Raw genomic sequence first — 72,089 nt, 5'->3', positions numbered from 1 at the left:
AACTGTGCAGACTATGGCCCCTGGAATGAAGGATTTTTCTGAGAGAGGAAGTCTGATACCCTAAGAACATGTTTACAAAAAAGGAGGCAAGAAATCCTGTGTGCAGTGTTCCTGTGAGTGCTTATGGCTGTATTTACATAGACCTTTCTGATAAAGCTTACTTAGTTTTTACCTTTCTCCTTTAAAGTATTTTTTGATTGTAATGTTTTGGCTGTATGCCTTTGTTTCAGATATTGATGTGTCATGATTTATGAAAAATTTGCATCAAGTTAGCACTTTGCGCCTTGTTCGTTGTTTTTAGGCTCAAGGAATTGTAATGAAAATGCTTGTACGTTTTTCAACAATGTGAAGCAAGAAATCCATTATCATAGGTCCAGAGCTCCCTACATTTTTCTTTCCTTTCATATTATAAACACTTAATAAATTTCACTTGCTCCCAGCTCTCTGCTTCGAATCATTGTTTAAAGTGATTATTCAATTGCATACTACTTGTAAAACTGGCAGTGGCTAGTTTGCCCTGGTATTTCAGCTGGAGTTCAGCCGACCCTTAAAGGACATGGAAAGGCAAAGTCACTTGGGGGTGCCAAAATGTTAGGCACCCCCAAGTGACTTTAATTGCTTACCTTGTACCTTGTAACTGCAGCGAGCGCTTCCTCTTTCCGGGTTCGCGAGTGCGCGCATGCGCAGTAGAGTGAGAAGCTGAACTTTAACAAAGAACTCGGCTTTTCACTCTACTGCGCATGCGCCTATTGTGCATTCTCCTAACAGGGGCACCAGCCCGGGGTAAAAGGTAAGCGATTAAAGTCACTTGGGGGTGCCCACAAGTGACTTTGCCTTTCTTTGTCCTTTAATATTAACATCATAATGTACACTGGGCAGCCATATTCTGCCTACATCACAGAACTGCATATACTGTATGTCTGCACAGTCCAACAAGGCCTAAGATAAAAGGGCCACAAGGAGCCTCTGCCTTAAATGATCACTACATAGTAAGTTAGGTTGAAGAAATACACGTCAATTAAATTCAACCTTTAATGCCTATATGAAACCTGCCTAACTGCTAGTTGATCCAGAAGAAGGCAAAACCCCTTATGAAGCCTCTCCAATTTGCCACAGAGTGGAAAAAAATTCCTTCCTGACTCCAAGATGGCCAGTCCCTGGATCAACTTGTACTAAGAGCAATGGCCCAAAACCCTGTATTCCCTCACTTGCTAAAAAGCCATCTGACCCCTTCCATTAATTCGCTTAATTGAGTATTCTCGTATCATCTGGCAGTACAGAGAATCCCTCAATGCTGGTACAAAATTGGAAAATACAAACTGACACCTGCACCACCATAATATAGAGCAGTGGCCGAGGGTGGGGTGGTTTAGCAACCCATAAGTTCTGATAGAGTGAAATATGGGGAGAATACAGCAGCCCTGCCTAAAGGTCATCCTGGGTGAGATTTCGGGGTGAACATACACTTTCACTTATAGAGGTTTCTCTGTAGCCTAAGGTAAGAAGTAATGAAACACCCAGCAGGAAGACACAGAAGCTCTGTTCACAGGTCACACTGGCTGCTCAAGGACGTGCTGCCATCATTGCTTGTTCTGTCTTTCTCCTCCCCTCAACACATCCATAAATAGCTTCCGTGGAGACAGCTAAAGCCACAAAAGGGGCTATTTCCAAACCTAGAAAATACCTTTATTCAGGGGTACTACCCAAATTCCTCATGCTCTACTGACTGCTCAGCCCATGGGTTATGGTGTGCCTGAATCAGTCCTCACGTGTAAGTTGAAATCTTTTAGATTTCAAGCTAGGCCTGCTCTGATGTCAGTGCAAATTTTAAAACAGCACATACATTATCAAGGCTAAAGCTTTTAGGAAGCATAAAATAATATTTTTCTGCATTAGAAATGAACTTTACAGTTTATAATAAGTCTCTCACATGCCTGAAATTCAGCCAAGTCATGAATATGAAAGGGTGGAATCTAATGTCACAAGGTATTGTTTCTGTTGCGTAGGAAAAGAGGAGGGCTAGTGGTAGTCCCACTTTAGATGTGATGTCTTGCAGAGAGTGTTAAGTGTAGGGCAAACAAGATCCATGTGCACAAGTGGCCTCTCAATCCAAGCTAAATGCCAGTGGGCAGCAACTAAGAAGCACATCACTCCCACACAGTCTATAAAAAAACAATATGTCTAACACATGGGTGGATTGCCAGATGGGGACAAGTCCCGGTGCCTTACTCATGTGTCACTTTGCCAGGTTATGGTTTCAGTAGGGGTTCTGCCAGATGTGGGTTCAGCTTTGTGGGTCCTAAAATGGGTAGGATGAGGAACGGTTTGGCAATGGTGGAATGGTAGTGGCCTATTTATGTGAATTTTGTTTTTAATTGGGGTCCCATAGCATGTCCCAACAATTGGGGTTCGGTTTGGGAAACAGGCTCATAAGCAGCCACCAAAGTAGTATAGGGCGCCATGATTTCTGATCATGGCCCTTACCCCTCATGTAGCGGGAAAGATCCTGTGATTCTTACAGCGGGTCCTCAAAGGAATGGCACTTCCTTAAAAAAATCTCACTCCTTTTCTGCACCGCTCTGGAACCTTTAACATTGGGAAATCTTACATTACTGCAAGTTCCGGTTCTTTTTTAGGATTGGATCTTTCTTCTTGAGCACAGCTCTCATAACAGTAAAATTGACCAATCAAGGCAGAGATGTGGTCAGGGCTAAAGAGATATTACAGACTAAAGGCTTTGCAGAAATGAAGACTCATAAGAAGTATCTATAGGCTGTAAACTTTACCAAAGAAGCAACTCTTTTGCTGCAGATTTCATCCCACTCCCACAGGTACTATACTGTATCCTCATCCCACTCCCACAGGTACTATACTGTATCCTCATCCCACTCGCACAGGTACTATACTGTATCCTCATCCCACTCCCACAGGTACTATACTGTATCCTCATCCCACTCCTACAGGTACTATACTGTATCCTCATCTTCCCACTCCCACAGGTACTATACTGTATCTTCATCCCACTCCCACAGGTACTATACTGTATCCTCATCTTCCCACTCCCACAGGTACTATACTGTATCTTCATCCCACTCCCACAGGTACTATACTGTATCCTCATCTTCCCACTCCCACAGGTACTATACTGTATCATCATCCCACTCCCACAGGTACTATACTGTATCCTCATCCCACTCCCACAGGTACTATACTGTATTCTCATCCCACTCCCACAGGTACTATACTGTATCATCATCCCACTCCCACAGGTACTATACTGTATCATCCTCCCACAGGTACTATACTGTATCACCATCCCACTCCGACAGGTACTAAACTGTATCATCCTCCCACAGGTACTATACTGTATCATCCCACTCCCACAGGTACTATACTGTATCCTCATCCCACTCCCACAGGTACTATACTGTATCCTCATCCCACTCCCACAGGTACTATACTGTATCCTCATCTTCCCACTCCCACAGGTACTATACTGTATCATCCCACTCCGACAGGTACTAAACTGTATCATCCTCCCACAGGTACTATACTGTATCATCCCACTCCCACAGGTACTATACTGTATCATCCTCCCACAGGTACTATACTGTATCATCCCACTCCCACAGGTACTATACTGTATCATCCTCCCACAGGTACTATACTGTATCACCACCCCACTCCCACAGGTACTATACTGTATCCTCATCCCACTCCCACAGGTACTATACTGTATCACCATCCCACTCCCACAGGTACTATACTGTATCCTCATCCCACTCCCACAGGTACTATACTGTATCCTCATCCCACTCCCACAGGTACTATACTGTATCCTCATCCCACTCCCACAGGCACTATACTGTATCACCATCCCACTCCCACAGGTACTATACTGTATCCTCATCCCTCTCCCACAGGTACTATACTGTATCACCATCCCACTCCCACAGGTACTATACTGTATCCTCATCCCACTCCCACAGGTACTATACTGTATCCTCATCCCACTCCCACAGGTACTATACTGTATCCTCATCTTCCCACTCCCACAGGTACTATACTGTATCATCATCCCACTCCCACAGGTACTATACTGTATCCTCATCCCACTCCCACAGGTACTATACTGTATCCTCATCTTCCCACTCCCACAGGTACTATACTGTATCATCATCCCACTCCCACAGGTACTATACTGTATCACCATCCCACTCTGACAGGTACTAAACTGTATCATCCTCCCACAGGTACTATACTGTATCATCCCACTCCCACAGGTACTATACTGTATCATCCCACTCCCACAGGTACTATACTGTATCATCCCACTCCCACAGGTACTATACTGTATCATCCCACTCCCACAGGTACTATACTGTATCACCATCCCACTCCCACAGGTACTATACTGTATCATCCCACTCCCACAGGTACTATACTGTATCATCCCACTCCCACAGGTACTATACTGTATCATCCCACTCCCACAGGTACTATACTGTATCATCCTCCCACAGGTACTATACTGTATCATCCTCCCACAGGTACTATACTGTATCCTCATCCCACTCCCACAGGCACTATACTGTATCACCATCCCACTCCCACAGGTACTATACTGTATCCTCATCCCACTCCCACAGGTACTATACTGTATCATCCTCCCACAGGTACTATACTGTATCATCCCACTCCCACAGGTACTATACTGTATCATCCTCCCACAGGTACTATACTGTATCATCCCACTCCCACAGGTACTATACTGTATCATCCCACTCCCACAGGTACTATACTGTATCATCCCACTCCCACAGGTACTATACTGTATCATCCCACTCCCACAGGTACTATACTGTATCATCCTCCCACAGGTACTATACTGTATATGTTCTAAAGGCTGAAACACTAGCTAAAATTATATAATTTTTTTCCTCAACAGATGGAAAAAAGCTGATGCATTTTCACACCGACGGCATTCATCTCAGTGAAGATAGAGTAAGGAGTGGATGGGAGCTCCATCTGTGGAGAAAAGTCCATGTATAACTCCGTGTGCCATTGGCCCTAGTAACATAGTAACTGGCCATAGTAACATAGTAGTAACATAGTAAGTTGGGTTGAAAAAAGACATACGTCCATCAAGTTCAACCATAATGCCTATATATAACCTGCCTAACTACTAGTTGATCCAGAGGAAGGCAAAAAACCCCATCTGAAGCCTCTCTAATTTGCCGCAGAGGGGAAAAAATTCCTTCCTGACTCCAAGATGGCAATCGGACCAGTCCCTGGATCAACTAGTACTAAGAGCTATCTCCCATAACCCTGTATTCCCTCACTTGCTAAGAATCCATCCAGCCCCTTCTTAAAGTTATATAATGTATCAGCCAGCACGACTGATTCGGGGAGGGAATTCCAGAACTTCACAGCTCTCACTGTAAAAAATCCTTTCCGAATATTTAAATGGAACCTCCCTTCTTCTATACGAAGTGGGTGCCCTCGTGTCCGTTGGAAGGACCTACTGGTAAATAGGTCCCTTTATATATTTATACATAGTTATCATGTCACCTCTTAAGCGCCTCTTCTCCAGTGTAAACAGACCCAACTTGGCCAGTCTTTCTTCATAACTGAGACTTTCCATACCCTTTACCAGCTTAGTTGCCCTTCTCTGGACCCTCTCTAACTCAATAATGTCCCGTTTGAGCACTGGAGACCAAAACTGAATGGCATATTCTAGATGGGGCCTTACCAGAGCTCTGTAAAGGGGAAGAATAACCCCCTCCTCCCGTGAATCTATACCCCTTTTAATACAGCTCAAAACCTTGTTTGCCCTTGCAGCTGCTGCCTGGCATTGCTTGCTACAGCCAAGTTTATTATCTACAAGGACTCCAAGGTCCTTCTCCATTAGGGATTTGCCTAGTGCAGTCCCATTAAGGGTATACGGGGCTTGCATATTTTTACATCCCAGGTGCATGACCTTACATTTATCCACATTAAATCTCATCTGCCACTTAGCTGCCCAGATTGCCAGTTGGTCAAGATCCTGCTGCAGGGATGTCACATCCTGGATAGAATTGACTGGTCTGCAGAGTTTTGTGTCATCTGCAAACACTGATACATTACTCATAATACCCTCCCCTAAGTCATTTATGAACAAATTAAACAAAAGTGGACCCAGTACAGAACCCTGAGGGACCCCACTGAGAACCTTACTCCAAGTAGAGAATGTACCATTAACAACCACCCTCTGTACCCGATCCTGTAGCCAGTTTTCTATCCATGTGCAAAAGACTTCACTAAGACCAATAGACCTTAGCTTAGAAAGCAGTCGTTTGTGGGGAACGGTATCAAATGCTTTGGCAAAATCCAAATAGATTATATCTACTGCATCCCCACTGTCCAGCTTCTTACTTACCTCATCATAAAAAGCAATTAAATTGGTCTGACATGACCTGTCCTTCATAAAGCCATGCTGATTACTGCTCATAATGGCATTCTCCACTACATAATTTTGAATGTGATCCCTTAACAAGCCTTCAAATAACTTGCCCACCACGGATGTCAAACTTACAGGCCTATAATTGCCAGGCTGAGATCTTACTCCCTTTTTAAATATGGGAGTGACATTCGCCTTCTTCCAATCCCTAGGTACCCTACCTGATGAAAGCGAGTCTGAGAATATCAGAAACAAGGGCCACTGCAATTCTGCCCCTAGCTCTCTCAGTACCCGAGGGTGTATTCCATCTGGCCCAGGTGCCTTGTTTACATTTATCGTGTGTAACCCTTTAAGCACCATATCCTGTGCCAACCACTGTGTAGTTGGAGCTGAGGCAACAGTGCAGCTATTGGGTGAGACTTGGCCCACTGGCTCCTCTACTGTATACACAGAAGAAAAGAACTGGTTAAGCACATCTGCCTTTTCTGTATCCGCTGTAACCATATTGTTATTATAACTCAATGGGGCCACACCCTCAACCTGCATCTTTTTACTATTAATATACTTAAAAAACTTTTTGGGGTTAGTCTTGGCCTCGGCCGCGATGTGCTCCTCATTTTCTATCTTTGCCTTCCGGATTGCTGTTTTACAACACTTGTTATAGTGTTTATATTCATTAAACGCATCTACTGTCCCCTCTGACTTATATTTCTTAAAAGCTTTCCTTTTCCTCCCTATTAACTTCTTTACCTCAGAGTTAAGCCACATAGGGTGATTCTTAACACTTCTACTTTTTCTTATTAATGGAATGAATTGAGAACAGTAATGATTTAATATCATTTTAAATGACAACCATTTCTGCTCTGTTTTTATCAGAAAACATAATGCCCCAATCTATGCCCTGAAGCGCTGCCCTTAAGGAGCTAAAATTTGCCTTCCTAAAATTCATTGTCTTTGTTGCCCCCGTGTAAATTTGTTTCCTGCACCAAACATCAAATGAAATAACATTATGGTCACTATTACCCAGGGGTTCAACCACTTGCACATTTGCTATACGTTCTGGATCATTAGAGATCACTAGATCCAGTATAGCATGGTTCCTGGTTGGCTCCTCAACAACTTGTGACATAAAGTTGTCATGCAGCAAGTTTATAAACTTGTTCCCATTTACTGTCCTGGCAGTACTATTGCCCCAGTCAATATCAGGGTAATTAAAATCCCCCATTATTATCACTTGCCCCAAACTAGCAGCCTTTTCTATTTGCAACAGGAGCTGGGCCTCATCCTCCTCACTTACATTAGGGGGTCTATAGCATACCCCTACAATTAGTTTGGTAGATTCTTTACTATCTGTGAGAAGCTCAACCCATAAGGATTCAGCTCCCTCTGAACATTCATGTCGAATCCTAGCACTAAAGAGTAAGTTACTTTTTCTCTGACAAGTAGAAATGAAACGCAGTCTGCTTTCTGGCATTATAAGCAAAGGGAGTTGTTTCCCAGCTTCCAGGAAGTATTTAGGAACCAGAATATCTGCATTCTTCACTCACATCCTCGACTAAATTCTGGTAAGCAGTATAAAGATATAAGAAGTAACAGAGATCTTGGATGTACATAAGTCCCAAGGCCACAGGCAAGTGTTTTTATATAGCTCATGGTGACTTCTAATTTCCTTACAATTTTATATAGAGGATACATACATTCTTATAATACAGATTTTATGTGACAAAGTATATATATTTATACATAGTTATCATATTCCCTATTAAGCACCTCTTTTTCAGGATAACTGGGCCCAATTTGGCCAGTCTTTCTTCATAACTGCAATTTACCAGCTTCACTTGAGCACTGGAGACCAAACTGCATGGTGTATTTTAGATGGGCCTTACCAGCGCTCTGTAAAGTGGAAGAATAACCCCTTGCTCCCATTAATCTTTTTAATACAGCTAAAAACTTTGTTTGCCCTTGCAGCTGCTGCCTGGCATTGCTTGCTACAGCAAAGTTTATCTACAAGGTCCTTCTCCATTATGGATTTGCCTAGTGCAGTCCCATAACTTGTTTCCATATTCTAACATGGCAGGTGCATGACCTAACATTTATCAGCATTTAAATCTTAGCTGCCCAGTGTGCCAATGCAGAATTAACTGTACATATAATAAATGCTGACCTCTTGTTTCACTTTATACATAAAACAAAGTTAAAGAAACTGTAGTTATCAATAAGATTTTTTTTATTCACATTCTCCAAGCAGCGGAACCAGCTGCCCGCAGGTCCAGGGCAAAACTAGCCACCAGGCCTCTGTTCCCCTTTGGTACTACCTGCTGTACACTACTGATTTCTGCTGGCTTGCAGCTGCCCTAAGAACCTATGGGTGAGGAGGTTTGTGTTCCGTCACTCCCTGTCCCCTTGGTAGTTACGCCAATGCATAGTGAGCTGTAGTGTACAAATCTCTATATTAAATAATCTGAATATTTGTTATTCCCTTCTGATGCTGCCAAGTGGTATACATTCATTTATAATGAGGTAGACACTTTCTTTCCCTGCCATCACATAAACAGACCTGCCTAGAATACCAGGAGAATATGGGAGTGACCCTGACAGATCAAGTTCATACAGTGGTGCAAGTTACCCTTGAATACATGAATAATTGAAAAGTGCAAACCAGGACATGTCAAGCGAGTCATAAATATAGGGTGGGATAAATCAAACAGGAAAAGTTGTTTAGGATAATTAGTGGTTTTTCATTGCAGTTTTGCAACACTAAAGGTGGAGTTCATCTTTATAGTAATTTACTGTTATAGGTGGCACCATCTATGTAGTTTTCTATTGGTCTTCATTATTTGTTTTGTGTGGTTATTGATTTATTAGGTTTTCAATTCTGCTTATTTCCAGTCTGCAGCTGAAAATTTCTTTGCTGGGATTGCTGACCCTGGCAGCCAAAAACATTGACTGTGCAGCACTATTTTTATTAGTTTAATATTTTATTAAGGTGTTGTACTATTCTTATTCTAATTTTTAATTCAAAACTGAACCCTTGTTGTTTGGGAAAATAACTCCTAGCAACCAAATCAATGCAAGAGTATGCCTGACAGTTGCAGAACGAAAAACAAGGAATAAAACCGTTAAAAAAAACAATTGGCTTAGAATTATGTGGTCTTATACTTAAAGGTATTCATTTTTATAAGGGAAACAAAACACTTTAAAGCTCTAGGTAGAAGGCATATACTATTTATTTATATATAGGCCCCATCTCTCATAATGTTTGGAGTGTGTTTTTAAAATGTTTAGTTACAAAATATATCACAGGGCACGCAAGGAGAGCATCATTTTCAGGTTGAAATCCACTCCATGTGTGCACTGTCAACGCGCACAAAACACAGAATGCAAAACAGTGAAACAGTGCATTTCTATACAAGTGGAGAAAATGCCAAATGTGCCACTACTCAGGCACATTATGGCATAAAAATAAAAGCATTTTTTTGCAGAAATTTTGCATTTTGTCTCGTGTTCCCCCCTATATATATTTTTCGATTGGACATTGGCTGAGAGTGCGGCTCTATTGCTGGGGGTTTGATGCATGAAGTTTGGAAGGCTGAGCGCAGAGGATTTATCTATTCTTAGGCACATTAAAGGAACAGTAACGCCAAAAAATGAAAGTGTTTTGAAGTAATTGAAATATAATGTACTGTTGCCCTGCACTGGTAAAACTGGTGTGTTTGCTACAGAAACACTACTATAGTTTATATAAATAAGCTGCTGTGTAGCCATGGGGGCAGCCATTCAAGTTGGGAAAAAAGGCACAGGTTACATAGCAGATAACAGATAAGACCCCATTGTATTCTACAGAGTTTATCTGTTAGCTGCTATATAACCTGTGGCTGCCCCCATGGCTACACACCAAGGTTTATATAAGCTCTAGTAATGTTTCTGAAGCAAACACAAAACTTTTACCAGTGCAGGGTATATAATATATAATTTTTTTGTTGTTACTGTTCCTTTGTTCATATTGTACAGATTTTAGGTAGTTGGACCATGGTTTCACTGGAGAATCAACCTGTGGGTGCACTTTCAGACACAAAGCAGAGGCACAGACGGTTCAATTCAATATAACTGGTATTTGGCCAGTTTATTTGAGACTTACTTTTTCAAGGATAAAGGCAAAACAAAATCAAAATACATAAAACAACAAATCCTAAGCCTGTTCAGCTCTAACTAATACAGTTTTTTCCCTTACTAACCAAGGACCTTGTGCCCCAATCCCTTACAAAGCCAAATGAACAAATAAGTTTTCAGACTTACAAACAAGTAAAATCACTCAAAACAGCAGCTTTTGCTTTTGCCATGGTTCTCTCTTTCTTATCACAGCTCTTTTTCTTAGGGAGCCAACCCCTGCGCAGCTGCAGCCCAATCACCATGCAGCTACCTGTCTGGGAACCCAGTTCACCTGGAGCGGCCAACTGGAATGGAGGACTCTTTTGTTCATTAACCCCAGTAACTCCGTAAACCAGCTTTTACTCAAACTGAACAATAGTAAAAGGAACACTGTATTTTTCCATTGCAAAACTGACATTTGCTGACGTTACAACACATATGACAGGAATCTTGGGGAAACATACACTGCATCCACCTGTTTTCCAGTGCTTCTCTTACAATAGGAGAGATAGGGATGAATATTAGCTTGCATGTAGATAGCTAAGAGAGGAGTACATAAGGCATGTGAAGAAAAGGGGAGGAAACAACACGTCAAGGATGTAAATTTGGGTTATAAGAGCAGGTAGTGCATTAGGGAGAGGAGGAGACATGGGGTGTTTTTTGTTTTTACTGCTTTCATATTCTGCAAAACAGCAATGGACAAAACACCTCTGTCTGCTCATAATGATCATTAATAGAATGACACCTGGTGATGCACACAGAGGAGTGACTGATCAGCTTTAGGTGCCCATACACCTTCAGATTCGCTCGCTTGGCCATGTCACCAAGTGAGCGGATCTTCTCCCAGTATCCCCCACCTACAGGTGGGCGATATTGGGAGAATCCAGGCTAATTCGATCATTTGGCCCTGGCGCCAAACTATCGAATTATAATGACGGGTATAGGCAAGAGCCAATGCGGCCCCCAATCCAACTAGATTTTTTAACCTGCCCGATCGATATCTGGTCGATTTTAGGCCAGATGTCGGTTTGGTAGGCCCATCAGTAGTGCCCATACACGGGCCGATTAGCTGCTGTCTAAGGGACTGATATCGGTAGCTAGAATCGGCCCGTGTATGGGGACCTTTAGAGAAGGGTGTATGGCACATAACGAGGAGGCAACAAAGTGTTAATAGTATTGCAAAAGAGAGGGAGGAGATAAAGCAAATGGGAAGATAAGGAAGAGGGGTAGCATGGAGAATGTTTCAAGGAGGTTAGGAGAGAGTCTCAATCAAAGAAATAAAAGAGTAAAGATTTATTTGAAAGTAAGAAAAATCAGAAAAAGAAAAAAAGAGAGAAGGAAGAAAGAAGCAAAAGGAATCTGTGATAACGTGTAATTGGTAGAGAAGAAACTAAAAGACACTTTACCTAATAAATAGAACTTTGCATGTTTTTTCTAGCAGAGTTAAACCATGGATTCAGGGGGTACAATGCCTATGCTATGCCTATGGTACCTAGTTCTGCTACTGGTATGCAGGACAGAAGTTTTACTGATATTCGCTTTTATTTATATAGTGCTGACATGTCACACAGATTTTACAGAGATTGTTGATCAGTCCCTGCCCCAGTGGAGCTTACATTCTAATGTCTTGTTGACCCAATATGCATTAGGGTCAGTATTATTAGGAGGCAGGTAAGCTGACTGCATGGTTTTGGAATGTGAAAGGGACCAAAGAACACAGAAACCTAGCAGCACCAAGGTTGGAATTAAACTCAGCCCACCCCCCCACCTGTACTGTGAGGCCACCATTGCACCCATATTGCAGATTAAGTTATACACTACTAGACATACGAACATATCCTGAATATTTAATGACATCTTTTAAAAAAATTAAAAAAAAATTATGATTTTTGCATTGTAACAAAAATGTCACTGTTGTCCAATAATATGTAACAGTTCCATGTTATTGTTCAAATGCCCAAGACCTATGGGCCATTTACATAAAATGGGCAGGTAGATTCATCAATAATGGCAAATCTCTGGTAGCTTGTTTTACTGTATGACAATTTACACTCAATTTTTATATAGAATTAGATTACACACAAAAATATATAGGAAATAAAAAGCACAATTTAAAAAGGCTGTATTAAGTATATATGCATGGTGTGTGTGTGTGTGTGTATATATATATTTTTTTTTTTTCCATAACTGAAGGTCAAGCAAAACTACATAACTTTAGAGCCTAGGAGATGATTTTGGAACTTAAGATCCTGCACTGCTGAGACTGACAACCCAAGCATATACACCCTCAGGGCTTTCTACCTGCAGGTTTCTCAGCTATGTATTAACTGCACCTAGGAGGCCAGTTATGAGTTACTTATTGACATTATGATGATGATAATCTTGCCTGTTAGAAGCAGTTAAGGACTGGATTTACCTATTTGTGTGACTCCCAGCTACAGCTATACTCACCTTTATAACTGTTAGAAAAAAAGGCCCATGTATAATTTCCCTTATTTTGTCAAAAGTAAAGTAGCCCCCACTCATCTCATCTTTCACCCCCTTATTATTCCCCTGTACTTACTACCCATGCGTGTCTTTACTCGAGGGTACAAAGCATGTGCAATGCACACCCTTGGGGCATATTACTGAGAAACTGCTCTTGCCTGTCTTTTGCTCCATCTTCCAAGGTGATCCATTTGTAAGGGTTTTCAATATATAAAATGAGATCCATTTATAGAAAATCTGATGGAAACAATGTAAATGGTTCTCTTTTTAGAATTCACATTCACATTTAGGGATACACGTGTCAATACACAAATGAGCTCAGAGGAAAAGCCAGAATTATATTCAGAACCTTATCTTTGTGTGGAGAAATGCATTGGAAAACTTGAAAATTGTTTACATAAATAAGCCACTGTGTAGCTAAATAAGTGCATTTGGTAGAATACAAGGACTTAAGTACTTAATCCAGGGAAATATGCAAAGGTCAGATATCATACTTGGATTTCCACTGCAGATCATACCAAACGTTGGGTTTGGGTGACCAGCCATATAGGCCTAGCATGTAGAATAGGAGAATGAAAAGAACTCCGTTCAACTCTATCTATAAAACCTCTAGTTATTGCTATTAAGTGGAAAAGGAAAACTGTTTTTAATTCTGGCAAAATTCAGTTTGGCTCTGTGGAAGAGGCTCTAAGATCAGGTCTATAAGATAACTGCATATTGAATCCATTATCCAGAAAGCTCTGGATAATATTTCTAATTTTTTAAAAAAATGATTCCCTTTTTTCTGTGATAATAAAACAGTACCTTGTATTTGATCCCAACTAAGATATAATTAATCCTTATTGGAGGCAAAACAATTCTATTGGGTTTAATTAAAATTTACATGATTTTGTAGATTATTTTAGGTATGGAGATCCAAAATTACAGAAAGATCCCTTATCTGGAAAATCCTAGGTCCCATACCTGTGTTTTAAGTTGTCTGTTAACCTTTCTAGTCATAGGGCCCAGTTCATTAAACCAGGATTTTCTTTTTTGAGAAAAAATCGTATTTTTTCTAACTTCTAGAACTTTTCATAATGTCCACAATAATTTCGTTAAAATTCTACAACTTTTTCATGGTTTTGGTTAACTTCCACAAAAAAAGTCGTATTTTTTCGCAAAGACTATGACCATTTTGGAATTCATTCAAGCTTTGGGATCGTGACTATCTTTTGGGCAGATTGGATCTGTAGAGTGTCATTGAGTCCTATGGAAGGCTTCCAAAATCATACATTGAAGGTTTTAAAGCCAGAAAGGTTTTCACGCTGTCTATGAATGTTCGGATTCGAAAATTTTGTGACTTTTGGAATGCAACCACGATATTTTCATATGACAATAAAAGAATTTTCGAACATCAGAAATTATCGTGGTTACTCTGAATTTTTTCCAATCGTGATTTTAACCACCAAAAAACTGTGAATTAATGAATGGGCCCCATAGAGATGAATTAAGAAGGAAGGGCAAAGAAAATCAAATCTGTAAATAAAGAATGGCACACTGATCTGTGTCTCGGCTTCTTTCCACTTGTCTTTTTTCCGTTCTCCTCTGCTGCTGCGTGACAGGCACAGCGTCAGCCTGCGTGCAGACACATAAAGCGGATATTTCACATTCATATTTACACATGTTCATTCCATGTGCCTGCACACAGTCCGACGCCGTGCCTGTCAGTGCAGCGGAATAGAGCAGCAGAGAGGGGTGCATCAGCAGGTAGAGAGAAGTCGAGGCGTAGCTCAGTATGTCATTGGCCTAAATGGAAAGGAAGCGAAATAGATTTGAACTGACTGATATTTTGCCTAAAGCAAATTACTGATAGTCTAGCCTTCTGAAATGTGAAACAGCCCAGCTTCTAAACAGAAAGCTACATTACAAAAGTGAGGCACACTGACTGATGCAATTATTTGTCTTTCTCGGTCTTTAAACCTGTTAGGCTACTGCCACACATGGAGAATTCTCGGCCTACAGTAAACGCAGACAAAGGATCTGCCCCTACATTCGTAAAAGCTCCTTGATGTGCCCGCCTGTACCTGGAGCCATTGCATCGGCCTGGGCACTTGTAGCGGATTTCAGCTCAAAACTGCATACTCAAGCAGGGAGAGGACCAAGTTAGTGGCTGCTGCCACATAGAATAAGAAACAGTTAAAAAAAATCTATTTATTATTTTTTTTTTTACAAAAATATGGTTCAAAAGAAGAAACATGTACATAATTTCCAAGACAATAAATATCAAGCTTTAAAGACCAACTATTAAATTGCTACCCCTCGTTTTACTGGCAGACACATCCAGCTAACAAAGATTCAGCTTTTAAAGGGGTGGTTCACGGTCAAATATATTTTTAGTATGATGCAAACAGTGATATTCTGAGACAATTAGTAATTGGTTTGCACCTTTTGTTTGTTGTGGTTTTTGGATTATTTAGCCTTTGTTCAGCAGCTCTCCTGTTTGTAATTTTAAGAGCTATCTTGTTGTTATGTTCCAATTTCCCCTAGTAACCAGGCAGTGGTTCAAATAATAGACTGGTATGAATAGAAGAGAACCTAAATAGAAACTTAGGTAATGAAGAAAGTGTAGAAATAGTTTTTGGGCTGCCAGGGTCAGTGACCCCCATTTGACCATTGGAAAGAGCCAGAAAAAGATGGCAAATAATTTAAAAACTATCAAAAAATAAAATCGAGACAAACTGAAAAGTTGCCAAGAATAGGCCATTCTATAACATACTGTTATGTTAAAGCTGAACAACCCTTCTAAGTCAGTCTTGTAAAACAGATTTCAATAAGTTTTTCCACCAATCCCATGGGGGTCTACACTTTTAATATGGTCATGTATTTTGTGGAAAAAAGGCATCTTCTCGTTCTTTCAGATGTTGAACCTGCCAATTCTGGGAGGTGCTTGCGTCAAAGCCTATTGCAGCTGTAATATAATGAGGATAAATAAACACATTTGTATCTGTAGTGCAAAGATCCGCTCTGCCATACTGTTCTTTCTGCAAACACTGCTTGACAAACATGCTTTCAGATCCCAGCAGCTCTTTTGGAGTGTGGTGGAAATACTTCAATTTTTGTTGATCCGTAGCGCCTAAGAACCTGCCTTTTAGCGTGATTTTCTTCATGGCTATGTTAGCTTTTAGTTTCAATGCAAAAATACTTTTTAAAATACGAAGCCCGAGTGCTGCCTGCAGCTATCTTGTTTCTGGCATGTCGGGGTGCAGATTACTTGCTGACATTAAAAAAAAAAATCTGTACATTGTTTCCCTTTAAAATCCTGTAAATCTTATTATGCAAATCTTCCTATTCATATCTGAATGTTTGTTAGCATAAAAAAATAAAAAGTTAGAACACTGTTTACTTGTGTAGCATAAATAAAAAGCTGTATTAAAACCTTATTAAGAAAAAAAACCTACTAACGCCAACTATGAATTTGCTGGATGTCCAGAAAGTCTCTGCGCCATGCTTTCCATAAAAAGTCAGATTGTGGTTTTGTTGCCGGTGCAATCAGTGCCTGTCCTTCTGGACTGACAGCTACAGGAAAATGGCAGCAGTGGGCCTTGTATAAGAATGAATAATGCAGGGTGCACAAGATGTGAGAAAGCCTAATCCTTGCAGGTATATATTGCCATATGTGGGGATCAGCTGTTAGTTTGCTGGTTATAGTAAAGCATTGAATAGGAAGGACAGCCCTGCTCCAACGGAGAGTCCCAAAGCCAAAAAGAAGGTCATGATAGCACCTGTTGTTTCACTCTCATGTGCTAGAACTTTCCTGTGAAAAGAGAATACAGATATCATGAGACACTGTGGCACATAACTAACAGTTATGTTATGTTTCTATGACTGGTTTAGGGCAGGGCATGGAGCATATTTTTCTTTGGTCCCCGGTGTCAGAGGATCTTTTCAGGCAAAAAATTTCATTGGTCTAATTGTGTAATTATTTTGTTAGAAATGTGCATTAAAGATGCCCAATCAAAACTGTTGGCTCCCAGGATCCATGAAACCAATAGCTACAACAGGCCATGTATTAAAAATAAACTATTCTCCATTTATCTTTTCTAATTGAGGCATCCCAACTCTCCAACAATTGCCTCTGCCTTTTAATAGCTAGCTTCTTCCCTGTCCATAAATATATGTAATATTGTCAGACTATCATGTAATCAAACTTCACAATTAAAAAATGAGCACCTACTTTGATGGCGCTGGGAGCAATATCAAAGGGATTAGTTAGCAACATGTTGCCTCTGAGCTACCTGTTGGGTATCACTTCCCAGGAAAAAACTGGGACAACCATAGTCTACCCCCTATCCCTCCAGTCAGTCTTCTCAAGGAAAGATTATGGCTATGGCTCGAGCTCTCAGCTGACATTTAGAATACACTTACTATGACACACGGTGGCACATATCTGTACCCATGTTATAAAAGGAGGTGACCAAATGCTGGACCACAAAGAGGGCCTGACACAAAAGTCTGAAAACCACTGGTCTGGTTTATAATCTTGCCATATATGCCATGTCACTTACTTGGGAGCCAGGCACATCGAAAGAGACACAAAATATCCATTGGTAAAGGAGAAGAGGATCATGAAGATGATAAACCAGGCGTCATTACCGAAGACTATAGGGAGGTAGCTTTTATCAGATATATTGCATAACATGAAAGCAGGTATGAAGACAAAGCGGCAGCTGACTATTAGAGGCAGGAATTTGCAGTCGGGACCAGGCTATGGAAACAAATTGTCATAATAAGAAAAATGCAACAAAAACAAATGCACTTACATCAGCTGAACATGTAAATGTACTCGCCACTTCAGCTAACGGTGTGTGTAGAGACAGTGGGAAGTAATATGGCCATTTAACCTTCAGTACAATATATGCAGTCTAATCTGTATGTATGCAGCCTAATGGCTGAACAGTGAGATCTATCTATGTGTCCTCAACCTTACTACTAAATTAATTTTATGACTGCAAAGTAAATGGATAATATTTAAATTTATCTTAATAGAACAAACAGTATTATAGGCTAATAAACATAAATATGCAGGTAATAATCATTGTGCCTGATTCACTGGGCATTAAAGGAAATTCAAGCTTTAAGGTTTTGTGTACTTGTAATAAAATAATTGGATTGCATAGGATGTTGAAAACAGTACATACCCACAGTGTATAAGATGTAAGACTACGTCCAGCCCAGTCCATGACGTTAAATATTAAAAAGCAGCATACAGGATTAAAGAATTTACCTAGAAAACAAATGGAAAACTTGAGATGGCAGCAGCCAGAGATACAATATAAGAATGCAGGATGACTGAATAAGGGCTACGATCCCCAACATTCTCCTCTTGTATTGTACTTAGAGCAAGGGCATAATAACAAAAACATTTTCAAACCTAAAAGCATAGGCAATATACATCTCTAACACAAACCCACAAGGGTTAAGTCTAAGGGCCTGGTAACACAGGACCGTTTGGTCCATTTCTCTTAGCCGTTGTTTTTTTTTAGGCTGAGAGTGGCTCCCTTACACAGTTCCGAGTGTCTGCGCTAAAAGTACACATTGATGGTAAAGTGGCCATTTAAGAGAGAAGGAGGATAACATGAAACAGATCAGACTGGCAGAGGAGAAGAAATTAAACAAAGCCAGAAACGTACCCCATTTTTCATCAGTGGTGCCACTTTTCACTGCTGCTGTGATTGCAGGAAACACTGACAGGGTAACTCCAAATGTCAGAACTATTGTGAGAGCCATTACCCAGATCTGCAGGATAAAAAAAAAAAAAGAAAAAGTCATTTACCACACTGCATTCATTTAATGATGAAAAGGCAAGAAATCTAGTAATTGTAGATATTTACTGGCTTTGCCGTTACATTTTTATTTCCCCAGTGCAAATATTAGAAGTTACATTTATATTTAATTTCCATTTCACTTATTTCTCTAGCCTGCAGTTTTAGCCTTACTTGGGCTGCCACTATTTATTAGCTGGCCACAAACTTGCCTCCTGCCTCTCAGATATCTTGTGTTTATAATTACATTTTAAGAATGTATCATAAATCACACTCTTCCCACTAGGGATTACTCCCTCCACAGACAGATATACAGGGGATCATTTATCAGGAAACCTGTTATGCAGAAAGTTCTGAAATATGGGAAGACTTCATTTTAAGCAAATAATTCTAATTTGAAAAAAATGATTCCCTTTTCTCTGTAATAATAAAACAGTACCTTGTACTTTATCCCAACTAAGATAATATAATTAAGCCTTACTTGAGGCAAAACAATGCTATTGGGTTTAATTAATGTTTAAATCATTTTTTAGTAGACTTAAGTAATGGTGATCCAAATTACAGAAAGACCCCTGGGTTCCCCAGGTCCCAGGCATTCTGGATAACAGGTCCCATACCACAGCTTAGCTGTGTTGGAATACCAAATGGTGGTCTGTTAATTTCACAAAGCAAAACAGGTTGAGATATTTTGGTGGCACAGTTGACAACTGTTTTGTATGCCCAGCAAATTATCACATCACTTATCAAATGTATAATTCATTATTGCCACTCTTTTCACAGGGAGATCTCATGCCCTCCCATTAAAGTAGGTTGTGAGTTTTTCTTTTTACGCTGGCACAGGACAACCATGATATATCCATATCAAAGGTTATGGGAGACAGCGTTTTGAATGAATCAGTTAACACTAATGATCAAAACAAAGACTTAATAGCAGTGGGAAATGTCCTAACAATGATCAGCTTGGGTGGGGCAGCTTGTAGCACTTCCCAATGCAATCAATAGGAAGATGCCTGTAGTGATTTTCTACCTTTTCATCAACAACCAACCTGTTTAGTGGGGACTAGCTTACTAACAAAGACACTAAATTTCACCAATACACTTACCCACAGCAATCAACCAGCAATTGGTTTTGAACAGCCTACTACAACTTAGTTAATGAAAGCCACAACATGATTTGTGTGATTTAGAACCTCAGTAAACCATTGTCTATAATTTTTATCTACTTGTGAAATGGAAAATGATTTGGCAGGAGAACATAATTAGTCCAATTTGAGTTTCTCCCACTCCTCTTGTGAGAGGAAATGTATATGGACAGACTCTGAATATTCCTAGACTTAATGAAGATTTCAAAAGGTGGGAGGTTTGTGCTATATTTGCATACCTTTGCACATAAATATAAAGGAAAGTGCCCTCCATTTACAGCAATAAATAGAAGCTGCAAAGTTAATTGTCATTGTAAGAAAGAGATTGCAAAGGTAGAATGGGGGTTGGGACAAGTTACTGAGCTGGTATTCTATTGCTTGCTCAAAAAAAATCTCTCACATAAAAATACACAGACACACTTATAACAATGCCCGTACCTTGCGTAACACAGCACAGATAGATACTTTCTGTGCAGCTTCACCTGTAAGCACTTCAGCCTCCTTTATTTTGTGCACTGCCTGTTTCTGTTCACCATTCTCTGGATTTCCATCTGTGAAAGAAGAGGTGAATATATTATGTATTATAGAAATGAGGGTCAGTCTCCACTTGCATATATAACACTGCTAGTTTTAAATAAGATCAATGTCTCACCTTGCTGTAGGAGTTCAGCTTTTGTGTCCAGTTCATAATTCTTTGCACTATTGCTGGCTGATTTAGAGAAATAGAATTTGGCAAACTCCTGCACAGAAAACCAAAAAATATCAAGTGAAACAATTAAAAGTTATAGAGGGGCAGATATTTCTGTTCCAGGCATAAAAGAACTACCTTATTCACAGTGTGAAAAATCACATAACTATTTAACAAGTCATGCACTCCCACTGTATGGATGCCTGGAGGTCATACATTCCTCATGGGGGCACTTCATTCCACTAGACTTTTAAACCTACATTCCTAACCAAATCACCCACAGTACTTCAGAATAATATTTTCCAATAAAAAACTTAAAAGAATGAAAGGAAGGTTGCCTAATGGTGTGTAGGACTATACATTTACTTATTTACTTCTCTGTTTATGGGACTATAATCAGTCTAAATAAAAAAAGCTTTGAAGTGACCATGACTTATATACCAAAAGAAAGTCAGAAGCAACATTCTATTCTAAAAAGCAGGAAACCTGCAATGGGTTTTATTACCCAGTGAGCAAATTCCCATGAATTTCTGTAATAAAACCAGTGAACTCTATGTATATATAAATACTTTTCTAAGCTAGGTAAGGGCTTTGTAACAAAATTAATTATAAATATAAAGAGCTGGCTGCACTTCAATTCTTGCACAGTCCATAAATCTTGAACACCACACACCCATAAAATTACTGCTACAAGATTATGTTTCATATTATGTTGTGTGCTAAGGACACATTAGGCCAGTGCATAACTTATTTACTGTTTAACTGAAGGTATCTAACAAAAAGCATTCCTTATATGAATAGGTAGCGGCAGCTCCAACTGAACATTCCTTCTAAGAAAACATTGTCATTAAAAAAGTTTTAAAGAACCCCATAATATACTTCAGCGTGTGACAACAGTGCCCTGATTTTTACACCTGAAAGCAAGTAATACTGAATGTGAACATCTGCATTCTAACAGAGAAAAAGCTCCTGTGCACAAAAGGAGTGACCTGTACCATATACTATAATTAGAGGCAGTTGCCAGAAGTTTACGGCATTTCAGCATGCTCTGAGGTGAATGCAGCTAACAAATTGCTGAATGTCCCATTTTCCTAAAAGCAGCTTCAGTGACCAGACTAGGTTTCATGTCAGTCCTTCACAAACAGAAGCCACCAGCATAGCTGCACAGACACAGGCTGTTGGTGGTGAGCAAGCCCCATGTGACATTAGCCCAATAATGTAATTTTTAATTTACTCATTGGCAATGTTTATGGCTTCACATATACAATATTCTAAATCTATTTTGTTAGGTGCATTTGCCATTAGTTTGCCACATGACATAGCTTGAGTTACCAGCTCTACTGCTTCCCAATGTAGAATACAGATCAATACTAAAAGCATTTTTTCTGCGTTCAGTGTTTATCTCATCCCCATGGTACAGACCTACTGTGAAACATGAGAGCCGCTTAGTCATGGTTTGTGTGGTGAACCTTATATTTTCCAACTACACAGCAAACATGCTTGAAATATGATCCTGACTGCTGTAAGCACAACGCCTGATAGAATTATTAAAGACTTGCTAAGCCCTCAGTATTTTTCTGCAGAACAGTGCTAAGTACAAGAGAGCACCTATACTGACAAATGGTATCTTTTCATATAGTTGATATAGATAAATCGAACCAGTAATACCAGTAGAACCTTTAGGAAATAAAGTTCTTAACGTTTCCATTAGACAAATAAATAGGTAAAATAAAAGTTTAGTAGACCTTAAGGGCTGAATGTATATTTAGTTCCGGTTACCAGATTCCGCTTGAAGCTTTGCCTTTAGCTGCCATTGTCTCTAGGGCTGACTGGCCACAAGTTCATTTTAAAACACCCATTTCCCTCAGCACTTAAAGCTTTAAATACCTCCTGTCCTGCACTGACAAGACAAGCTGGGCAGGAGGGATTATGAAACACATTTACAAGTGGCCAACACATGTCAATTTGCATGCATAAACACATTACTTACCAGACGAGGCAGCATCAGGTAGCACATGATTGAAATGAAAGTTCCAACACAAGGTGTGACGAAATATCCCAAGGCCGTGGTTCGATGGTCTGCCCCACCTGAAAGGATGAACAAAGATAAGTGTAAAAGGTATGTTTACAGGGTAACCCTTTTGAAATAAAAAATAACAAAAGTGGTATAAAGGTGATACCTTTATTGGCTAACTAAGATAACCATAGCAAGCTTTCAGAACATTTTAGTTCCTTTTGTAAAAGGTATAAAAGCAGGAAAGAGTAAAACTAAGGAAGCAGAACATGCTCTTAAAAATCCAGCTAAAGCTATCTTGCTAGGGGCCTGGAGAAACAATATCCCATGTCATCATGGTACTTAGCAGTAATAATACTTGGATCTTCAGCTTTCATGGTAGTGATGCTGGGCCCTGGGATTCAGTAAGACTATTTATATCCAGCCATATTGATGACCAGGAGACACAAAACCACAGTGGACAAAAAGCAAAATATACAGTATTTTTTTTGTGTAACCCATTTATGAGCCAGAAACAGAAATGCCCAGTCACCTTACAACATAACAAAGGAATTTTCATCATGAAAAAAAGCAGTAGGTTGATTGTTTATGACAATTTATTTAAATTCTGGTCCTTATGACCAGTTATTCTGGGGATATCTATAGTGGTATGAATTTCATTGCCCAGTCCTCTAATTGCTTATACTCACGGGTGTTTTGCCCTGCATTCGCCTACACCCTAAGAAGAATTCTAGGAAGATGGGTTTATTTGAGCTTCTATCACCACTGTATTGCTAGAAACAGGACTTCATCTCCAGGACTTTGGGATCCTGGGTAAGACCAGGGTTTTCAAAAAAGTTTCTAAATGCTTTCATAACAGAGCTATTCTGGTGAAGCAGTCTTACTTAATACATCTGGCCACATTTAAAGGCAAGAAGTTAGCACTTGAACTTTCCAGAGATCCTCAAGGGGCTCATTGGAGGGTAATTTTAAGCATTTCAAAATCATATATTTGGAGTGAGTAAAAAAGTTGGTAGGTAAAATTCATGAAACCTTCTCATGAGCCCCTGGATCTTAATTTCCTTTGCTCTCTAATATCACAAGCCTGATTGAAAGATTCCTTTTAGCCTGAAATGCACCACTCAAGTCAAACCAATGAAAGTGACACTACTATGACACTAAATTATTTGTCTATATCAGCTTTCAAACACAGGCAAAGTAAATTGGTGAATTGTGCTCTAATGAAGAAAGGCATAATATTATGTTCATACAAGCATTTGGGTTTGATGGAGAGGTCTGAAAATTTACTTACTGGACATGGACAACAGCATTGCCAAAGCAGCAAAAGTTCCAGCCATCCCCTGTCCACTGAGGAAAAGACTGCTGTAGGTCTGAGGAAGGAGAGTCAGTAGGCCAAAGAGACTGCCTTGCAAAATAGCGCAGAAAGCTGTGGTGGGGCAATAAGGAGAAAGATCAATATACACAACAGCAGAAGGTGGGACAAAAATAAAGTAGCAGCATAAACAGAATTTATTTTATTCTCATAAATCCAATCATGCACCTGCTGCTTATGGATTTTAACACAGATAGGATTTTGGCATGCCACCAATAAAACTATAAATGGCAAACACATTGTTTCCACCCACGTTAAATAGACCTTATAACGTGTAATTTTGACTTTTTTTGTTTTTTTTTAAAATACAAGGTACACATAGAAAGCAAACAGAGAGAAAGAAGAGCTGTTACCATTGATAAACCAGATTGTAGCCATTGTGACATCGAAGAAGGTCTGTGGGGACATCTCCACTTTAACCAGGACAGCAGTAACAGTGAAAAGAAAGAGAATAGCTACCATGCTGCCAGCGATTCTCACTTTCTCTGGAACGCTAAAACAAAGAAGTGACACACAGGCAGGTTAGTAAGTACTACTATCTTGCACATCTTTTACACAGCCTGCATTTGAACAGCATTTTACATTTCTTATGTGCAAAAACTTTTTTTCTACATGCACACAGTTTTTATATTTCTTATTGCATTAGACATGCTTTTTATGCCTTCGACTTAATAGGCATGTTAAGTGTGAATTGGCCACAGTCTGCATTATACACCTGTACCTGCAGGCAAATAAAATTTAATGTTACACAGGCACTGCCATGTAGTGAAATGCAATTAAAAACATGTTTAGCGTTTTCAGGTAATGTAATAACCAGTCTAAAGTTTGCTACTTGTCTAGCAACCATATAGCAGATCGATTTTACTGGTCAGCTGTTTGGTTACCAGATGTGGGCATACTTTAGATCATTTATTATGTAACTCTTGGCCTTCTGTCCCCTAAAATGGCGCTGCAACAGGTAACATTGATGATACCAGTAAAGGTGCCCATACACATTACAATTCTTTACACAACCATTGATCATTTTCTACTAACGTTAAGAGCTGAATCGTCACATATGCAAGAAGAAACAAAAGAATTGTACCTGTATCTGACAATTCAGTATTAACATTTTGCCAATGTTCAGGGCCTTCAAAAGGGCCGATAAATATTTTCCATTCTGTCCAATTGGCAAGCCTTTTGCCAATATCAGTTGCCTCGTCTCCAACCATACACGCACAAAATATTGCACAAAACCTTGTTTAGTAAGATACTATAGGTGCGTGTATGACCACCTTAGGCAGCATGTCCGTTTTCAAATTGTGCAGATCCATCTATTTGGTCTGCTGTCTGACTGTCGAGATTACTGTGCAACAGCAAAGGCCTGTGCAATTTTAGTCAAAAACATGTTCAGAACGGAGTCATTCGCCAGCTACGTAGCACCAAAAGCCCAGACTCACTATTGTTGCATTAGCTAACGTAACTATGGAGAACACATGAATTAAAATACATGCGACATAAGATAAATTATATTTTAAGGACAACAAAAACATAGTTGCTAATAGACTTCAGCCTAGCCACAATAAATTCTTGCATTTCAGTCCATGTCTAGATGTAACAGATTTTTTTTATAACATTCACATATATGGATGGACAGATAGGCAGATATGTAGCAAAATAACTATGCTTAACGATTTATTGAACTGAAAAATAAATCCTAAAGCTTTTCTTATTTAAAGAATTATTGACTAATGACGTGTCTCTATTGTGGATTATTTACAATATATTCATGGTAAGAGAAGGCAAAATATTTATGCTGTGAAAGGATGGCAGAAAATAGAAAGCTATAATTAACAGCCTTGAGTAAATATGTAAGCAAAGCATCTTACCATTGGTAAAGAAAGGAATTGAGGAGTGTGCACAGCAGCAATGGAAGCTGTGCCAGTAGGGTCATCCAGTTATTAAATTGAAATTCATCTGCATGTATTGCCCTCTCAGAGATGTTTGAGGTATTTAAATAGTTCAGGTCTGTGGCTCGATCCAAGGCCTGCTGCGTTACTAGTCGAGACTGGAAATACTGTGATGCACACAAAAATGAAAACAACCAGAAGGATGTTCAGAATGAAGATAATTAACAACTCAGAAACAGTATGACAGCAATATCTGTCAAACATAAACGTCATACTACAGTTTAACCCATGTTTTAGGTGCTATGAAGTGCATATGTTACCTGCCATTAATCAGGTAATGAGGGGAAGGGATTGATTCCCATTTATGTCAAAGGTAAGTGATCCACAGCATGTAAAGTGTTTGATGCATTTTTCTATTGAGTGCCCACTGCTCCACATTTATTTCTTGGGGAGGGCTGTTCTGGTGCTTTAGGAAGCTTTACACACGCATGAAAGCTCTTCTAAATAGGGTCATCTAGGCCATTTGGGCTGACTTGACTTTTACTGGCAGTGACATGCACTCGGAAGGACAGTGGACAGTGCTCAGTATGGAAAACACTATTTCTGACTGCTCTGAGAAGCAGCCATGAGGTCTGGGTCTAGTGGAAGCACAGGTCCCCCTCCCTTGCCAGCCACCAGCATTAATGTGGCTAGTTTAAATATACACAATAGGAGGTCAAATTTCACTACAAGTAGAGTGAATAACTCATGGGCATCTGACTTCATAAACACGTTTTCCAGAAGAATCTCTGGGAATAATTTACATTTGATCGATTTATTTTTGATACTGGTTCCACTGGATATTTTGACTCCATAAAAGAACATGAATATATCAAACTCACAGGAATGGCTGTTATGAAGAAATTCCAGGGCAGCAGAGTGCCAAGGCCAAGGATGAAGACTATAACAGCGACCAAGCGGTATCTGGAACACAAAATCACAATAGTTATGCAAAACAGGTAAGGGGTACAATTCTTATTCATGGCAGCAAAACAGGAACTTCCAGCTACAAGACTGAAAGCCTGCCAGCAAGCAGCAGTAGAATACTAGAATCTGTAAGCTTGCATTGAAAATATAAACAATAGGCAACAGCAATGATACCATAACAAAACCTACTGCTTAAGTCATAAATTATATAGATCAATAATCATGACAGACACTGGCAGGAGCACCACACAGATTGCCAGGAAAGCATTCTTGGATGGTAACCAGCACTGCAGACAGACAGACTGTTTCTCAATGTTTTAGTGGTGAGTTAAGGCATTCAAGGGCAATGAGCACTGGGGTTTCCTCAGAAACTACTAGGTTATGCAAACAATTAGACAATGGGCAAATTTCATTGCTATTAGCGAAAAATTTTAAACCTTTACAATCAATTTTCTGACTGATGTCGGATAAAAAAAATTGCTAGATGTGTGATTGTTCGGTGCCCACTAACTTTATGATAATTTGACAGATTTGTCGTATCACACTGAAACTGGTCTTTAGGGAGAGATTGTAACGTATATGGCCACCTTTACTGCCTGGGGCAAATTTGCCCAGTACTGACTTCCATTGAAATCCCTGACAAGCGTTCAAGCCAGCACCTGTCAGGTGATCGTTATGATCAATCAGCTATCTATTGTCTTGAAGGCTTTGGCACAATCACGTGTCAGGGAAATGTTCCTTTTTCATTTTATAAAAAGTGACTCTTGTTAATAACACACAACTGCCCAAATATAAAATGGATTCTTTTTTCTTTAAATAGGAAGGTTAAAGCACGATTATCTACCTTTATGTACTATGACTGACTACTGTGTCTGAACCCCCCACCCAAGTGTAACGAAGGTGAGTGTAAAAACCACCAGTACTTAGTCTGCATCTACATTTTTATTTAAATAGCACTACTTAAATAAGAAATAAAGGAATTATGCTAAAAGCCTATTTCTTTAATTGCAGAATTGCATACGTAAGAACACAGATGTCAACCAGTAGTAGTATAAAAAAGGACCCCTGAGTCTATCAATTTATTAGATAAATACATGTGAGTTGCTAGTGTATCTGGCCCATTAACACATTACCAGAGAACTGGTCCAATGCCCCTAGTGCCTATCTACGTAAAAAAGAAAAGATTTCTTATGGGAGGATAAATAGGCTGTCTCTCCCTCTGCATGATGACAAACAGAAAAGATCCCGGCGTGCCCCAAACACTGCCCAGACAGAAAGGGAAATGTGAGCCTGTCAGATCTAAAATCAGAAATCAGAGAAGAAACAGATGTACAGCAATTCATTCAGCAACAAATGAATTACTTCCCCATCCCCCAAACAAACAAACACAACAGGTTCTGCCTATTGCTGACAGGGCCACGCGTCCTGTAGGAAACAGGAGACTGAGAACCCAGAATGACCGGAAGGGAGAAGGGGAAAGAGGCAATAACACATTGTAATAGGAGATCACAGGGGACAGCTTGATGTGGTCTTTCACTTACTTGTCCTGCACTTCATCTTTCAGAGACATCCTGCTATGTTCCTTCTGGCGACCTTCCTTCTCTTGTAAAAGACTGCGGAGACTGTCAGGAGATGAGGAAAGACTGTCACGTGGATACTTGCAAAAGCCTCTCACGTAGAGTAATGTGTCTAACCTATCTGAGCTCCTCCCCATCTCTTTAATCCCTTTTCCAAACTGTATTCACTCTTCCCTTCTATTTCTCACTGCACCTCCCTTGCCAACCTCTATTCAGCTGCTCACAAATTGCTCTGATTCCAGTGATCACCCTTACCTCTGCACACTTCTCACTTTTAAAAGCCTGCTGGCCACATTCCCTCCTCAAATTCTCACTATAGTCCTCACATCTTTTCTCTCACCTCTCTCCATGACCTCCCCCCCTACCAGCCACTCCCCACCCCCACTTCCACTCCCCCTATGTGGCCTTCTGTCCCTGACACTCACTCACTTTCAAAGTGTCAGTTTGTAGTGAGTGCTGGGGATGGACATATAAAATTCAATCATCACCCATTTGATCATATAAATGCACACATATAAAACAAATATACATTTTATATAAACATATAAAATACTATATATTAAATTTAGTAGAACAGCAAATACTGCTCTTTTGTAATAGATTAGAAAGGAGATTCATGGTAACATCAGAAGATACAGGTATAGGATCTGTTATCCAGAAACCCATTCTCCGGAAAGCTCCAAATTAGGGAAGGCCATCTCCCATAGGCTCCATACCTTGTACTTAAACAGAACCATAACATTGTACATATATCATATCATTATGAATGAGTTCCTTATTTGGGGGGAAAAGGGTAATATTTAAATGATTTTTTTTACTATACATATTATGGGGATCCAAATTACGGTTAGATCCCTTACCTAGAAAAATGCAGGTCCTGAGCATGCTGCACAACAGGTCCCATAACTGCAGTTTATAGTACTCCAGGTAGACTTATAACATCCTTATGAATGTTAACAGGGTGCATTACACTTTATAATATACAAGTCAATGTTGTGTAACGGTTGAACTCAGTTAACACCAGCCAAAGCTCAATACTATACAAACATGCCACTGTTTTACACTGATTCTCTTACTCAAAAGGTAACTAAAGGTAATTTTAGTACCACCTAAACATGAATAATAAGGCATTTTTCAGAAGCATATATTTTTCAGAACGTATTAGTAAGTGTCGTTATACCTCCTAGGCCCCCCAGGCTGACACAAGCTCTGCTTCCACTATAGCTATGCCCCTGCTTCTAATTTTGTCATCACAAGCAGCTGCCATTGGATCACATAGAATATTGTGCTCCAAGGTTAAAGTCTTTCAGCACCAGTCCTTTTAGACAAGAGGCCCCAATGGGTCCCAGCATGGGCAGAAAGATTCCAGCCCAGCATTCACATCAGTCATACTATTACAAACTTTTAGCATTCTTTAGTGGTATGTGCCAAAAGACTACATTTCCCATGATGCTCTATTAAGTTTTACTGTCACTGCCTTATTCATCACTGAAAAATCTGCACTTAATTCTTGTATAGATACATGCAACAAACTACATATCCATGATGCACTGTTGTATCATAGAAAACAAATATTAAGTTTAGAATCAAGTGTTTATGCCTACACTTGCACAGGCTTTGAAAGTATTCTCCAAAGAATGTGCATTCATGTGTAAATAAATATGCTGTATTCTATACAAGTATCATCATGTCTAGTTATATATTTACATGTAGAAAATAAAAATGAAAAGCATCAATAAACTCATCATTATTTTGTACTGCAAAACACTCATGTAATTAGATCTGTCAGGTTGGTGTTCATTAAGATCAAATTAATTGGATTATCAGCAGCAGATATAGAGTAATACATACCGGTAAACAAATCATGGAGGATTGACAGAGAGGCAATATGTATAAAGGATAGGATTAATTGGATCTTTTTGTGTAGATTGCTTTATCTGCTTTTTTTAATCCATTGAATGCATTAATTAGCATACAATGAGAATACAAAGAATGTGTTGTGCTCTGGGGATATAAATCACTGTCTGCAAATAGACAGGCTCTAGAGCTGGGGCACACCTGGCATTTCAATTGCCACTACTCAAGTACAGGCAATCAACCTGCCATTGGTGTCTGAAGGGGGTTTTCTTACAGAACCAAAATTATTTTGGAGAATCAGCTTTGTGACCCAAAAACTGCTTTAGGACTAGTTACAGACGCCTCAACACACCTCAGAAATGTTACCGTAATATAGGGCACAGGTATGGAACCTCTTATCCAGAATGATTGGGACCTGGGGTTCATTTAAACATCAAGTAAACCCAATAGGATTGTTTTGCCTTCTATAAAGATTAAAGATATGTTATTTTTGGGTCCTGTCCCATAGGTTACGAATCCCAGTTTATGTAATTTAAGGCCACATGGGAGATTGGGTCACTGGCATGGCCTTGTCTATGGCAGCTTAAGCTGTCAGTCCAGATATCAACAATATTTATTTTGTGTGAATATTAGTATATGTATGGTGACCTGCTAATCTTAGGCAATATCCATGTACTCCAGTACAATGGTAGTTCTTCCAACTAACAATGCATAACATAAAAGGATGGATTACTAAAGGTGGCCATACACGCACCGATATTATCGTACGAAACCTCGTTTCGTACGATAATCGGTGCGTGTATGGCATGTCGGTATCGCAGGAAGCTGCTGATATCGGACGACTCGCCGATCGGACCAGTTTGAAAATTTTGATCGGGCGCCATAGAAGGCGCCTGACCAAAATTCTCCCTTCAGAGCTGAATCGGCAGAAGGAGGTAGAAATCCTATTGTTTCTACCTCCTTACCTGCCGATTCAGCCCTGAATGGTGTGTGGCGGATCTTACGATGTTTCGTGCGACCGATGGTCGTACGAAACATCGTCAGATCGCCACCTTAAGAATACAACTCGAGGATCAACACAATGTTCAAACATAGTTGCTTAAAGAAAATCACTTTTAAATATTTTATGCTTTGTATAAAACCTTAATAAATCAATTCCAAAAAAAAAAAAAGAATACAACTCAAGGTTTCAAGGTTTATTTATGGCCTGTTGGGTACTACAGGATATAAATACCATTAGTCACAATAGGGCTGCTTCTGCCAATAAACATTTCCTCTAAAAATACTAGCGATTTATTAATACTTTTGATTGTTTCGGATTCATGGACTATTCTATTTTATATAAATTACAATCATAGGGCTGGTGTGTGAGCCCAGATAAGCAGCAGCTGTCGGACAAAAAATAACCCCCCCCCCCCCTAAAAAAATGAGTCCAGAGAAACAGCAAACTTGTAACGCAAGTTTAACTTCTCAAAAGTTCCCTCTGCATCTTCCTTGAAACTTTACTCTCTGACCTACCACATCCCTTTAAGTGATTATGTCTTATCTTCTCTCGCACATTTTTACAATGCTCTCCTGTGCTTGCTAGTGATAAAAGAAAAAGTGGAGGCCAAGCAAGATAGACCCTAGCTATCAGAATGGGAACATATGGAAGATGTTTACTTTATTTCATAGAGATTAATATATTCATACTTAAGTTGGCCATACATGTAAAGATCCAGTCTTTTGCTGAGGTTGCCAAACAAGCAGATCTTTTACCACCTTGAGGTTGGCAATATTGAGCTGATCCTTTGCAGTGTAGTACAAGCAGGCCGTAGGGGTAAGGACCACATTAATGAGCTGATGGGTTCTTCTCATTGATGGGATTTTTAAACCTGCCCAATCAACATCTGGCCAATTTTTGGGGAGACCCCTCTGAGGGCCCCATACAGGGGCCAATAAGCTTCTGACATCAGTATCAGTAGCTTTTATCGGCAGGTGTATAGCCACTATAAGGGCCGTGGTAGACAGATTAGTCGCCCGCGACAAATCTCCCTTGTTGTGGGCGACTAATCTCCCCGATATGCCATCCCACTTGCCTGAATGTAAATCGCCAGTGGGATGGCATATGTGGCGCGGCGATTTCCCGAAATCGCAGAAGTTTCCTCTCAAGGCAAGGATTTCGGGGAAATGGTGGCGCCACGTATGCCATCCAACCGGAGATTTACATTCTCGCCTGTGGGATGGCATTTCGGGGAGATTAGTCGCCCACAACAAGGGAGATTTGTCGTGGGCGACTAATCTCCCCGTGTGCCATAGCACTTATAGAGCAGACGTGAGACATTAGTTAAACACTAAGGAGCACATTCATCAATGTTGCGATCGAGTCCGAATACAATTTTTTTAAATTTTTTCTACGTTTTTTTTTTGTTAATTTGCGCAACTTTTTCATATTTTGCGACAATTTGCGCAACAAAATTGTAATTGTCATAACGAGCACAAAAATGTTTCAGATTCATTCAAGCTTCAGTATCGTGACTTCCCTTGGGCCGGGTTGGAGCTGCAGAGTGCCATTGAGCCCTATGGGAGACTTTCCTTGGGCCAGGTTGGAGCTGCAGAGTGCCATTGAGCCCTATGGGAGACTTTCCTTGGGCCAGGTTGGAGCTGCAGAGTGCCATTGAGCCCTATGGGAGGCTTCCAAAATCTTGCACTGAAGGTTCAAAGTCAGAAAGGTTTTCCTGCCGTTTACGATCATTCAGATACAAAAACTTTGGAACTTTCAGATTCTAAGTATGAAATTTTCAAAAGGAAAAGAATTTTCGTGACATTTGCGATCATCAGAAATGATCGGATTTCGTGATTCGGATTTGTACCTTTAGTGAATCGGGCCTTAAATGAATTTCAGATTAGGCTTTAGTTGGCCTTTAAAATGCTTCCCCTACAATTTGCTATCAACATATTTGCCTTTTGACAATGTCTCAATGTTCAAATAACTATATTGCTATTTGTAAACCACAGAGAAGGCCAAGTCAGCAGCACCCACCCTGGATGACACATGCTGAAGCTGGAATCAGCGAGTCAGTGAAGTTTGTACATTTCCTATCTGGCATAAGATTAATATTTCAAGTGTCAGTGAATTCTGAGTCAAAGATGAAATGGTACATCTGTGTTAAAAACAAGCTTGTGTATAGCTATAAATTCACTTTTTATGAGAAGCTGTGTTCAGCATATAATGCAGCACTTTTCACACAGGATTCTAGGTCATTGACACTGGTTCCTACCGCCGGGCAAGAACAACCAACTATTTTTCCCCACACAAACACACACCTGTGACATTTCTAACAAAAGACAGTTTAACGTACTGCTCTGTGTGAGGAAATCAAAGCACGGGAAAGCCACACAGCAAACAAGGGCGGGGGGACCCAACAACAAAGATGAAGAGCCCTGAAATCATTCCCAGAACCCAATTGTATCATCATGCTGCACTTTAAATTGAGATCAATCAAAGTTAGTTAAAAGTTAGTATCACTCGTAAATTAAAAAAAAAAGAAATGAAAAGCAATCGATTGCAAGTAGCTACGCCCCTTATGTAGGTAATGCCCCTTAGAGGGCAGCTCAAACATCTAGTGATGCACCACTACCCTCTCCTGGAAACAGTGCTTTTACATTACCAATCTGATCCCCCATGTTCCTCTATGAGGGGGCTGCCATTTTTGTGCAGCAGGAGGCTGTTAGCATTAGAAGCTATAACTAACAGGCTGAGAAGGGACAGTCAGGTTGGCAAAACAGTCAGGTTTTTGAACTTTAAGTAACAATTACTTACAAAAGCAAGCCTTTCCATGAAAAATAATTAACATGACCTATAGGTAACTTTTTATGCACATTAATATTTTGAAAGGTATTTTTTTTTTTGTGTCAGTATCGCTTTAAAGATGAACCACCCCCTTAGGAATGCTGGATTCACTATACTATTCCTAGTATCACTGGATACTGATATATAGGAATTTTGGCATGACAGGACATAGGCAACATTTATTATGCTCCACAATGCACAAAATCCTTTATACTCCCGAAAACCAAATGCTTCTCAAAACATTTTGCAAAATACCACACTGAACTGAATCACTAGTTTTGCATATTCAAATTTCTTTTCAGCTTTGTACTTTACAGTCACAATTCACAAAGAAGAAGAATCACTGAAGAATCCTGGATTCAGGGGATCCCTATTCAAATAAAAAATGGGTTGACACTAAACTACATGGATGATTGCGTCCTACATAGTAACATAGGTTAAAAAAAGACATGTCCGTCAAGTTCAACCTTTTATGCCTATATATAACCTGCCTAACTGCTAGTTTATCCAGAGGAAGGCAAAAAAAAACCTTTTGAAGCCTCTTTAATTTGCTGCAGAGGGGGAAACCTCCTTTCTGACTAGTCCCTGGATCAACTTGTACTATGAGCTCTCTCCTGTAACCCTGTATTTCTTCACTTGCTAAAAATTAAACAAAAGTAGACCCAATACAGAACCCTAAAGGACCCCATTAAGAACCTTACTCCAAGAAGAGAATGTACCATTAACAACCACTGTCTGTACCCGATCCTGTAGCCAGTTTCCTAACCATGTGCAAACTATTTCACTAAGACCAACAGACCTTAGTTTAGAATGCAGCTGTTTGTGAGGCACTGTATCAAAAAATTCAAATAGATCACATCTATTGCATTCCCACTGTCCAGCTTCTTACTAAATGTATCATAAAAAGCAATCAAATTTGTCTGACATGACTTCATAAAGCCATCATTTTGCCCGAGATCCCTTAACAAACCTTCAAATAACTTGCCGACCATGGATGTCAAACTTACTGGTCTATAATTGCCAGGCTGAGATCGCAATCCCTTTATAAATATAGGAATGACATCAGCTTTTTTTCCAATCCACAGATACTATATCAGATGAAAGCATATATAATCATATCTATCAGACACATCCTTCAGTTTTGTACTTTGAAACATCACACTCCAGTTCCAAGGTATATTGTGTAGATTACTAGATCTAGATCCTCAGCCCATTGTAGTTAACTTGCCATTCTACTAACAGGACAACGTAAAGGAGACACATAAGGGCTCTGGCACACGAGGAGATTTGTCGCCGGCGATTTTTAAAAGAGTGATTTGGCGACAAGATGCCAATGCTAAATCAATGGAAATCGCCAGCGTCAAAACATACGAGGCTACTTCAAATCGCCTGCTGTTTCAAATCGCACACAGACCCTTTTCTGAGCGACTTGAGTAAACATGAGGGGGGGTTAACTGTTGAGTGTACCATGGGTAGCAGATCGCCTGGAGCTCAACTCGCATGAAATCTCTTCGTGGGTATTGTCGTGGCGACTTGTCGCCAAAGCGCCAGGGGAAAAAACGCAGGTGACAAATCTCCTCGTGTGCCAGAGCCCTAAGAGTTGGCAGGCCAGCATACAAACAATAATGACAAGGGAGAATGAGGGAACAGTATATACAGATGGGAACTAAGCAGCAACACAAACACTATGCCAAAGCTCATTTTTCGTTTACAGAAAGTACAAAGAAGCAGGTGAAGAGGGTATATATGAAAATAAGCACAATATGATTAGAGGTATATAATAAATACAAATGTAGAACACACGACAGATTTATGAGGTAAAACAGCCATACCATTCCCTCCCACCTACCTCTGTGTAAGCCCTAAGCCACTCGGTGCAGCATGCCTCTCAGCACATGTATAGTGAAATGTGCTTCTGTCAGTATGTGCCCTTCATTACCCCTCCCACATACTACCACTCCATTACCCATAAACCACAATCCACGCAGGAATACAGGGATGCATGTGATCCAGTGATTTCTGGGATTCGTAGTTCTGCTCAGTTCAGCCAAACCCGAATCGCAGCGCAGCTACCGAGTGCACAGAACTACAAGTTCCAGCAAAAGAAAGGGAAATGGGAAAATCGACTATACGGACACAGACCCACAATACAGAGACTGGACATTGTTGTTACTAATATGAATTCGTTAGTAAGTAGCATATGTATTATTACGTGTTATTAACGTGAAAAGTCCGGTTCGTACAATATTTTATCGTAAACATGCACATCAGGGATGATTGGTAATAACAGTTATCCGCTATACTACGTAATTCAGATACACCGCATTGGCCAGAAATTCCCCAGAAATTCTGAATGGTGGTGGGGGTGGAGATTGGAAACTACATTGTTTCACACGGAGCGACTGGCACGTTTATAAAGCGCTGTCACTGCCGTGCGCCCCCTCTAGTTACTGGGCGTGGCTTTTCCCAGTGCCGTCACTAGATGTGGGCGGGGATGGGGAAATCGCGTGTGTGACCTATAGATAGTCACAGCGGAGTTTCTTGCCGTTTTCCCGCGCTTTGCTGAAACTACTGGGAAAGGAAGGGGATATAAAAACGGCTCATATTAATGAACATATTGACATAGCGCTTCTGCAAAGCCACTGGCACAATGCAGCGCGTTTGACGCGCAAGTGAATGGACAATGAGAAACTGAGTAAGGGTTCATTAGCCGCGTCGCTTCTCCTGTGAGGCTGTATTACATGGGAATGCCTCTGTCTCCGCAGGGAAAAACTTCAGTATTATATTGGCGCTGAGCATGTGTTTAGTTTAAGTAATAAAGTAAAACGATCACAGAGACAACAGGAGCGGGCATTCGCAGGGTGAGAGCTAGACCACTTGCACCCTTTGCTCAATCAACATACTGGCTGTGAGGCTTCAGCGTCATAAAAAAAAAAAAATAGATTGCAAGCGATAAATAAAGCCTGAGGTAAGTAACAAGGGATTGCTGTTACAGACTGTAAGAATGGCAGCAATACATACCCTCCTGAAATGAGCAGTCCTCTCAATTAAGGCAAAACTGAATTTAGCGCCTTAATCAGAAGGCACCGCCCCCAATTTCCCCTCCCTGCCCTTTCTCACAACCTCATGCTTTGTGTAAAGGCAACTTGTGCTTATCAGGGATGCGCTTCCATCACAATGAATCGTATTTATAAAAAGTACCCCTAAAGCCAGCTTGGGTAACTTACTCAGTTGTCCATGTGGCCCCAGTGTAAGGGACACTCTAAAGATTTGGCCTGGCTGCATATAAAGATAATGACAAGGGAGAATGGGGAAACATTATATGGAACTAAGCAGCAACACAAACATGCCATAGCTCATTATTTGTTTATAGAAAGTATGAAAATAAGCACAATATCGTAAGTATTAAGAAATACAAAGGTAGAACACATGACCGATTTATGCTGTAAAACAGCCATACAATTCCCTCCCACCTACCTCTGTGTAAGCCCTAAGCCTCTCTGTGTACCATGCCTCTCAGCACAAGTATAGTGAAATGTGCTTCTGTGAGTATGTGCCCACATTACCCGGCCCTCCCACAGCCCCTGATGTTACCACTCCTTTCATTACTCATAAACCATAATCCATACTGGAACGCATTCATATACGAAGCAGTGATTTCTGGGATTTGTAGTTCTGCTAAGCTCAGCCTAACCTGAACCTGAGCACACACAAATAAGAGACTGAGCGCAGCGAATACAAAAGAAGCCCCTGTGTGGGTAATCTGATCTGCTGGATAAAGCCAATAGGGGTGGAAACAGTTGGGCTGCTGGAGAGGAGGGAAAATCTTGGGGTAGGACTTGGTGTATCAAGGGGACTCAACCCCGTAAGTTCCAGCAGAATTGCGCATTTGGTTTGCACTTAGTGCAAGAAGTTTTTTGAACATTTTGTGCTTTCACAATTTAGGGGCATTTCCTTGCAGGAAAGTTTGTTTACCTAGGAAAATTATTCATTTTTTTTCAAGACAACCTGCCTGAGTTTTGTGTATTTCAGCTTCTATAACAAGATTTACAGCTCTAAATACCAAAAGAAAATTTAAAAAATGCTCTTTTTTTCATGATTAATACATTTATACCAGAATATTTTTTATTTTGTACTCAAAAATCCCACTGATTTAGTAAGCCTCATGTCTGTCGAACATGCTAATAAGGGGTCTTTACGTAATTTGGCTCTCTATACTTTAAGGGGCACATTCATTAAAGTATGACAGGTCTGAATATAAAAAATGAGTATTTTTTCTAAAGTTTACAACTTTTGTGTATTTTCTGCGATATTTTCGTTAATTTGCACAACTTTTTCGTACTTTGCGGCAATTTAAGCGACAAAATGGTATTTGTCGCAACGAGTACAAAAGTTTTGGATTCATTCAAGCTTCGGTATCGTGACTTTCCTTGGGCCAGGTTAGAGCTGCTGAGTGCCATTGAGTCCTATGGGAGGCTTCCAAAAACATGCACTGAAGGTTCAAAGTCAGAAAGGTTTTCCTGCCATTTACGATCGCTTGGATATGAAAATTTCACGACTATCGGATCGCCATTCACAAACGATCGTTTCAATACGAAAATTTCGGATCGTAAGTACGAAATCTTCCTATTCAAATGAATAGAATTTTCGTGACTTTTGCAAATATCAGAAACCATCGGTTTTTGTGATTCGGATTCGTACTTTAATGAATCCGGCCCTAAGTCTACTAAAAAAATATTTCAGCATAATTAAACCCAAAAGGATTGTTTTGCATCCAATAAAGACTATTATCAGTAAATAATCAGCATTGTTTAGTTTCATAGCTGTGACAAGAAGCTGCTACTAGTAGCTCCATGTGGCTTCACCCTAACACTTCCACTTTTTAGTATCTTATCTCCACATACACTAATATATGTCCCTCATTTTGTAATGTACCAGTACAAAACATTCTAAATAGGAATAGATTTACCAAACAATATGGTATAGAGAGACCCAAATAAAAATGTGCATATGAATTTTCACAGATAAGATTCTCTGGCTGCTGCAACATAAGCACACAGTATGTGTATTATGTGTCATAAGACCCTCTGACAGTACATAGACCCTAGAAAACCCATATATTATTGAATAGTACTCATTCTGAAAACGGAATATAACCATCCAAATAATGTTTAAAAGGCATTGCACAGTTAGTAAATATACTCCTCATAATGGCAATAATACATTTTTTAACACGATGCAGATAAAAAAAAGCCAAAAGCTCTTTTTCCAAAACTAATTGTTGTCTGAGTGGTTATTTTAATGGGTGTCTAAGAAAAAATTGGGTGTGGGGGTTTTTGCTTTAAATGACGAGTGGTTGATTACATACTACAGATCTTACTACAACTTCCAGCAGAGGGAGGAGAGCAGTCCCCAAAGGGAGATGAGAAAATCTACTATAGGGTTGCAGAACCACAATATGGAGATTGGACATTGTTGCTACTAATCTGAATTCATTAGTAAGTGGCATTTGTTTTGCTAATGTGTCATTACCATGAGGAAACCGGTTTGTATAGTATGATAGGATTATAATTAAGATGCACATCAGGGATGTTTATCACCCTCATTTCATTCTCTGCCACTTTATTTATGCCACTTATCCTCTACACTACATAATTCAGACACAGACACAGCTTGGTAGATCCCGAACTAGATCTGCTTTCACAACATCGAAAGGGGTATGCTAACAGCTAATAAGAGCAGTAGTTAAGTGCTACACTCCCACAAAGCATAACTGACACGATCATAAATTGCTGTCATTGCCACATGGTCACTGTAATTATTGGTGCCATGGGGAGTGGCTTCCCAGTTCTGTCTCTATGCCTTTCACAAACAGAGCATGCCGAGAAGCTTCCTGCATTAAAACCTAAACAAAAACCTAAAATTAGGTGACGTAGAGAGTTTTGGCGAGTCACTATATGTGGAAAGGAGCGGGGATGGGGAAGCACAAGTGTGAGCTATAGATCATTACAACACCAAGAAACTACTGGGAAGGGAAATTAATTTAGAATTTAAAACATACTGGTTGTGAGGCTTGAGTGTAGATAAAATGCAAGCAATGAATAAAGCCTAAGTAAGTAACAAGGGAGCACTGTACTGTAAGAATGGCAGCAATACATACCCTGCTGAACTGAGCAGTCCTCTCAAGTAAGGCAAAACTGAATTTATCACCTTAATGAGTAGGCATTTCCCCCTCCTAAATTCCCCTGCTTGCACTTTCTCACAACCTGCTGTTTCATTGTGTGAAAGCAACATGTGCTTATCAGGGATGCTCTTCCGTGACAATGAATCATATTAAAATGATTGTGATAAATCAGCATGCTCAAGGAGCCTACAAATGACTTGTGTAACCCTATCCTGGCTAAAAAAAAAGCCCAGCTAGATAAGACAGAACACGGATTACACTGGACTCTAAGGGCTCTGGCACACGGGGAGATTAGTCGCCCGCGACAAATCTCCCTCGCAGGCGACTAATCTCCCCGAGTTGCCATCACCTGCCATCCCACTGGCGAAAATGTAAGTCGCCAGTGGGATGGCACACACAGCGGCGCGATTTCGGCAAATTGCAGAAAAAGCCTTGCGAGGCAACTTCGCAGATTTGCCAAAATCGCGACGCTGCGTGTGCCATCCCACCGGCGCCCGCGACAAAACTCCCTGTTCGTGGGCGACTAATCTCCCCGTGTGCCAGAGCCCTAAAATTCAGAATGGGCCTTCGCTAAGTGGAAAAGTGAAGTTAGGGTGTTACTTAACAAAAATAAATATAAAGGACTTCAGAGGTTCTTGCAAAAACAAAGCAGAACAAAGGCTTTATTGTCCAAGAAAAACCACGGGGTTAATATTTACAAGCAAATGAGGCAGTAGTACAAATGATTGTTGATGAATGTCAGTTCAAGAAGCAGGAATTAAAAGCAAATATTAGGGAGGAAGTGATGGGGTTAACAGAGGGAGCTGAATCCTTATGGGTTGAGCTTCTCACAGATAGTAAGGAATCTACCAAACTAATTGTAGGGGTATGCTATAGACCCCCTAATGTAAGCGAAGAGGAGGAGGCCCAGCTCCTGTTGCAAATAGAAAAGGCTGCTAGTTTGGGGCAAGTGATAATAATGGGGGATTTTAATTACCCTGATATTGACTGGGGCAATAGTACTGCCAGGACAGTAAATGGGAACAAGTTTATAAACTTGCTGCATGACAACTTTATGTCACAGGTTGTTGAGGAGCCAACCAGGAACCATGCTATACTAGATCTAGTGATCTCTAATGACCCAGAACGTATAGCAAATGTGCAAGTGGTTGAACCCCTGGGTAATAGTGACCATAATGTTATTTCATTTAATGTTTGGTGCAGGAAACAAATTTACACGGGGGCAACAAAGACAATGAATTTTAGGAAGGCAAATTTTAGCTCCTTAAGGGCAGCGCTTCAGGGCATAGATTGGGGCATTATGTTTTCTGATAAAAACACAGAGCAGAAATGGTTGTCATTTAAAATGATATTAAATCATTACTGTTCTCAATTTATTCCATTAATAAAAAGTAGAAGTGTTAAGAATCACCCTATGTGGCTTAACTCTGAGGTAAAGAAGTTAATAGGGAGAAAAAGGAAAGCTTTTAAGAAATATAAGTCAGAGGGGACAGTAGCTGCGTTTAATGATTATAAACACTATAACAAGTGTTGTAAAACAGCAATCCGGAAGGCAAAGATAGAAAATGAGGAGCGCATCGCGGCCGAGGCCAAGACTAACCCCAAAAAGTTTTTTAAGTATATTAATAGTAAAAAGATGCAGGTTGAGGGTGTGGCCCCATTGAGTTATAATAACAATATGGTTACAGCGGATACAGAAAAGGCAGATGTGCTTAACCAGTTCTTTTCTTCTGTGTATACAGTAGAGGAGCCAGTGGGACAAGTCCCACCCAATAGCTGCACTGTTGCCTCAGCTCCAACTACACAGTGGTTGGCACAGGATATGGTGCTTAAAGGGTTACACACGATAAATGTAAACAAGGCACCTGGGCCAGATGGAATACACCCTCGGGTACTGAGAGAGCTAGGGGCAGAATTGCAGTGGCCCCTGTTTCTGATATTCTCAGACTCTCTTTCATCAGGTATGGTACCTAGGGATTGGAAGAAGGCGAATGTCATTCCCATATTTAAAAAGGGAGTAAGATCTCAGCCTGGCAATTATAGGCCTGTAAGTTTGACATCCGTGGTGGGCAAGTTATTTGAAGGCTTGTTAAGGGATCACATTCAAAATTATGTAGTGGAGAATGCCATTATGAGCAGTAATCAGCATGGCTTTATGAAGGACAGGTCATGTCAGACCAATTTAATTGCTTTTTATGATGAGGTAAGTAAGAAGCTGGACAGTGGGGATGCAGTAGATATCATCTATTTGGATTTTGCCAAAGCATTTGATACCGTTCCCCACAAACGACTGCTTTCTAAGCTAAGGTCTATTGGTCTTAGTGAAGCCGTTTGCACATGGATAGAAAACTGGCTACAGGATCGGGTACAGAGGGTGGTTGTTAATGGTACATTCTCTACTTGGAGTAAGGTTCTCAGTGGGGTCCCTCAGGGTTCTGTACTGGGTCCACTTTTGTTTAATTTGTTCATAAATGACTTAGGGGAGGGTATTATGAGTAATGTATCAGTGTTTGCAGATGACACAAAACTCTGCAGACCAGTCAATTCTATCCAGGATGTGACATCCCTGCAGCAGGATCTTGACCAACTGGCAATCTGGGCAGCTAAGTGGCAGATGAGATTTAATGTGGATAAATGTAAGGTCATGCACCTGGGATGTAAAAATATGCAAGCCCCATACACCCTTAATGGGACTGCACTAGGCAAATCCATAATGGAGAAGGACCTTGGAGTCCTTGTAGATAATAAACTTGACTGTAGCAAGCAATGCCAGGCAGCAGCTGCAAGGGCAAACAAGGTTTTGAGCTGTATTAAAAGGGGTATAGATTCACGGGAGGAGGGGGTTATTCTTCCCCTTTACAGAGCGCTGGTAAGGCCCCATCTAGAATATGCTGTTCAGTTTTGGTCTCCAGTGCTCAAACGGGACATGATTGAGTTAGAGAGGGTCCAGAGAAGGGCAACTAAGCTGGTAAAGGGTATGGAAAGTCTCAGTTATGAAGAAAGACTGGCCAAGTTGGGTCTGTTTACACTGGAGAAGAGGCGCTTAAGAGGTGACATGATAACTATGTATAAATATATAAAGGGATCATATAATAACCTTTCTAATGTTTTATTTACCAGTAGGTCCTTCCAACGGACACGAGGGCACCCACTCCGTTTAGAAGAAGGGAGGTTCCATTTAAACATTCGGAAAGGATTTTTTACAGTGAGAGCTGTGAGGTTCTGGAATTCCCTCCCCGAATCAGTCGTGCTGGCTGATACATTATATAACTTTAAGAAGGGGCTGGATGGATTCTTAGCAAGTGAGGGAATACAGGGTTATGGGAGATAGCTCTTAGTACTAGTTGATCCAGGGACTGGTCCGATTGCCATCTTGGAGTCAGGAAGGAATTTTTTCCCCTCTGTGGCAAATTAGAGAGGCTTCAGATGGGGTTTTTTGCCTTCCTCTGGATCAACTAGTAGTTAGGCAGGTTATATATAGGCATTATGGTTGAACTTGATGGACGTATGTCTTTTTTCAACCCAACTTACTATGTTACTATGTAAGATGATCTCAGCCTGGGGTAAAGCACAGGCCAAAAATTAGCCAAAGCTGACATTAGCTTTCTTCTTTGCCTGCACCCAGAATCATTCTATCAACCTAGGTGCAGGCACATGCAGCGGATATCTGCTCTGAAATGTAAACTCTCATGAGTCCCAATATCTGCCACATGGGCCTGCACCCAGGCAGACACAATTGTTCCGGGGGCAGGCAAAAAAGAAAGAAAGAGATGGGGCTGATTCTAGTCAGCCTCCGTGTGGCATTAGCCATAAGGCAAAGCAAACTCCCGTGGCACCCTGTCAATATAGCCTGATACGTTTTAAGGTTCACCTTCTCGTGTTTGTAGCAAATGTGGTCCAGATCCCCTACAGCAGAAATTGAAAAGGGAGAAAATATAGCCTAAATCCCTTCATTACTGCAGTCCCTACCTCCAGTTATCAATCCATGTTTGAGCACAGGATTCTCTTTCTAGCTATTCCTGAACTAGCTCACAATCCTAGAATATCCTATTACAGTAACTATTCTGTAACTGACTTTACCTGATTCATGGGGTCCCTGTTTCCAAACTTACGCTAAAAGGGATGTTCCTCAGGGGCAGAAATCTTTATTAGGCCTTATTGACTCAAGGATCCCCAAACTTATCTACCTAGTAAAAAAGTGGAAGACCAAAGAGGAAGTGCCACCCCTTTCCAAACACTATATTACAGTGAGGCAGGAATTGGTTACTATACCTACAAGCCAATAGTACAAATATGCTAATAAGCAAAACTAGATATATTGGCTTCTGCCCTGTAACTAACGAATAAGGAGATGTTGGGGTTTTAAACCATAGTGGTTATTAACCCTATTGGTCCGTACACTTATTTCAGTTGTGATGAACCTGCATACCATCAACCATCCCACATACCTTCAGTAATGGTTAGAGTGCCTTTATGAAAGGATATCTAACTTTGGTGCACTAGTTATATGATGATTTACATTGGCATCATATTAGCATTGAGGCAAAGTTTTCAAAATGTAGCTACACCTAGAACGAATGCCAACATTGAATTTCATTTACATACATATGAAAAGTTCCAAAAAACAGGGCACTCCCTGTTTTTTTAATTTTTGAAAGTCATTATGGAGCCTTTCAGGTAGCCTCCAACAGTGAGCACCTGTCCTTATTTAGAATATTCTTTGCTGTGACATCCTAATACCTGTGTTAAAAAAAGACTGATTTTGCTGCTGTAATAAAGTTAGTTTAGAGAGAAGGATCTGGCCCATGTGTATTGGGTCATTGTCCAGCCTGAAAAGGCAAAAGTAATGTGAGGAAGAGGTTTACAGGCTCAGGTTTGACTGAATTAATATCAGATTAATATTCCCATTGGCAGTAATTTGGATATTGGGATGCAAGCCAGCATTAGAGAGGTAAATCAAATGGTTTCTGCCTTAAACTTTTGCAGGAAATTATTTTGGGTGTAGGAGAACAATCTACCTTCTGATAATGTACTTCATGCCAAGTCTTTCTTTACTGTGCAGTTATAGGTCTTTCTGCCAAGTTCCTGATGTTAGTGCCTGGCATAACATTCACCTTTTGCCTCCCATAACATACACATGTTGCCTTCCATAACATACACTTGTTGCCTTCCATAACATACACATGTTGCCTTCTATAACATACACCTGTTGTCTTCCATAACATACGCTTGTTGCCTTCCATAACATACACGTTGCCTTCCATAACATACACCTGTTGTCTTCCATAACATACGCTTGTTGCCTTCTACAACATACATCTGTTGACTTCAGCTGACCTTATACAGCCCACTTACACAAAAGTTTTTATACAGTTTAGGCTGTTTCCTACCTTATTAACATAATCAATTGTTCATAACAGAAGACTAGGTGATTTTTGATCCCGTGACCACATTTCATTGCATACATTGACTCATTGATTGACCCAGAAGTGTACATGTCTGCACACTGCTTATTAGTGCAATATGGTCAGCCTCTTGTGTATAAATATCTGATCTGTATCTCTTAAGCTAACATGGGGAGATGGGTTGGGTGCTAATATGGACAGCAGAGCTTGCCAAGAACAGAAGGGCCTCTGTTATAGGATAAAATAGTCTCAAAATCCCCTTATGTTGCAGTAGCAGTAATTATAGCAACATTAAATAAGGATACACAATCAACACTTTACATTGTTAAAAGGCTATGCATACTGTGTAAGAGAAAGCTCTCATCCAAAATGCTATTGAAAGATTCCATTCCCTGGTATAACAGAATGTATGTATTCAAGGGATTCAATGGACTTTGGAAGAATCCTAGAACTGCTGCCAAGGGGAGCATGCAGTATTCCACCTCATTTGTGTACTCTGTGCAGTATTCCACCAAGTCTTATTACGATTCACAGATGGATATGTAGAGGACCTTTGTCCATGCTATCACCCATAGTCCACAGAGTTTACCTGTGTGCAAGTAAGAGTTCTAACCACTGTATTAATCACAAATATATGTAGTCTTAGGGCAGCGGCAGCCGGGGAGATTAGTTGCCCCGCGACAAATCTTTGTTGCCACAGGTGACATCCCACCGGCAAGAATGTAAATCGCCGGTGGGATAGCATATGCATTGCTACGATTTGCCGAAGTCGCCCGAAGTTTCCTCTCAAGGCGACTAATCTCCCCTTCTGTCACTGCCCTTAGTGTACACATTTGCAGTAGGAGACTCAGTGAACGAGGGTTTTGTGAGATGATGGGACTCAAGCATCCAAAATGTCAACAACAGCCCATCAATGTCACCTACCATTGCCAGGCGTTCTGCACAAATATATGGTAGTATATCTAGAAGACAATGGTAAGAGAGCAGCGTTCTCTACTGTGTGGAATACTGTATGTGCCATATTTTAAAGGGATTCGGTCATGATTTGTATGGTGTACTTTATTTCTAAATTACACTGTTTACATAGCAAATAATTCACTCTACCATTTAAAATTTTATTCTTGATCCAACAAATATATTTTTTTTAGTTGAAATATTGGTGTGTAGGCGCAATCTCAGTGCATTGTGCCTGATTCTGAGCTTTCAGAAGGAGCCAGTGCTACACATTAGAACTGCTTTCAGATAACCTATTGTTTCTCCTACTCCCATGTAACTGTCAACAGATGGATTTTGAATCTGAGGTGGAAGATAGATTTACAGCCAGTGACTGGGGAGAGGATCAAAGACTGGTGCAAGCTTAATAGGATTCATTCACTTATATACTGTAGGTATGAAATTGCAAGTGCCCACAGTTGCTAACAGCAACTAATCAGCAATTAGATTTGAATAGTAAGATGTTAGTAATGTAAAGGTGCCCCTACACCTTCAGATCCGCTCGTTTGGTGATGTCGCCAAGCGAGCGGATCTTCACCCGATATCCGCACCTATGGGTGGGCGATATCGGGGAATGTGTAGGCTAATTCGATCGTTTGGCCCTGGGGCCAAACAATCGAATTATAATGGCAGCAATGGGGCAGTCGGTTAGGGGACCTGATCAACGAGCTGATGCGGTCCCCGATCCGACTGAATCTTTTAACCTGCCTGATCGATATCTGGCCAATTTCAGGCCGTCATGGCCATTGTTTCTGCCCCTACACGGGCCGATAAGCTGCCGAATCGGTCCAAGGGACAATTGGCTCGTGTATGGGGACCTTTACTGTACTTGTGCAATCTATCACCCATGTTTATAAATCAACCTTAGTGGCTTTTATTATATATTGACCTTGGTGGCGAACAAGCAGAGAATAAGATTACCTACACATATTATTTTAGAAAAGGTTCAGTGTTGGGTGTCATAGTGTAGTTGTGTGCCTTAATAACAGTATGGTTTTGAAAGCGATTACAGCTACACCAAGAATCATGATTATGTTTAAAGAAATTAACGGTTTATTGGACATTGGGACTTTTTCAGAATCATTGCACATACATGGGGCTTTGGCCATGTCCACTTAAAATGAAGGGTGGGGCTAACCTCTCTGAAAAAATTTAAGGTTTATTTTACCTTTAAATATTGTGCCTCCTATAATGCCCAATATTTCACAAAGGGCTTGTCCCCCCCCCAAAAAAAAAACATTATACTTGTGGCTTTTTATCTTAAATAAATGGGCTGAGTGCTCTTTTGTATCATGCTAATTTTGTTTGACTCCTCAATTTCTGTTTAAAGGAACAGTAACACCAAAAAAATATAATGCACTGTTGCCCTGCACTGGTAAAACTGGTGTGTTTGCTACAGTAACACTACTATAGTTTATATAAATAAGCTGCTGTGTAGCCATGGGGGCAGCAATTCAAGCTGGAAAAAAGGAGAAAAGACACAGGTTACATAGCAGATAACAGATAAGTTCTGTAGAATACAATAGTGTTTTATCTGTTATCTGCTATGTGCCTGTGCCTTTTGCCCTTTGAATGGCTGCCCCCATGGCTACATAGCAGCTTATTTATATAAATTATAGTAGGGTTTCTGAAGTAAACACACAACTTTTACCAGTGCAGGGCAGCAGCACATTATATTTTAGTTACTTTTATACACTTTCACTTTTTGGTGTTACTGTTCCTTTAATAGTTTTAATGCATATTGGTTCCAGTTATACATTTACATGAAAGTGTGATCTTAATAATAATTCCTGTTAATAAGGCACCAATCCTTCAGGGTAATAATCTTAGTTATAGTATCCTGGTGTGTACTGTGACAGGTAGGAATGATGAGGGTTAAATGCCCTTTAAGCCATTTAAATTTTGCTTGCTATTTTGTGATAAACAAAAGAAACCTACTCTTATCTCCAAGAAGCCATTCAGAAGTTACATTGTTCTAACTTCAAGCAAGCATTTACCATTTTCTTAAGAGTACGAACCCACGGAGCAAGTTAAGGTGGCCACACACGTGGCGATTTGCGATCTTTCGTGCGACCATCGGTCGCAAGAAAGATCGTACAATCAGCCACAAACCGTTCAGGGCTGAAACGGCAGATAAGGAGGTAGAAACAATAGGATTTCTACCTCCTTCTGCCAATTCAGCGCTGAAGGCAGATTTTGGTCAGGCGCCTTCTATGGTGCCCGATCAAAATCTTTTAACTGGCCCGATCGGCGAGTCGACCGATATCAGCAGCTTCCTGCGATATTGGTCAACTCACCAACTTGCCATACACGCACCGAATATCTTCGTACGAGTAAAGCTGGCGCATGTATGGCCAGCTTTACTCGCCCACGATAGAACTCTGGTATCACGAACGAGTAACCACTCTGTACAACCACTTTGTACAACTTCAGAAAACGAAACGATGCAAAGGGCTTTTTGATCATCAACTTCTATTGTTGCAGGTGGAAAGCCTTTTCAGAGCGGTTACTTGCCCTCAATAGCAGAGATCTATCGTGGGCAAGTAAGCCACTCCGTGGGTTCTTACACTAACAGTCAGACAACTAGCAAACTCTGCTACATATATGTATGATGTTAAATAGCTATTATAAGAATAAACACAGACATGCACAAAAAAAGGCTCTCGAGTTAAAATAAACCATTCCACAAATACTGGCCCTTGCCGTCATCAGCAGTTCAGATTTTCCTAACCAACGAAACAAAATCCCTTCAGTCTGGAACATATTCCGGTTGGGAAGTCTGGTGGTTTGACACTCCCACAGGTAACAGTGACTGGCCAATAAATACAAAATAAAAACTGGAAAATCTTGTTGCAGTGTCAAACTGTACCTTCTGCCAACATAGAAAAATCAACAAATGTATCAAAGCAATGCTTTTCTTAGTGATGAGCACAAACTTTTGCGTTTCTTTACTTTACTGAGCTTAAGGCAACCACAGCCCTTTAGCAATGAAGATCTGTGCCTCCAAAGATGCACCCAGTAGCTCCCCACAGTAGTGTGAATAAGGCCCCCGCAGACCCTGCAAAGTGGGGGGCCCCAAGTCCTGAAAGGCCCTGCTGGCGCCTGTGTCTGGGGGGACCTCAAATTGCTGCCCACAGAGCCCACCAACATGCCGCTGCGCAGCTGCTTCCACATACTTCTTGAGTCGCACAATGTGTATCCTGATGTGACATCACGTGGTCGGAGTCAGGTGTGCGTGGCGCAGCGGTGGCTCTCAGAAGTCACTCTGCTGCCAAGGAGGGAGGGAGGAAGGGTAAGACAAAGGGTATTGAAAGGGAAGGGTAAGAAGAGTAAGGTGACACACACACCTTACTCTTCTTGGACGGGAAGAGGAGGTCTGGATAGGAAGGAATAGAGTAATGCATGCTCATCTGGCCCGACGCAATTTATTTAGAGCAGGTCTGTCCATGTGGCGGGCCGCATCCGGCCACCTTTCTGGCTGCTGTGACTGCTTACCTTTGTGTAAGCTTTAAATGGTATCAGTACTTAGATTAACTGGCTCCCAGCATGGTTCACACCTCAGATTCAGGCTGTAAACCCCTGTATTATTTAAACATGTAATCCCGTGTACTGCCTGTGTGTGCCATATTCTGCCTGCCCTACCCTGCCTGTATGTGCCATACTCTGCCTGCCCTACCCTGCCTGTGTGTGCCATACTCTCCCTGCCTTACCCTGCCTGTATGTGCCATACTCTGCCTGCGCTTTGCTGCCTGTATGTGCCATACTCGGCCCTATGCTGCCTGTGTGTGCCATACTCTGCCTTCCCTATGCTGCCTGTGTGTGTCATATTCTGCCCTATGCTGCCTGTATGTGCCATACTCTGCCTTCCCTATGCTGCCTATGTGTGCCATACTCTGCCTTCCCTGTGCTGCCTGTGTGTACCTTACTCTGCTGTCCTATGCTGCCTGCATGAGCCATACTCTGCCTGTCCTTTGCTGCCTGTGTGTGCGCCATACTCTGCCTGCCCTATGCTGCCTGTGTGTGCCATACTCTGCCTGCCCTATGCTGCCTGTGTGTGCCATACTCTGCCTGCCCTATGCTGCCTGTGTATGCCATACTCTGCCTGTCCTTTGCTGTCTGTGTGTGCCATACTCTGCCTGCCCTATGCTGCCTGTGTGCCTTACTCTGCCTACCCTATGTTGCCTGTATGTGCCGTGCTCTGCCTGCCCTCTGCTTCCACTTTCATACGATTGGTGTTGATTTGATTTTATCATACAATTTCAGTTTGAATGTTAGTTTTAGATCATTGCATTAAAACATACGTTTGATATTCATCAAAATCTGAACATGTATGGCCACCTTTAGGATCCAGTGGCATAAGACTGGACAAAGGTAGGGCTCATTTTATATTTTGCTGGACCACAGTACCTTCCTTGATAACTTGTACTGTTCCTACATAAATTAGGACCATTACTAGAACATTACCAGAAGTCAGTCTAAATAATCTTCATTAGGTACTCAGAAGCATCACTTGAATTTTGGTCAGTCTAAATAATTTTGATCTGCCCTTAGGAGTGTCTTTTGTTCTAAATGAAGTTCAGTCAGTCAATCTAAGTAATTTTTATACAGAGCCTAGTAGCTGTTCTTGTTCTAATTAAAGTTCAGTTAGTCTAAATATTTTTAATTAAGCGGTTAGGAGCATCACTTGTTCTAACTGAAGTTTGGTCAGTTCCGAGTTACGGAAAGCCCATCTCCCATAGACTCCATTTTAATCAAATAATTCACATTTTTAAAAATGGTTTCCTTTTTCTCTCTAATAATAAAACAGTAGCCTGTACTTGATTCCAGCTAAGATAGAATTAATCTTTATTGGAGCCAAAACTATCTTATTGGGTTTAATTACTGTTTAAATAATTATATTAGCAGACTTAAGGTAGAAGATCAGAATTATGGAAAGACCCCTTAACCGGAAAACCTCAGATCCCAAGCATTCTGGATAACGGGTCCCATACCTGTAGTCCTCAAGGACCATTTTACTATTATACCCAAACAAAAGCAGGACAGAAAATAGAATAGTTATGGATCTGTTATCCCCCTACTTTAAATGGTGTATATTGTGAGCCATGGCTGTTTTCTGATTCTTTTCTAAAAAAGTGCTTGGTGTGATGGCTGTATGCACAATTGGCAGGGATTGAGTAAGAAAATTGAAGTGCATGAAACATGTACATCACACTTACTGTACATGCGTGCCTCGTGCAATAAAACATTGCATTCTTTTTTACATGAGGGCTTTGATAAATGAAAAGCAATTATCACTCTTCTTTTGGATGTAACATGAACACTAGCGTTATGTCAACTTGCTTTCCAAGGTCATTGAGAGAATATTCAAGAAAGAGAAGAGCAGAGTAGCAATTTTCTTGATATAATTGATCTTCTATCCCATTACAGCTCTTTACTTAAAGCACAATATCTAATGCAAAACTAAATACTTAAGCCCAGCAATCCAAAATGAAATGATCTTCCTGTTAAGTGACTGTGTATTGCAGGAAAATATTCGGGACTTGATCAGCAGCCTTTTTATTTCATCATCTTAGACACAACTGCAGACATATCATAAAAGGGTCAGCTAAGTGTGGTTGTAAGATTTTTGAATTTAAATAAACAAGATAAAGGAAAGTTTGAAGTAAAAGAAGAATTTTAAGTTAAATGATATTGGTACAAAATCTGTAGAGGTCAGGGTTATGATGAGGCTGCCAACACGAGTGGAAGATACTCAGGGTTATAAGCTTGCATAAAGAAGCATGTGCCGGATGCAGAGTTTGTTTGTTGTGCTGCACACAATTTAAATCTTGTTCTAAATTCTGTGGAAAACATAGTTAAATTTCGACAATTTTAGAAAACAGTTGAGAATGTATATGCATTTTTTAGCAGCAGTGCTACTCATTGGCAACAACTCAGCAATGTTTTGGCAGAGACATGTATAAATAAAACATTGTGTCAAACCAGATGGTCTTCACAATTTGACTAATCTCTATAAAATACAAATTTAGACTTGTTATGCAGTGCCTATGAGATGTTGTACTCAAAAAGGCAAGTAAGAGTCAGGAAGCTCTGAGTCTAAAAAAACTGTGGAAAATGTTGATTTTGTTTTATTACTCCTATTCCAAAGTAAGGTTTTGGAAAACATTAAAGGAGAAGGAAAGTCATTTTGGCATTTTACTGCCAATAGATTCACCACATTAGTGCCACCTAGAACACTATATTTATTCAGGAGAAAGCTTTACTATACCAGTGTAAAGAGCCCTAGAAGCTCCCTCTGATAGCAGCTGCCATTTTAGCTTCCTGCTGCAATTATAGTGAAGTGATAAAGGGCGTTATATAGCCTGAAACATGTTGTGTGCAGTGGCTTGAAATAAAAGTATTTTTAGCAGATAATCTGCATGAAGGTGCTCTCCTCTGTGTTTATAAACATGTTGGAAGGCTGAGGTGTGCCTTTGAGGATTGATGCATCGAGTCTGAGCAGTAGGCTGTGCAGTTGAATGCCTATATTCAGGTTCTACAGGCAGCAGACTGACAGACCTGCCTTGCTGGAGGAGACTGACCTTCGCAACATTGTTTAAAAAGTAACAACCAGGAGTTCAGCAAATGCTGCTTTCAGTAGCAATTACATTTATAAATAACTTTTAAAGCACTGATATTCATACATTTATATTCATACATTTATATTGCAAAGTCGCTTAGAATAACACTTTCTTTTATTAGGCAAAAATTATTTTTGGGGTTTGTAACAGCCCAAAATCTTTTTTATGCTCCAGAAAGGGGGACTTGATAAACTGGCTACACAATTATAGATGTTAAAGGAGGAGGGGGAATAACTGGAGTGCAGAGACATCTAAGAGGGGCAGAATGGAATTACCTGCACTGCCCCGATGCATAGAGGTGGGGCAGGTAATATATTATTGACAGCTCACATTTTAAAATATCTTTATAACAAGTATGAATGTTTTATTAAAAAAAATTAATTTGGGTTTCAAGTTTAATTTGATATGGACTTTTATTATACAGGTATTGGACTTCTTATCCGGAAACCCATAACCCAAAAAGTTCTGCATTATCTCCCATAGACTCAATTTTAATCAAATAATTTACAATTTTAAAAATGGTTTAATTTTTCTCTGTAATAATCAAACAGTACAGGTATAGGACCCGTTATCCAGAATGCTCGGGACCAAGGGTATTCCAGATAAGGGGTCTTTCCATAATTTGCATCTCTATACCTTAAGTCTACATTATGAATCAATAAAACAGTAATTAAACCCAATAGGATTGTTTTGCATCCAATAAGGATTATTTATATCTTAGTTGGGATCAAGTACAAGGTACTGTTTTATTTCTACAGAGAAAAAGGAAATCAGATTTAAAATTCTGAATTATTTGATTAAAATGGAGTCTATGGGAGACAGGCTTTCCGTAATTCGGAGCTTTCTAGATCTAGATCTTTCTAAATCTAGAACGGGTTTCCGGATAAGGAATCCCATACCTGTACCTTGTACTTGATACCAACTAAGATATAATGAATCCTTTGTGGAGCCAAAACAATCCTATTGGGTTTAATTACTGTTTAAATAATTTTTTTTGTAGACTTAAGGTAGGATCTCCTAACAGAAAGACCCCTTATCTGGAAAACCTCAGGTCCCAAGCATTCTGGATAAAGGGTGATATACCTGTACAACTTTTATGTCTGGGTGACAGGTCCCCTTTAAAATAACTCAATCAAGCAGAGATTCAAGGATACAAAAATAGGGAAGCTAAAACTTTCAAAATTAACTGTGCATACAGCAATGAGCCAACACCAACTTCTCTGTCTTTGCACTGTAGCTCATGCGGAACCCCTCCCACTCTCCCATGCCCATGGAAAAAGTAGTCAACATCCTAAAGACGCCCATAACATTAAAAAGGTGGTCTCCTGTCCTTTTTGCTATACTCGTGGGGGAGTCTGATTGGGCAAAGGCTTAGATCCAGGTATACTGTATATATTAGATAGAATAGTCACTAGGTAACTATGAGCTGATTCAATCTGAGCTAGAGATGAATAGGTAGTGATCTCTCAAAAATAATAAGGAATGACAAACATATATATACAGTATACATGAGAAACATACAATATGCATCAAGTAAAAAATCTGTAGACTGAGGATTTTTAATGTAATAATATGGTTTGGAACAGTTAGCTTAGCCCCCTGTTCTCCTGCTCTAGTAGTAGTAGTAGTCAACTGTCCTTAGCCTGCCTTCAGCCTGAATCCTCCAAATCCCACAATCTTCTATACATGGGATATCAATAAGGAAATGATCATCACAGTGCAATGCATTGTGGGTTATGTAGGTCGTTCATGCTGTATGTAAGCTGTACAATTTGTAACATCAATGTTTTAAGCTGGCCATACACGCACCGATAATATCGTATGAAACCCCGTTTTGTACGATATTCGGTGCGTGTTTGGCAAGTCGGCGAGTCGACCGATATCGCAGGAGGCTGCTGATATCGGTCAACTCACCAATCAGCCAGGTTAAAAGATTTTGATCAGGCGCCATAGAAGGCGCCTGATCAAAATCTGCCTTCAGGGCTGAATCGGCAGAAGGAGGTAGAAATCCTATTGTTTCTACCTCCTTATCTGCCGTTTCAGCCCTGAACGATTAGTGGCCGATTGTACGATCTTTCGTGCGACCGATGGTCTTTTTAACAAATTTTGGTTTGGAAGCTGGAGTTCCATTTTGAACTGTGTATAGCTATCCTACTTGCTATTTTTCAGCATCGCAGAAAAAAACAGCCCATTGTAAACCTTAATTTCCAAATTGACCTGTGTCAAAAGAAATTTGGGTTCATTATATGATCACATCAATAAAGAGGTAACATGATTTTCATGGACAAATAGGAAGAAGAAGAGAACTTCATGCCCACCCAGCAAAACCTGTATATGAGGTAATTAGCTCTTGATTTCACACAAGCTTCAAAGAAGTGATCACTAAGTACTACTGTGCATGTTGCCCACCACTCTTGTATTGTTAACCTAGGCTTGTAGTACAGAACAGCTGCATGAGACATGCTAATCAGTGGTTCTGCTTTAGAAAAAAGTATGACAAATATGTCTTAATTTGTCATTTATTGTATTTAACAATGTGCCCTGCCCTCTCACAGGATTGCATCAAAGGGACAGCCATACACAGTGTCAGACTGGGATGCCAGGGGCCCACCAGGAAACCTTAGACCATGGGCCCACTCTCCAAACTATTTTTTATCCACTTCTCACTCAACCTCTATTTTCCTTGTTTTTAATCTTTGCATACTATAATCTATTCTTCTTTATATTTAGTCGATTTGTTCCCATAGAGAAATGAGAAATTACCATGAATTAGGCCAAATGGTTAGAAGCAGGAGGGCCCACTGACACCTGGGCCCACCGGGAGTTTTCCTGGTATCCCTGTAGGCCAGTCCGACACTGGCCATACACTCCCATACAGGGCCGCCATCAGGGGGGACAATCGTCCCGGACGTTTTTAGCTTTAAAGGGGGCCCGGCCGCGCTAAAGTTTTCTAAGCTCGGGCCCCCTTTAATCAATCCCTCGCTTCCTCCGGCTCCGGCGGCGTCCTCTGTTTTGTGCCGCTACGTCTCCGCTTTTATAAGGTTGCACCCGTGCGTGCTGACGTCACACGCACGGGGCGCAACCATATAAAAGCGCAGAAGTAGCTGGGAGCCGCGGCACACAGTGGAGGACACCGCGGCAGCAGGTGGGGGCCTGGGGGAAGCTGGAGAATGCTTTGGGGGGGGGCCCTGTTGGAAGCTGGAGGATGCTTTGGGGGGGGGCCCTGGGGGAAGCTGGAGGATGCTTTGTGGGGGCCCTGGGGGAAGCTGGAGGATGCTTTGGGGGGGCCTGGGGAAAGCTGAAGGATGCTTTGGGGGGGCCCCAAAGTGGAGCACACCGCGGCAGCAGGTGGGGGCCTGGGGGAAGCTGGAGAATGCTTTGGGGGGGCCCTGGGGGAAGCTGGAGGATGCTTTGGTGGGGGGCCTGGGGGAAGCTGGAGGATGTTTGGGGTGGCCCTGGGGGAAGCTGGAGGATGCTTTGGGGGGGGGGCCCTGGGGGAAGCTGGAGGATGCTTTGGGGGGGCCCTGGGGGAAGCTGGAGGATGCTTTGGGGGGGCCTGGGGAAAGCTGAAGGATGCTTTGGGGGGGCCTGTTTAGGGGGGCCCTGGCTACCTAAGTTTTAGGGGGTCCTGGGCTGGCTAGCAATGATTTAGAGGGTACCTGCCCTGGCACCAATGCAAAACGTAACTCCTGGACACCAATGTTTTGGGGGGCCCTGGCTACCAAAGTTTTATGTCCTTTGTATTGATGGGAGGGGTCGCTGGGGGAGGGGCCATTGGGGGTGTGGGAGGAGGGGGGGCCCAGAAAACTTTATTGTGAGGGGCCCCGTTATTTCTGATGGCGGCCCTGCTCCCATACCATACTCCTATTCAGTTCTGTTTATATGCCTTTTTATGGGGTATCAGGAGCAACTCTGTATTGTATATGATATGATTTAATTTTGATATATGTTAGGAAAGATTGTTCAGCAGGGTCTTTTCTGGAATATAGTACAGGTATGGGATCCATTATCCAGAAACCCATTATCGATAAATAATTCTAATTTTTAAAACAAATTACTTTTTTCTCTGTAATAATAACTGGAAGAAAAATTATTGTTTTAATGATTTTTTAGTAGACTTAAGGTATGGAGATCTAAATTACAGAAAGGTCCCAAGCATTCTGGATAACAGGTCCCATACCAGTAATTTCCTTTCTAGATGCTTTCCCCTTATCATTTTTATAATGCATACATATACAAGAAAGTTAAGAATTGACCTCAATCTGGGTTGGACTTTACTTTATTAGTCTGTTATTAGAAACGTTTTTTTTCCCATGATCATTAAGGGGAATCCATAGTGAGAAGTTGCCTGGCTTACAGATGATTTGTTCAGCTTTGTATTGCCTTCTGGCCTATAGAGACATGAAGCAGGGCTTATTATAAGGCAATTTGAGAATGCTGATCCCCTGGGTAGTACAACTTTGTCAAAACCAAAGGATACTAGAACAACTCATTATTTCAAAAAGAGGATTAAAATGGGGATTATTTCACATCTGTTAATACCTTATATTTAATCCTATTCATTAGAAAGTGAGCAGATCCAAAAGATAGTTCTTATCAAAATAAACTATAAATGGTAAAAAACAGCATATAACATAAATAAACACATGTGTACAACCATCCCTTTGCAGTGGATAAGGCCTGGTGCATGGTAGTTTGGGGAGTAGGCACTTCCCTATGCAGTGGCAGGAAACTTTGGGCGACTTTGGAAAACGAAGCACTGCGTATGCCTTCCCACTAATGATTCACTTTATTGTTGGTGGGAAGGCAATAATAATAGAATTAATCACAGTCTACTAATCTCCCCATGTACAGCCACTCCCCTATGCAGTGGCAATAAACTTTGGTGACTTTGGAAAATGAAGCAATGCATATGCCTATAAAGTTAATTGCCAATGGGAAGGCATTTCGGGGAGATTAGTCAGCCACAGTAGCCGAGATTTAACCGTGGGCGACTAATCTCCCCATTGGCTATGTCCCTTGGGGCAATGACACATGGTACTATTAGTAGCCCCCTTTTGTCACAGCTACAAAAATGCAAGAAAATACCTGCCATAGACAATACTGGAAATCATCTCTGCTAAAACACTAAAATCACATAATTGTTCAAAAATACCTTTATATGCATTTTTTGAGCCATTATATATTTTAGTGGAGAAAATTCCCAGTATTATCCATGGAGGGGTATTTTCTGGCATTTGTAGCCACAACAAAAGGCAGGCTACTAATAGCATCATGTGTTTTTGCCCTAAGGCTCTGGTCACACAGAGCATTGACTCTACTTCTCACAGCCTGCATTTTGTAGGCAGGTGGAGAGAAGCAGATAGTTTATCTGCTTCTCTCCACCTGCCTCCTATGCAGCTCCATAGTTCTGCACTGATAAGTACAGCTTCCATCTCAGTACAACTACACAGAGAGGAGATTGGCCAGAAAAAATGTTGAACCAGCTGCATATAGGTAGAAGCTATGCCTGTCAGTGCTGCTATATAGAGCTGCGAAAGAAAGCAGATCTGCTTCTCTCTGCCTGCCTACAAAACGCAGGCTAAGAGAAGTGGAACCAAAGGTCTCTATGACCAGGACCTAAGACAGAAGCTTTTTTTCTGATAACCACTATTTTGATTTGTATTATTTGTATTTTTAATACAAAAATTGGCAAAAATCTTCATAAGGGGTTAAAGGGATTTTCAAATGGCCTGTAGGGATTATTTATCATGGCTAGCAATGTGCAAAGTGCAAAAAAATTAGCAGGAAATGCCATGGTTTTCACACTTTTCCTGAGGCACAACCAGATCTGGACTGAGATTCAAAATAGGCCCTTTCATTACAAAGAGGCCGAAACATAGTAGTACCTGTCTATGGCAGAGATCCCCAATCTTTTATACCCGTGAGCCCTATTCAAATGGAAAAAGTATTGGGGAGCAACACAAGCATGGAAAAAGTTCCTGGGGGTGCAAATAAGAGCTATAGTTGGCTATTTGGTAGCCCCTATGTGGACTGGCAGCCTACAGAAGGCTCTGTTTGGCTTTGCGCTGCGTTTTATGCAATCAACACTTGCCTCCAAGCCAGAAATTAAAAAATACTTTTAGGCCACGGGGGGGTTGGTGAGCAACATGTTGCTCACAAACCACTGGTTGGGGATCACTGGTTTATGGCATCTTACAGCAGACCCTCTGGCATTTGCTGGAACCAATAGGTTGCCAGTCCAGTCCTGGGCAAGATAATTTATAGAATGGAGCCACCTGCATTTGATGGTGCAACATACAAAGGGGTGGCAGGACGTCACTAGTTTATTGCTTATCTTTACTCTAACACTTGCATCCATAGTATAAGTAAATGAGCCTTTGTGATAATTTACTACTTATTGCCTCTGCGTGTATTTGACAACTCTCAGTATTGTCTATGGCAGGGTATTTTCTGGCGTTTAGTAGCCATGACAAGAAGTTGCTACTAAGTAGTTCCATGTGTCTAAGTGCTGTGGGTTACAGTGGCTGACATTGCAATATATGTGCCAGCACATGAGTGCTTAATACTTTTAATTAAAAAAAGTAATGAGTGCTTTGATACTTTTAATTAAAAAAAAATGGCCAAGAAAAGTGTTTTCAGTACTCTGAGATTACTGTATGCTTTGTGGAGAGCATTCTGTTATCAATGAAGGATTTGCAAATCAAAGCCAGATATATTCAAATCTGATGGTTCTTGGCAAGCATTCACTCAATCCCTCATATATCTGATAGAGAGAAAGATAGAGAAACAAAACCTAAAAAGCAAGACAGCATGATTTATGAACTTTCAGGTCATATTCCATACAGAGCTTGCAAGGTATATGTATAGCAATAACAGTAAAGCAGATTTCAGCACATACTGTTCAATACTGCCTTTGTTTAATTTTTACGTTTATGGTTAATCACAAGTAAAATAACTCCATGTTACTAGTTAAAAATAACCATATTTATACATGCATAGCTAGCTTATGTTTTGTCTGCTGCTGCCATGAGGCAGAAAACAGCATGTGGACAAAATGCTCCTTTTCACCTGGCATCACATCTAAGGGAAATGACACACCGGAAGTTTGTCACCCACAATAAATCTTGGCTACCACAGGTGATAACACATCCCTTGTTTCCTTCCCACCACTAAACATACACAGTTACTTTCCAAAGTAGCCAAAATTTCTTTGAGAGGCACCTTTGGGCTACTTTGCAAAGTCAAAGTGGTGCATAGGTTTTTCCACCGGTGATTTACATTATTGCCAGTGGGAAAGTATTTGCAGTAGAATAGTTGACCACAGTAGAGGAGATTTATCGTGGGTGACTAATCTCTTTGTCTTCCATTGCCCTAATAGTAGTAAATGAAAATTTCTGTGTTGGATGCACAAAAATTTTGACGGATGGATCTCAGTGACAAAATGCTCTGTCGGGAGCATGACAGAAGGGCAGTGGCAGTCATAGCACCCATATACCATGACACTTAAGGGTAATAGCACACAAGGTTCCATCAAGTCAATAGGCTCCCATCACCTCCTTACATTGGCCTATGTGCACACTGAGCAGACTTTGGGGTGCAAATGCTTAAGTATTTAGATAAACATTTGCAGTATTAAACTGATAACTGTATTGTACAAGTAGGTAAGTTAATAAAACAAAAACTGCCATTAGTAAGTCTATCTATCTTACAGACAAGGAATTCTGTAAGTATCGTACTTTAATGTTCAGCATTCAAATGCTCAAACATAGAAACAGAAAACTTACCAGGACAAAGGCTCTTGGAGAATATTACAGGTTGCTTTACTAGCCAGGGACAAGTTATCAGGAAATTCAATCAGGCACTTACCAGATAAGAGGATAGGAAGGAAAGGAAGGAAATAGCCGTCAGACAGAAAAAGGGAAGTTGACTAAAAAATAATCTTTTTATAGCTTATTTTAACCCAAGATTCCCCTAGGGTGGATCTGCTTGTATTGCAATGCAATTCTGATTGTGGTCCCAAAGGCCCTGCAGATTTCAGGTAATTGTTGAAGCCTGTGTAGTCCTTTTCCTGACCTCATGTCAAGGAAAGTTACAAAGACAACACATTTTATAATCTGTACATTGTTGTGCTATAAAGCTAAGATAAGGGCTTCATAGGCTACTGCACAACACATGCATGAAATTAGCAGGGCCTTTTAAGTCAGGTAATTTGGGACTATAATGGAATATGTATTGGGGGATATTGCAAGGTATGTGTTGTCTTTTTTGTTTGTGGTGGGCACCTGCCCAGTGAACTGAATCTAATCAATGTTAATGTATGCTATGATTCGAAGTACAGCAAACAAAATAACAGCTCCATCCTATTATTGCTTTCTAAAATCCACCCAAGGGCTGTGAAACACAAACGGATTAATCTCCTCTAGTGGTGGCGACTAATCTGCTCAAATGTAAATCGCCAATAGGAAAAATTTGCTGCTTTGGCTTCCTGAAGTCACACAAAGTTTCCTCCTGAGGCAACTCCAAAAAGCCAAAGCAACACATTTTCCTACTGGCGATTAAAATTCTCACGGGTAGGAAAGCATTAAGAGGATATTAGTCACAACTACTAGAGGAGATTAATCATGGGGCGACTAATCACCTCATGTGTCATCGGCCTTACTGTGAGGATAAGTAATGTACATACACATTATTTCTTAGCAAGTACAGTATAAGATTTTATCATGGTATTTTGCAAGGAAATTACTAATAAGTAAAGCTTTAGAATCCCTTATATAGGCTACACCCGTAACCATAACCCTGTCAGCACCCACATTAGAATGCATGCTATATCTCAAAACAGCCGCCTCATTATCTTGTATGCTAGTCTATGAGGCAACCTCAGTAGAGAGCATAAATTAACTTTCACGATTTCAGTCTTTGATCCTTCTGTGCATGATTTTGGAAACCTCCCATAGGAATCAATGGCACTGTGCAGCTCCAGCCTGGCCCAAGGAAAGTCACGATACCGAAGCTTGAATGAATCCGAAACTTTCGTACTCGGCGCAACAATACGATTTTGTCGCACAAATTTTGTCGCAAAGTACGAAAAGTCACAAAAAATACGGAAAAGTTGTACAGGTACGAAAAAGTCTACAAAAATACTCCGAACGAACGCTCAGAGCGTTCGTGGATTAGTAAATGTGCCCCATAGTGTCACAGGGTTTCTAAACCATTTTGTTTTTTAGCACTGTGGGCGCTGAGTGGACATATGAAAATCATAGAACTATATGTTTGGAAATACTGTACATGAAACCTGAAGAATAACTTATAAACTCCTCAACATTCTTCTAAGCCCTTCATTCCCTGCATCTCGCTACATCTCTCACTACCCGCTACTACTGCTTTTTCCTGTCTTAAAGAGATACTGACACCAGATATTTTAACTTTTTCTTTACATCTATAATAACATTGTCTTTGCTTATTATAATTTTTATAATTTTGCCATAAAAGTATTTTTACATACATTACCTATCCAATCCCCATGTTCCTTTGTGTGGAGGCTGCCATATTTGTGCAACAGTAATCCGCATTAGAGGCTATAACTGACAGGTTGAGAGGGGACAGTCAGGTTGGCAAAACAGTCAGATTTAGGAAATTCAAGGAACAATTACTTACAAAAGCAGCCCTATCAGTAAAAACCTATAAAAACCTATAGTTAACTTTTAATGTATATTAATATTTTGAAGAGTAATTTTTTATTGTCAGTATCACTTTAAACCTCTTGGAGCACTCGCACAACACCTGAACTGGCACTTATATTGCAATGTCACCCTCTGTAACCTGCAGCACTTAATATCCTCCTATTTGTGTCTGTAAGTTAGCCTCCCATTTAAATTGCATGCAAGTCTATTCTTTGACACTTAGCTCTGTGAAAACTTTAATGCAACTGTAATTTGTATTTATTATCATGCTTTGTATTTACCTATTATTGTAATATCCCCCTATTTGTTGTAATAATTTATTGTTCTGCTGTACAGCTCTGCATACATAAGTAGAGCTATATAAATACAAATATACATACATACATACATATATACCCATGGAGACTTCATCACTTATACTACCTTATAAATCTTTGTTTTTTCTTTACTGTATAACACTTATTTCAAGGGTGAGCTTTAAGCGCTGTGTCATGATGATCATAATTTGATGTTTGATATATGACTGGAATTATAACCTTGAACTTTAAAAACAATTAAAGTGCCTTTTTGTGTGTGAATTTCCTTCTTTACCAGGTCACAACTCAGTCAGGTCTTCCTGCTTAGGGTGAAGACACACAGAGCTACTAGTAGCAGCTACCTGTCACAGTTACAGAAATACACAATGCTGATCATTTACTGATAATTATTTCTATGTGTGGTTTACCAGAGGGAATTCTCAGGATTATCTATGGCAGTGTATTTATGGTGTAGCAGCTACTTGTCATGGCTACTAAATGCCAGAAAATACCCTGCCATCGACAATTCTGTGAATTGCCTCTGCTAAAACACATGTAGAGACAGTTATCATTAAGCATCAGAATTGTCTCTTTTTGTAGCCACGACAATGTGTATTTACATTAGTCATAATATACATAATACACTACTAGTAGCCCCGTGTGTCTTCACCTTATAGACTGTACTGTGCACTGCCTGTGTTCCTGCAAAAATGTTCCTGTTTTCATGTTTTCAGGCCTCATTTACAAAGTGCAGGGCAGGGTGCAAAGTGCAATAGCCTGGAGTAAACCTCCCATTTTATGTATTTATTTTTTTTTGCATGTTTTCACTCTGTCATGCACTTTGCACTACAGGTGCAGCTCTGTGCTCCCCCATGCTTTCTTACACCCACCAGTGTACTGCATTTTTAATCCTACCAAGAGGGATCACATGGCTTTCTTTTTTTAATCTTCGTATAAGAGCAAGAGCAAGTTTTTTTCTTTTTTTTGCTCAGAACAGAAAAATAAAGTGCTTTGTTTTGTTCCCAAGTTCTAACACAAATAGACTCTTTCCTGAATACAGATCTACTTTAATCAATTGAGAATGGTCATATTTCAAGAATCACTGTGCAAAGTGCCAGTTAAGATAGTAATAATATTTTTAGCCTTATCACATGCTGCATATTGATTGCTTCTATCAGACAGCAGTAGGAAGCATCCAGCAACTGTAATCCAGCACCCAGCAATAGGTAAGAAAGATAAAACTATAGGTAATTATTTCTCCTCTACTGTGAGATTATTAGTTGCTAACAGTAGCTGGCTGGAATAGGTTGCATTCTTTCCTATGGGAGTACGATACACTACATGCATCACAGAAAACTAACTTATTTTCATCTAGCAGAAAATATCAACTATTAATCTCCCAGTATGACATAAGCCTTAAAATACATAGTCAGCTTCACTGAGATGATATATATATATTTTTTTAAGTTCAAACCGAAGTACAAAAAGATAAAAAGGAGAACTTTGAGCTTTTTACTGTGTCATGTACATGTTTCCTTTAGAATTCACTAGTTTCACCTACAGAAGGTTTGATAATTTCATGATACAGAGTAGAGGAAAAGTCTTCTTTTCAAATGGTTCAGTATATCCCCAGGAACTACTGCTATAAAAGTGTTTTTACTCATCTGTACAGTGGTTTGGATTTGCCACTTCCAATGTTAATGAGCAGATTTGTTGCCCACAGTACCTCAGATTTATTGTGAGTGACAAATCTAGTTTGCCATCAACTATGTTATCTGAATTCCTTCTGCATTCCACTTGCATTTGCTGTTCTAGTCTCTAATTACTGTCTCCATAAAGCTTTGGCTCCCCTTCCCCATCAGTCTTTATGCTTCTCCCATTTTCCTTCATGTCTTGTATTTCAAAATATAGAGGTAGTAAGGGTATTAAAATGATGTTTCTGCTGGCAAACGGAGGGGATATATGCAGTACAAATAATGCCATTTGGGTGGGGGAGACGTGCCCAATTGATATACATTGTAGGCAAATGTAGGCTTTGCATGTCCTTTAAGCCACATTGAAACCTAACTCCTATAGACGCACTGTGTAACTACAGTGATAAAAACTAAAGGGTGACATATAAACAAATTCAGAATGGTCAATAAAAGTTCTACCTGCTTAATTATATATGATATAGGTTACCTTCCTCTTATCAAATAACAATGTACACTATGTTGGCATATTCAGTGATATAATTGCAAAAGAAAAAAGTATTGCAATAAAATTGATCAATTGCTTATTTAATCAAATTATGGGTTGTGGATTATTCTGTATAATTGGTTTCCAGATAATAGAATCCATAACTATACACACACCCTGACACACAATGCACATTAATCAACAGGTTGATCAAATGTGTTAAACTAGTAAAAACAGTACATGAGTATGCGACTATTATATATATATATATATATATATATATATATATATATATATATATATATATAACATATATATATATATTTATATATATATATATATATACACATATATATATATATATATAATCCAAGTAAAATCGGCACTCACCGCTCCAGAGGCACTCGCCGGGTGCTGACCAAAAAATAGACAGCAGGTTTGTAGAAAGCACTCACGGCACGGAATGTAAAGTAAAAAGATTTCTTCTTTATTTAATCATCGCATCAACGCGTTTCGACCCTCATAGGATCGTCATCAGGATGGGGAAGGGAAGTGAGGTGCAACCATAAATACAAATATCAACCAATCAGTGCTCCCAAACAATTTGCATAATTAATCCCAGTGTAAACATGGGTCATTTTAGTTTTAGATACATTGTGTATGTGTGTATAACCCCATGAGTGAAAAAACCACAATTAATAAAAGTCAAATCCATTAAAAGTGTGAACTATGTCACTGATGTGAATTAATATCTCTTATAATGATATAATCAACCTCAGCAATACCTCAATATATAAGGAAGCTGACTAAACATAAATGTAGTTAGAGAGTGAGGCTTAAAAAAGTATCACACCCAAAAAATGACATATAGTATAAAAACATATTATTCAGTGAGGCTAAATTGATAGCAGCATATGCCCACTCTAGGGGTCAAATGAATAAAGTGAATAAGTGCAAATTAAATAAAGAAGAAATCTTTTTACTTTACATTCTGATGCCGTGAGTGCTTTCTACAAACCTGCTATATATATATATATATATATATATATATATATATATATACACATACATATATCTTAGAAGTCCTGACCCATCAGATTTTTTGTTTTAAGGTAATCCATTCTTAGCTACAGCAGTCTTCCTACAGTCTCCACTGGGAGCAATAAAGGCAACTCCCTTCAGTTTTTAATAATGTGAAAAAGCTGCCTATTGTGGGTTTAGGCTTATGCTAACAAAAGACATTCCGATAAAAAAATAAAAAAAAGCTGGAAGTAATTAAAGTTGCTATAAACCAAACAGAAATGTTTGCATAATGAAACACATGTAAATGTACTCAGCTTCTTAATATACATTGAATACAAATTTTTAATGATTACATTTGATTGATTTAACTTTTGGGCAGGGCCCTCTTTCCTTTTTTGTATCAGTTATTGGTTGCTTTGTATGTAACTCTTTTCTGTTGAGTGTATAAACCCATACAGCACTGCAGAATATGTTGGAGGTTTATAAATGCATATTAATAATTAAAATAAATATATTTGTAAGGAAAGCGGTTTTGTGGTATGTTATTTGCTGCACTGCATGTTCTGATTACAATGCAAGCAATAGTCAGCTTTCACCCAGCCAAGACTTCATTCCCACAATGCCTTGCTCACTTCTGTGATTTTCTGTCTTTGCAAGTGTGTTAATTACAGAACACACAAGGCATTGTATGAAACAGGGTCTTGTCTAAAGGTGAGTTGACTACTACGATACAGGTATAGGACCAATTATCCAGAAAGTTCTGAATTACTGAAAGGCCATTTCCCATAGACTCCACCTTAAAGGACATGTAAACCCCCTCTTTGAAACCTTTAAAAACCTGGTGGCCCGGTTGTCCAGAGGTTAATAGTAAGGCTGCAGTATCCCCTTAATCACTTAGATTTCCTTCTCTTCATCTAACCCACTCTGCCCCCTCCCTCAGGAATTTGCTTTGGCTGCTGGCTTGTGGGCATGCTCAGTTCTTCCCAGCTCAGATTACTAAACACACCCTCCAGTCTAGCAGCCAATGAAGAGATGGCATTGCTGGTTCCCATAGAAACTGACAGCTCTAGCTGTTTGCTTCTATTTGTTTTCCTAATCTCCTGTCCTGAGCGCAGCTTAGGGCTCTGGCACACGGAGAGATTAGTCGCCCGCGACAAATCTCCCCGAATTGCCATCCCACCGGCGAAAATGTAAGCATGGCACACGCCGCCACTGGGTGAAAGCTGCTATTTGTTAGAAGAAAATGCGATGGTGCTGGAAAACAGAGGGGATATATACAGTACAAATGATGCCATTTGGGTGGGGGTGATGTGCCCAACATATATACATTTGTAGTAAAATGTAGGCTTTACATGTCCTTTAAGGAAATAATTTACATTTTTACAAAAATATTTCCTTTTTCTGTGTAGTAATAAAACAGTACATTGTAATTGATCCCAGCTACGATATAAAGAATCCTTATTGGTGGCAAAATAATCCTAATGGGTTTATTTAATGTTTAAATAATTTTTTAGGAGACTTAAGGTATGGGGATCCAAATTACGGGAAGATCCCTTATCCAGAAAACCTCAGGTCCTGAGCATTCTGGATAACAGGTCCCATACCTATACATGTAGTCAGAGCCAACAGTGCAGACAAGGACAGATATTGCTTTCAGAAGCAGTTACATATCTTGGAAGGCTGTTTATGATAACCTCTCTTTATCCAACCATGAAAGATTTGTAAAAAAAGTCTTCTCAGACATTTAAATCTATGTCCGGAGATGGTTCCCAATGAATAAACTACATATCTATTTACTGCAGGGATCCCCAACCTTTCTTACCCGTGAGCCACATTCAAATGTAAAAAGAGTTGGGGAGCAACACAAGTATGAAACATGTTTCTGGGGGTGCCAAATAAGGACAAGGTTATTGGCTATTTGGTAGCCCCTATGTGGACTGGCAGCCTACGGGAGACTCTGTTTAGCAGTACTAATGGTTTTTATTCAACCAAAACTTGCCTCTGAGCCAAGACTTCATAAATAAGCACCTGCTTTAAGGCCACTGGGAGCAACATCCAGGGGTTTGGAGAGCAACATGTTGCTCACAAGCCACTGGTTGGGGATCACTGATTTACTGTATATATAAAATTCAACAAGAGAGCACTGACTTGTCTTAAAGTATTTTTGCCTGAAACAGAGTCCTGTAACAACAAGAAAAGACAGACACACTGAAGACTCAGCAAAAAAGTATGTCTGATCCCTCTGTTGAAGGCTTGAAGCTGGGACAGATTTTATAAAATAAATTGACTAAAAATAAAACCTTGGGGGCAGATTTATCAATTAATGAACTAGTAAAAATCCCATAGGAATGAATAGAACATGGGTGTATATACATATACATATATGTATTAAGCTCCATACTGACATTTTGATAAATCTGCCCCTTAGCTTCAGCAATCACAATAACTATATAGAAAGCATACATTTAAACCAAATAATATAACTGAGAGATTTTTACAAAGAAAAAAAGTTATGAAACACATATACTTACATATAGGGAACTGAAGCTTGCAATTTAAGTTCTTGGTTTCTAACAACCTACCAAAAATTGGAATCCATGTATTTATAATTATGACGTTACATAAATCACATTGTCTCCACCCTAATTATCTTTCATTTGAATTGCCTGGTACCAGATTAAAAGTGAAGTTATTCACATGAGGGTCACTCCCCTCATATCTGGAAAATGTAAAACCCAGGTATGCTTGTTCTTAGGAGGTATGTATGTTCTTGTACTATATTCAGCTTTTTTAAGATGCTACGATGAAATAGTCCGTACCTATCACCAAGTCAAATTCCATCTAGGTAAGTAAGCTTCAGAATAACAGAATACGTGTAGAATATTTTTACTTTAGTGAAGACCAGATAGTTCTGCATCGCATATAGAATCCCTCTAGTATCTAAATGGTCCATCAGTATGACTCTTTCATTTGTTTTCATAGCGATTTACAGATTGTTCATCATTCCCATCACCCCCCTGCCTAAGTAGAGCTTATTCAAAAGAAATCCACATAAATACAGGGAGAACATACACATGTGCTGCAGATAGTGCCCATGCCACAATCATGCTGCTAGTATTATTGTTCCTGTTATAAATTCAGTCACAGACATGCTGCAATGATGGTTGAGCAGATATCTGAACTACAACCCTCAGCTGGGCCTCTGTCTGTCTCACATATTTGTTTCTGGCACAGCTTAATTTTAATCTCACTAGTCTGGTTCTTTGCATGCAATCCTGCACAGTAAGGTTCTTCATTCTGGTGGTTTAAAAGGATTATAATATTTAACATATTATGGCTCGTTATATAAATACAAGTGCAAAGGGCAATTTCGAACTGTTTCAAGTTACAATGTTTTTTACCCAAAGTGCAGTGTTTTATCCCATAATTTCAGCATTATTGCAACTAATTCCCTCAGTTATGCACAATTGCCCTTGTACTCTGACATGGATTGGGCGTAATGGCACTGAAATTTTCTAATTTAATATATTTGCTGGCTCTAGAAAAATGTACTGGCTGCTACTTCAAGAGATACATTATAATATCTATGTATTTAGTTATTTATTGTATGGCATTTCTTGCTGAGCAAGATGATGGTGCCCACATGTCACAGGACAATGACACATGAAGTAAAACATCAAAAAATGCCCCCTGTAAGAATTACCTGAGTATCTTTTAGGTGATTCCCACAGCAAGCAAAGTATTCCGTTGCCCTTAGAGCTGCTTTGTCTCATTTGTAAAACACAGCAAGCATTGTTCCATCTTTCCTAAAACTTGGCCATCAGGTCACTTTATTTTTTGCACTCAAGGATGAGCAAAGTAATAATTCAATGTAGAACTTGCTCATAACTGATGAGCTACCTTCAACTTTTAAATGAAAACTACACCATTTATACTGTAAGTAAAATACCTTTTTAGTCATAAAGTTAAAAATACACCTTTTTACAGTTATAAATGGCATATTTTCAGTTGAAGGACCATGCAGTCTGGTACCTTGCTCATCTCTGCAATCTCCACACTTCCTTCAAATCCTCTCTAGGGCCCTATTAGTCCGTAATCTTAGTTCTTCTGAAAATAACTTCTTTAATGTTCTCTTTGTATGTATTAAAGTCAAGTTGTTTCCTTTATTCTTTGTTCTCCCTAGCTTCTGTTAAACTTTACTGACCCAGGTGTTTCCTAAGGTGCGATAGACATCGATAATGATCTGTGCAAAAAAAAAAAAACAAAATCGCAAGAGCAGGTTTACTAAGTGCAAGCACTTCTATCATCGTAAAGTTTTTGGCGCACATATATATTATAGACTGTTATCACATGCATGCTATGTAAGTTGTCTTACAAGGTTTATCGGCAGAATTATTGCCAAATGAAGAGAACATTTTTGACAATTTTATTGTCCACCTGGAGAGCAGCGTTGTGAAACAAAGCCAGAAATTGTAAAGTGAAATAGATGTAAAGGTTTTTTTTACCATGACAATTGAAAATTAGTGATTGCACTGGGGAAATATATTTCTAAATGTATTATCAGTTAATTAATTAGGAATACATAATATAGTGGTAAAAATTATTACTGCCTAATATTACTTCTTTGATCATAAATGTATGTAATAATACATTCAGAAATTGCTAATAAATAGTATATATAAAATTCCTAAACCTGACTGTCCCTTTTCAACCTGTCAGTTATAGCTTCTAATGCTAACAGACTTCTGCTACCCCCCCCCCATAGAAGGGGGATCAGATAGGTAATGTAAATGCACTGGGCAAATATGTTTAAGGAAAAATTATAAAGCTCTTGCAAAGACAATGTTATGATATATTTAAAAAACAGTTTTATTTCCTGTGTCAGTATCTCTTTAAGGACCGACTTATACTATAATATACTATTATACAATATACTGCCTATATAGAACATAAATGTAACAGTAATTAATTTAGATTCTTATTACATGGCAGCTTTGAAACCAGTGAAATTAGAATCAGAATTAGAATGTAATTATCAAAACAGCATCAGATTATATGACCAGCCTCATTTTCTGCTTGATAATTTGCAAGGACCCCTAAGCTTAGCTTCTCAGCTGCTCAAGCACAATTAGAATATGCACTGTCCCGGACAGTTCTTACAGAATCCAGGATGAGGAGCTCCTGTGACAACTGTAAAGACCTGTATCATTTCTACTATAGAGATGCTGAAAGATTTGGCTACTGCAGTCAGTTTAGAATACAAAATATAGCGTTTCTAGCAATATTCATTTTTAGGGTTTAGTTCTGCTTTAAAGTTTTTATTTTTACCAGGAATTCTGCTTTTTTTATATATAGAAGAGGACAGTTGCTCTTTCCATTAGAGATTCCACTCTGGACTGGGATTCAAAATAGGCCCTGGAATTTCCAGTACACAAAGGCCCAAAAAGCCCCCAATAAATAGTGACTATGGCATCTTACATAATTTACAGAATCT

At 39.9% G+C, this 72,089-nt stretch overlaps 1 protein-coding gene across 5 annotated transcripts; it reads right to left on the bottom strand.

The window, feature by feature from the left end:
- Window positions 1-15,250: 15,250 nt before the first annotated feature.
- Window positions 15,251-37,797, bottom strand: slc29a2 (solute carrier family 29 (equilibrative nucleoside transporter), member 2). 5 transcript variants are annotated; one of them, XM_012961058.3, is made up of 13 exons: window positions 37,691-37,797; window positions 28,489-28,569; window positions 26,863-26,944; window positions 25,961-26,148; window positions 24,446-24,585; window positions 24,012-24,146; window positions 22,697-22,794; window positions 20,671-20,758; window positions 20,457-20,569; window positions 18,745-18,850; window positions 18,253-18,338; window positions 17,620-17,819; window positions 15,251-16,868 (listed from the first exon to the last, which is right to left on the bottom strand). In XM_012961058.3, the coding sequence occupies exons 1-13, from the start codon at window positions 37,774-37,776 to the stop codon at window positions 16,757-16,759; spliced, it is 1,515 nt and encodes a 504-aa protein (XP_012816512.1). In that variant the 5' UTR covers window positions 37,777-37,797; the 3' UTR covers window positions 15,251-16,756. The 5 variants fall into 5 exon arrangements, with proteins under 5 accessions (XP_012816512.1, XP_012816513.1, XP_031755932.1 ...); XM_012961059.3 differs by lacking the exon at window positions 37,691-37,797 and adding an exon at window positions 36,063-36,171; XM_031900072.1 differs by lacking the exon at window positions 37,691-37,797 and adding an exon at window positions 29,385-29,443.
- Window positions 37,798-72,089: the final 34,292 nt, after the last annotated feature.

This window comes from Xenopus tropicalis, chromosome 4 (assembly GCF_000004195.4).
Source record: "Xenopus tropicalis strain Nigerian chromosome 4, UCB_Xtro_10.0, whole genome shotgun sequence".
NCBI classification, from domain to species: Eukaryota; Metazoa; Chordata; class Amphibia; order Anura; family Pipidae; genus Xenopus; species Xenopus tropicalis.
The sequence above is the reverse complement of the archived record's forward strand: the minus strand, read 5'-3'. Positions and strand labels throughout refer to the sequence as shown.

Coding starts and splice junctions, on each gene's coding strand:
- slc29a2 (XM_012961058.3), bottom strand. CDS start 37,776: ATGTGGGCACATACTCACAGAAGCACATTTCACTATACTTGTGCTGAG. Junction 26,945..28,488: donor AAAGATGAAGTGCAGGACAA/GTAAGTGAAAGA, acceptor TTTGTGTTCCAG/ATACCGCTTGGTCGCTGTTA. Junction 18,851..20,456: donor TCTGTGCTGTGTTACGCAAG/GTACGGGCATTG, acceptor TTTATCCTGCAG/ATCTGGGTAATGGCTCTCAC.